The 72089-nt window shown below is 44.1% G+C and overlaps 1 protein-coding gene and 1 long non-coding RNA gene across 3 annotated transcripts; one reads left to right on the forward strand and one right to left on the reverse strand.

The window, feature by feature from the left end:
• Positions 1 to 5785: 5785 nt before the first annotated feature.
• Positions 5786 to 21806, reverse strand: LOC309528267 (uncharacterized protein). Of its 2 annotated transcripts, none has more exons than XM_082215688.1 (3): positions 21249 to 21792; positions 9103 to 9201; positions 5786 to 6825 (listed from the first exon to the last, which is right to left on the reverse strand). In XM_082215688.1, exons 1-3 carry the CDS (start codon positions 21610 to 21612, stop codon positions 6722 to 6724), a joined length of 567 nt encoding a protein of 188 aa, XP_082071814.1. In that variant the 5' UTR covers positions 21613 to 21792; the 3' UTR covers positions 5786 to 6721. The 2 variants fall into 2 exon arrangements, with proteins under 2 accessions (XP_082071814.1, XP_082071813.1); XM_082215687.1 differs by lacking the exon at positions 5786 to 6825 and adding an exon at positions 6857 to 7042 and having other exon boundaries at positions 21249 to 21806.
• Positions 21807 to 25202: 3396 nt separating this feature from the next.
• Positions 25203 to 41060, forward strand: LOC309528363. The gene is made up of 3 exons (XR_014217710.1): positions 25203 to 25568; positions 40720 to 40818; positions 40926 to 41060. It is a non-coding gene; the product is annotated as an uncharacterized lncRNA (long non-coding RNA).
• Positions 41061 to 72089: the final 31029 nt, after the last annotated feature.

Here is a 72089-nt window from a genome sequence, read left to right on the forward strand (position 1 = left end):
GCAGTTTAGTTATGCTGGCCACATGACCCGGAAAGCTTTCTGTGGACAAACGTCGGCTCCTTTGGCCTGAAGCGAGATGAGCGCCGCACCCCATAGTCACCTTTGACTAGACTTAACCGTGCAGGGGTCCTTTAAAGGTAAAGGTAAAGGTCCTCCTGACCATTAGGTCCAGTCGTGGCCAACTCTGGGGCTGCGGCTCTCATCTCGCTTTATTGGCCGAGGGAGCCGGCGTAAAGCTTCCGGGTCATGTGGCCAGCATGACTAAGCTTTCTGGCGAACCAGAGCAGTGCATGGAAACGCCGTTTACCTTCTCGCTGGAGCAGTACCTATTTATCTACTTGCACTTTGACGTGCTTTTGAACTGCTAGGTTGGCAGGAGCAGGGACCGAGCAATGGGAGCTCACCCCGTCACGGGGATTCGAACCGCTGACAACTGATCGGCAAGTCCTAGGCTCTGTGGTTTAACCCATAGCACCACCCGCGTCCCTCTTTTTAAAATAGTAGTAGTAGTAATAATAGACAGCCTTTGGCTTTGTTACTAGGGTATATTTTTAAGAACAAAAAGACAATTGAGGCATAAGTGTGCATGGACTAGAACCTACATTGTCAGATATAAGAAGTCACTTTCCTTTGTTTTCTGTCACAGACACCATACAAAGCATTTGCTCACAATATATACACTCCACAACCCCCCTTTTATCCATGTACACAACTGCCAACAACAGATACCATTTCATCATTCCCGAGAAGTGGATGCTAGTTCAAGAAGGTTGGTTGCCACCACAATAATTGCTGCAAGTCTCTTTGTTGTCTTTACCAAGACAGACCCACAGGCATCGCTTTCCTTTTTTTAAAAAAAGAAACACAGTATAGTATGTCCAGAAGATGGCGCCTGAGACACAGACATTTTAAAAACATAGATCAGTTTCTTTGGGTTATGGTTAATGGCCAAATAAACCATGTGTGTCCTGAATTTCAGACTAACAAAGTAGAAATGGGTATGTGTGGTGGTCACATTCTGCCAAAAGATGCATCATTCATTGCGCTACAATGAAAATGGCATTTATGTATTTGGCAAGGTAGACCTCTTCCCTTTCAAATCATACTACAAAGAAGGTACACACACAGACAGAGCATTCTCCAATTGCAGCCAGATACACACACACACACACACACACACACACACCACACCACACACACACACACACACACACACAATTTTTCTGTTTCAGAATTTAGAATATTCCTTTAAACAACCTTAAAATATCAATGATTTCTCTTCTCTTTCAAAAGTTCATTTTGTGAAGCATAAATCCCTGCATATTTTATATAAACTAAACCACTGAGTATTACTACTTCCATCAAATCTTGTTTACACTGTTGAATTTATCTTAATGCTGCCAACGTTTTCAAGTGTACACAATACCCCCCATATATTCAATGAACATTTTCCAGTTCTCTTTCCCCTCCTTACAGCAGCAGAGAGAGAAAGTCCTTCTCTGTGTCATTTATCAAAGAGGCATGAATATGTAATCATAATTATACGCCTAGCCTTCAACATTTCAGATCTGAATACCCTGATTTATACCCATTTTCATGCAAGGTATCACAGCAACCACCATCATCAACCTTGCTCAAGGACCTGCTCCAGACAGCTGTATGCTGTACTCTTGTTTGACTCTGCAATAGCCTGTCATGCAACAGCTTTGAAAGCAAAGAGTATGCTTGTTTATTTTGGGGTTAAATATTTAGGAGAAAGGGACGCGGGTGGCACTGTGGGTTAAACCACAGAACCTAGGACTTGCTGATCAGAAGGTCAGCAGTTCGAAACCCCACGACAGGGTGAGCTCCCGTTGCTCGGTCCCAGCTCCTGCCAACCTAGCAGTTCGAAAGCACATCAAAGTGCAAGTAGATAAATAGGTACCGCTCTGGCAGGAAGGTAAACGGCATTTCCGTGCACTGCTCTGGTTTGCCAGAAGCGGCTTAGTCATGCTGGCCACATGACCCAGAAGCTGCACGCCAGCTCCCTCGGCCAATAAAGCAAGATGAGCGCCGCAACCCCAGAGTCGGTCACAACTGGACCTAATGGTCAGGGGTCCCCTTTACCTTTATTTAGGAGAAAAACACAGTCTCTAGCATTTATAGAACCTGAGATATGAAGCAAAATGTTCATGTGCCATTCTTCTCTGGCGCTTTGGTGAGAAACAACTTACATCTGTCAGGAACGACACCTGCACTGTGTTTCAAACAAAGATGTGCTTTCCAAAGTCCATATTCCCAGCATGTTTGAACTCCTGTCTCAGCGATATCTATGTTTGCTTGGTCATGTCTACAGAATGGAAGGTGTCAGGATCCCCAAGGTTGTGCTATACAAGAAGCAGACTTCAGGCACCGGGCCTGTTGGCAGACCAACTCTGAGTTGACAGAGACAGAAAGGTTGGCAACATCAACCCATGGAGGTTTGCCTGGCTCCTTCATTATATACCTTTAGGTGCCAGGCAAAAACATTCCTCTTTAACCAGGCCTTTGGTTGTCTGAAATTCAATGCCCTTTTAAAATAGGGATGCAGGTGGTACTGTGGTCTAAACCTCTTATGCTTGTCAGTCGGAAGGTCAGCAATTCGAATCCCCATGACGGGGTGAGCTCCCGTTTCTCTATCCCAGCTTCTGCCAACCTAGCAGTTAAAAAGCACACCAGTGCAAGTAGATAAATAGGTACAGTTGCGGTGGGAAGATAAACGGCGTTTCCAGGCCCTCTGACTTCTGTCCCGTTGTGCCAGAAGCAGTTTAGTCATGCTGGACACATGACCCGGAAAGCTGTCTGTGGACAAACGCCGGCTGCCTTAGCCTGAAAGCGAGATGAGTGCCGCAACCCCATAGTTGCCTTTGACAGGACGTAACCGTCTAAGGTTCCTTTACCTTTTACCTACCTTTTAAAATGGTGGGGGTTTTTTGGAGGGGGCATTAATGGGTTGTTCTTGTTTTTATTTTGATTAAGTGTTATGTGTTTTATTTTGTATTTTTATCCTGAGGCCTGCGGGTATCGGGCGGTATGCAAATTTAATAAATAATAATAACCTTGCAGCGTGGGAATCCCTTGCAGATGGCCACAGAGCCTGGAGACAGTCAGGTTCTGTATTTACAGCAGCGACCAGAGGAGGAATGACAGCTGGGAGAAGCCCGGAAAACAATTAACACCGTGGTACACTTGCATCCTGCCCACCTAGCAGTTCGAAAGCACGTCAAAGTGCAAGTAGATGAATAGGCACCGCTCCGGTGGGAAGGTAAACGGCGTTTCCGTGCACTGCTCTGGTTCTCCAGAAGCGGCTTAGTCATGCTGGCCACATGACCTGGAAGCTGTCTGTGGACAAACGCTGGCTCCCTTGGCCTGTAAAGTGAGATGGACCCCAGAGTCATTCGTGACTGGACCTAACAGTCAGGGGTACCTTTACCTTTACCTTACACTTGCATCAGCACAACCAGACGCCTTCATCTGCCCCAGCTGCAACAAAACATTTCTCTCCCCTGTTGGTCTTTTCAGCCACAGCAGGCGCTGTAACTCTGTAATGGTTTGATTTCATCCCTGAAGGTGCACTCTCCTATGGTCTCCCAAGACAGACAGATGCTAACCCACCTGCTTGCTCCACACTTTCTGTGTTTTACTCAAATCATGCAGTTGCCCATAAAACTACCTTGACCCCTTCACTCCCAAAATATTGCATACACCAAATTTGACACAAATACAGTGCATGCTTAAGGATGAAGCCACCAGTGACTATATTGATGGTGGCAATTTATTATATCCAGCATGAGAGGTCCATGCCACTGAATACCACTTTCTGAAAAACTTAAGTGGGGAAGCGTCAGGTCTTGCTTCCGAGCATCTCGTAGACATCTGATTGGCCACTATGAGAATGGGTCTATCGTTGGTACTTCACTCCCACCAAACTGGCAAAAATGTATAGGACAAGTAGTAAAACTTGTTGGAAATGCAAGGAAAAGGATGGAGACTTCTATCATATGTGGTGGTCATGCAATAAAATAAAAGAGTTTTGGGAATTGGTTTATAATGAGTTAAAAAGGATGTTTAAGTATAGTTTTCCCAAAAAGCCGGAAGAATTTTTGCTAGTCTTGGTGGGAGAAGATATTAAGAAGATAGACCAAAGACTATATCTGTATGCAACAACAGCAGCTAGAGTTTTGATAGCCCAAAAGTGGAAGTTACAGGAGATGCCAATGATAAGAGAATGGCAGATAAAGCTGGTTGAATACGCTGAAATGGCTAAATTGACACACAGAATTCAGAATCAGGAGGAGACAAAGTACCAAAAAGAATGGAGTAAATTTATGGTTTATATAAGTGAGAACTGTACAAATATGAAAATGTTGGCAGGATTGAAGTATGTCATGGTGTAATTTTTAATTAAATAAACTGTGAATTATAGATTGGAATAGGAAAACTGGTGGAAGGGAAGGACAGAAGTCAATTGCTCTATGGAGCATAAAGCAGGATATATGTAATAAGACATGATGTTTTTGTTGGTTGGTGTTGGTGTTTTGAAACTTCAATAAAAATCATTTTTTAAAAAAGAGAGAGAATGGGACGCTGAATCAAATGGACCTTTCAGTCTGCTCCAGCAGGACTCTGGTGAAAGGTTGGTCTGCCACTGAATCTTGATGTGCTCCAAAGTGCTAAAAATAAAATCTAAGGCTTTTCTTCATCATCTGAAATGATCCACTGAGGTTTGAAACCAAATTCTTTCCAGGATTGCAAAGCAATGTTTGACAGGCATCCAAAAAGCATGGCTGCTAAATAATGAATAGCACAAAAAGCAGCTAAGTGCTGACATGACAAAATGCCTCCCTTCTCGTAGTCTCCTTCTTTCTCCTTGAAACATCTAGATACCACCTCGTCATACACTCGAGGCAGCTCACCACAATAATTAAAATTGCAACACAGCTACAAAACTATATGGACACATTTAAGTAACTTAAGCATGCAAAACCGTCCAACCTCAGCCATATCCATGCAGGTAAAATTGTTGGCGTCTCTTCGCACAAATCAGATTTAGAAAATGCATTACAGGCTCTTAATGAAATCAGGGTATTGCCTTTCCACCCACATCTAATTCATAAAGCTTTGTCATTGGGCTTAGGCTGTGATTTATTGCAGCATATAGGGTTTTTCCTTTTTTCTGAAAACAGGAGTCGACATATCCTTTCCCTCACCCTCATATTTTTAAACCTACCAAATAATTAAGGTTTCTTTTGCATATCTGAAGAGGTGAAGAGGTTTCCAAGGTGTTGTTCATCCACGTGAAATCCATTACAAGTCTAATTTCTGTTCGATTCAGATTGACTCTCGATTTATTGTCACATTAAGCCTAGAGGTATGTGCAAACAGGGTTAGAAAAGAAGCTGTAATCAATTGAATACTGTAGAAACAACATTAATATTCACTTACAATCATGTTCATGTTGCCCAGCAATTGTGTGCTATGTAAAAAGCAACTCAGCTAAATATGGTAGCACATAAACGGCCCATTTATGTTGTAAATCTAGTCTCTGTTTCTCCCTTTGGAATTGGAATTACGGAGGGATGAACCTTGTCAATTTCAGTTTCTCTCTGTCTGCCATTTTGCTGATAGAAAATTCAGTTCGTCACCAGTTTGCATTTCCTTAAAAAAATGTCCTCGTGTAAATTCGTCAGCACATTTCTCTCAGTAGACACCATTTTTTGTGGCATTCAGACTAATATCGGCGTATTGGCAAGCAATTCCCCCTATATGCATTTGATATTTTATTTTCACAGCTGCATTTTTATGTACACCTTCCCCCAACATACACATCTTCATACACAAATTATTTCACTGTGGGACAGCATCACAACATTTGGAGAAGTGTGAATTTTGACCGAGGTTAAATGGACGCAATTCAAATCATCTTCGAACTAGACCTGAAGTGGAGGAGAGAGGAATTTGGCAAGACGAAGGACTGCTAATTACATCTGGCAAGAGTTTATATATGTGACTTTGTTTTTTAACTGCAGAATGAGGAAAATAATCCTCAGAATTTTAATGGCAGACATAAATGGCGGAGCAGGCATCTTGTCAGGAAGTTATTTATAACCCAGCAACTCCTTGAACAACTGAAGGAATGTTTTCAAAGGAGTGGAATGTGAATGGACAAAGGATGGGGGCAATAAATTATCTCTACTCTTCAGGTTTGGGAACAGAGTGCTGGAAGGACTACACGCGTGAAATGGATATCTATATGTTTGCGAAACAACAAAGGTGCTGATTGCAAGGGAACAAGAAAGGTCAGCTTTGAAAATGGATTAAAATTAACAGAAGGATGAGAAGGTGATTAAAGAAGAAGAATGAAGTGGCAACATCAGGAAGCAATGAACATATGATTGTAACAGGAGCGGGAAAACTGTTTGTTTTTTTTTAAAAAAAAGTTGTATTAAATCTTAATAATTTGGATCAATTTGTTATAATTTGGAAAACTAATAAAATTAATATATATAAATATAAAAGAATTTCTGAGGAGAGCTGCATTTTGTTTCGGGAATCGCAGGTGAAAATGCAAATTGCGGCAATTTTCTCCTCATCCCTATTAGCAGCGGATGGTTTCCACACATTCAAATTCTGCATCTGCACATCACAAGCTAAGCAAGCTCCACCAGTCTCTCTGTGTTACAGGCCTAGTCAGCTTCACCCGTCACTCTTGAGATTTTGAGAGGGTTGTAAGAATCTGGGGACTTCTGTTCTTCAGGCGTGAGAACACAGTGGTCACTGGAGTCCAAAGGAGGCCAATGATGACAGCTGCAAAAAAATTATAATAGTATTCAAAATGGACGGTTCAAAGGCGGTGCCCAGACCAAGCACTCTTTGTCATCTTCCCTTCAATTCTTTTCACTCAGTCCCAGAGCAAATCTTGTAGTCCCCCCCCCAAATGTACACAGTCGCCAGAGACAACTTCTCTTCCTCAGACATGGGCATGCAATTTTCAATGGAAGCCAAATGAGGGCAATAAAGAAAGCTGCAAAAGAGAGAGAGAAAAAGAAAACATACATCTGCTCTAGGGTAATGCCCTGGTTAGCGTTGTGTGTCACCTCAGTCATTTCCCTCACTGTCCCGGACAGCAAATGTCATATTCCCCATACATCTCAACACCTGGCCCAATTTTGGGTGGCTGGGGGTAGGGAATGGTGGGAAGGAAAACTGGCAAAAGGCTTCATAAGACAGCTAGGTTTACTGTAGGCTAAAATAACTTGGCCAGAGAGGTGAGTATTCAGCAGAAAGAGAGAAATGGGGAAAGACTCCATTCACGAAGGAGAGAGTGTTGGACAATGTCAGACAAACTAAGCCTGAGTCAATAAATGGCTACAAGATTTTGGCCATATATGCCCCATACATTTGAAGCACTATGAGTGCTTTTTTTCTGGGGGTACGCAGGGGTACACATACCCCTAAACATTTTGTGAATCTAAGTTTGGCCTCATTGAGGGGCAGTATTTCAATAAAGGTAAAGGTAAAGGGACCCCTGACCATTAGGTCCAGTTGTGACCGACTCTGGGGTTGCGGCGCTCATCTCGCTTTATTGGCTGAGGGAGCCGGTGTACAGCTTCCGGGTCATATGGCCAGCATGACAAAGCCGCTTCTGGTGAACCAGAGCAGTGCACGGAAACGGCGTTTACCTTCCTGCACTTTGACATGCTTTTGAACTGCTAGGTTGGCAGGAGCACGGACTGAGCAATGGGAGCTCACCCCGCCATGGGGATTTGAACCGCCGACCTTCTGATTGGCAAGTCCTAGGCTCTGTGGTTTAACCCACAGCGCATATGAGTAGGAAATTGAGAGTAGCCCTAAACTTTTTTTTTAAAGAAAAAAAGCACTGACTATGATAACAGTTTAAACAGTCATGGCTTCCCCCAGGAAATTATGAGAGCTGAGGTTTGTTAAGGGTGCTGAGAGTTATTAGGAAGAGCGAATTCCCCTCACAGTAGGACTACAGTTCCCATCATAGGAGGCAACTCCTAGGGGCTGAAGTGTCTTTGGCTACCACAATAAAATATTTGAGGGGGCCAGCCCTCCTCCAAAGTCAATGGGCATTGCTATTCAAATGGTGTCTGCGCACCATGTCATGTGGTAGGTTTATGCAGGGTGGGGCTTACCTGCCCCCACCCCAATATTTTATTCAAATTGGCACCCCTGGTTCCCAGAGTTCCCCATGAAGAGCAATTGGTCGTTAAACCACTCTGAGAATTGTAACTCCCAATGGAGCAGAAAAGACTATTTATGTATGTGACTCTGGCTACACGATTGCTACTAGCCCAGAGATGGAAAGAATATAAAGTCCTGACCAGAGACGAACGGCAGATCAAGTTGATGGACTATGCCGAAATGGCACAAATGACTGGAAGACTCAGAAATCAGGAAGACCAAAATTTTAATAAGGAATCAGGAAAATTTATCACCTTTCTTAAAAACCAGTCTAAGCAGCTAAAATTGTTAGTGGGGTTGGAATAACACTTGTAGTTTAATGGTGAATTTTGGACCTAATGGAGATGTAAAAGATTTGGATTATTATGAAAGATGCAAGTGGAAAGGACTAACAATAGGACCCACAAAGAGGAGGAGGGGAGTCCAGGAGATTCTTTGGAATCTTGTTTTTATATTGGATATGTGATTGTAAAATTTTAATTTGGAAAAAACCAAATAAATAAATTTGAGAGAGAGAGAGAGAGAGAATTGTAACTTCACAGGGAAATGGGAGTCTCCTAACAGCTCTCTGTATCCTCGGAAGTGACTTGGAAGCACAACTTTTTTCCAACTGAAACTTGATGGTTCTGGCACCTCTCAGGTGGGTGCCATTGCCATTCTAGGAGAACAAGGGAGGTGTTCATGGTGAGTTCCGGCACCTCTTTTTCTACAAAAATTAGGACTGCTTGGAAGTGAGTACCATTTGATCTGGTGTTTTAGGAGTGAAGCATGCAAAGGATTGAGTTGCAACCATTTGGAGGAGCAAAATGTCTACTCAAATGAGTCCCTGTATATCCCACCACGTTTTGTAAGGCTGAACCTTAATTCTCCTCTTACCAGGTGTCAAAATACCATTCTTCTGCTTATATTCATTTCGTGTCTCTGCCTCCTCTTCCTGGAACCTGACAGCAGGATTCTTCAGCACTCCAGGCATTCCTGACAAATTTAAAATATTATGTTATGATATAGTTTAAAAGTTTGCATAATCAATAACTCATTCCCTTCTGGGTACAGACTTCAAACTGTTCCTCTGCTGGTGGTGGGACTTTAAATGGTAATATGTAGGTACTTCATTTACTATAAAAGATGCTAAGTCAGCATTTGGGAACCTTGTGCTTATTTTACTGAGTTTGGGGGCAAGTCCAAGTCCTGGTGGAATCGCTCCCAGATTTCATGCTTAACTTTATAAATACAATTTTTATTAAATTTTCTGTTTTACAATTTAAAGTACTCATTTTTACATCAGTGACTTTCCATGGTTCATTTTACATATCCCTGCATATTTTACATAAACTATACCATTCAGTTTTCCATTATTACATCTATCAAAACTTTATTTACACTGTTCAATTTATCTGAATGCTGACAGTGTTTTCAGCTATACAACAGTTATTTCCCATATATTCAAGAAACGTTTTCCAATCTTCTCTAAACGTATGTTCTTCTTGTTCTCTTATTCTATATGTTAAGTCTGCAAGCTGTGCATATTCTGTCAACTTAAGCTGCCGTTCTTCTTTGGTTGGGACCTCAGATTTCATGCTTAACTTTAAATATGATGGTTCTTATTTGCCCCGTGAAGAAGGAACAGTGGCTGCATAGAATTGGCTGTGTTTGTTTCCCTTTATTTATCGTGTTTGCTGTTTGAACGGTTGTTCATTATCCTCCTGTTTAACTTAATCCATCTGGTTACTTCCTCAGAGGTCTGGCTTGCAGCTCATATTTACCCACTTTTACACTACAGTAAGTCTCATTGTGCTTATTGGTCCTTACTCCCAGGGGAGCATTCATGGGGTTGTAGGTATAAGTCTTCATTTATCAACCTGGTGTACGGCAAACAGTACAAAATGTTTTCGGTGGTTTGTTAAACAGTTTAAACACCTCTGCTATAGAAATTGTCTTGAGCCTTTCAAGTGGCGGTGGGAAAAATAAGCTTAGGAAGTAAGCTCCGAGATCAGTGCTATTGGTTCATGTAAGGTAAAGGTAAAGGGACCCCTGACCATTAGGTCCAGTTGTGACCGACTCTGGGGTTGCGGCGCTCATCTCGCTCTATAGGCCGAGGGAGCTGGTGTATAGCTTCCAGGTCATGTGGCCAGCATGACTAAGCTGCTTGTGGCGAACCAGAACAGCGCATGGAAACGCCGTTTACCTTCCCGCCGGAGCGGTACCTATTTATCTACTTGCACTTTGACATGCTTTCGAACTGCTAGGTTGGCAGGAGCAGGGACCAAGCAACGGGAGCTCACCCCGTCGCAGGGATTCGAACCGCCAACCTTCTGATTGGCAAGTCCTAGGCTCTGTGGTTTATCCCACAGCGCCGCCTGCATCCCTCATGTACCTGGAACTAAATCTTCCTCTGATGAGACATTTTATATCAGCCTTCACCAACCTGGTGCCCTCCATATGTTTTGAACACAGCTCCCACTAGCCCCAGCCAAGCATAAAGGTAAAGGTGAAGGACCCCCGGACGGTTCAGTCTAGTCAAAGGTGACTAAGGGGTTGAGGCACTCATCTCGCTTTTGGGCTGGGGGAGCCGGCGTTTGTCCACAGATAGCTTTCTGGCTAGCATGAGTAAACCACTTCTGGTCCAACCAAACACCATGACGGAAACCAGAGCGCACGGAAACACCATTTACCTTCCCGCTGCAGCGGTACCTATTTATCTACTTGCACTAGTGTGCTTTCGAACTGCTAGGTTGGCAGAAGCTGGGACAGAACAATGGGAGCTCACCCGGTCATGGGGATTTAAACTGCTGACCTTCTGATTGGCAAACCCAAGAGGCTCAGTGGTTTGGACCACAGCACCACCTGCATCCCATAAACACCCAGTAAGCCCCATTCAGGGTTAACAAATGTTAGCTTAAATATATATATATATATATTTAATAGTCTACTAGATCACAGAATCATAGAATTGTAGAGTCCTGCAGGAACAAGTTTCACTATATGTGTTCTGAGTCTCCCAACATTCACATTCATGGGATGTCCACACATTCTAGCAATGAAGGATTGGAACGCGCATCTTCCAACATGCACTGGGTCTAGTTCAGACTATTATGGTTCCCAAGTTCAGCATGAAGGCCCAAAGGAGGAGTCAATGTGTGCTGAAAATGCCAGATCCCCAAACAGACAGGAGCTGACTGTTGTGAAAGAAAGGCATTCCTGTTTACTGTCTGGGGCAGCGGAAACCTATCAGTTGCAGCGAATCCATGAAACTGGAGTGTTGATCCTAAGGATGGTCTGGCAGCACACATTGTGGGAACCTTGCTGAAGCTGAGCTGGTTTGGGTCTGGTTGGTACATGGATGGGAGACTGACCTGGGACCCCCTTGAGTTCTTTCTTAGAAGAAATACTGTACCTGCATAACTTTAGAATAAAACAGTTTTCAGGGTCTCCCATGAACTTCTAAAGTGGTAGCCCGGACTTCACACTAGCAAACCTTTTCTGAAATGAAGCGCTTAAAAACCACTTCACCTCCTATTCTGCAACATATGACTGCAGTGTCAAGATGGCTGCCTTCAATTATAAATAAATGCTTCTGTTTCAACAGGGCAGGGGATGGAAAAATGTGGTTCTCTAGATGTTGCTGAGCTGTAATCATCTCCGCTCGCCAACCACGCTTGCTGGGCCTGAAAAGCGCTTGGAGACTGACAAGGTAGGAGAGCCACATGTTCCCCATCTCTGCTATAGAAATTTGGATTTCTAAAAAGTTGCTGGGAGGGCCTGTGCTTTTGAGGAGGCAACAATACTATAGCGCAGCAACTTCACATCTTCTTAGATTGAGCACTGCAATTAATAACCGGTTCTAGGGCAGAGGTTTATAATTAAAAGCCAGGTTGGAGCACCAGGCTGCAATTAAAAAATCCACACTTTCTGAGTAGCGTTTGTAATTGTCTTAAGTGTACGGAGACAAAGCAGTCACATCTCGGTTGCTATGCCCCCCCTCCCCCAGCTTCTGTTAGGTTGACGTGTTAGGTGTGACAAAAGCTGCATCCCAGATTTTAGATACAAAGAATAGCTCTCCCACACCTGTTGGAAGGGATGCTTTTGCAACTTGGTCTGTTTCATATCTAGCTTCCAGGCAGGACGGCAACCGATACTTTATTTCATAAAAGATTTCTAAACTGCTGCCCTCGCAAGCATAATGCCCTAAATAAGCAACAACATGCAATATAAAACCATCAAATTAAACCTGCATTATACTCCCCTTTAAAATGAGCAGTATAACTGTTATCACATGGGACAGCAATTTACAAAAGGCAGATTCAGCAAAAAAAAAAAAAAAAGGCCTTAAGGTTTCTTTTGCGAAAAGCAACAGCGATGGAGCCAGGCATGGGAGGAAATTCAAAGCCATCCCAGAAAAAATCCTGTCTCTTGGTATCTGTCAAGCTGCCAACTGGTATCAACAGATCAAAGATCACTAGAAGCTGATCTTAAAGTCCAGACAGTCTCGTTGAGTCTCATTCAGAAGGATTGAGTGAGTGGTGGCTGGAGGAACGACTCCTGAATTAGGGACGTGGACCAGGGGTGGGGAAAACCATGGACCTCAAGGTATTCCTTGACTACAAGTCCCATCATTGGCCATGCTTGCTAGGGCTGATGGGAGTTGGAGGCATCAGGTTCCCCATCCCTGAAGTAAGCTATCATGAAGCAGGAATACTTGAGACTGGGAGGTGACTTTTTCCTGAGTGGGTGACTTCAGAGGAACTGGAGCAACAAAAGAGCACTCTAGGTATTTAGGCCTAGAAGAGTGAGCAAGAGTGTTCATTCAGTGGCGTAGCGTGGGGGGGTGCCAGGGGTGCCGATCGCACCGGGCGCAACATTTGGGGGGGGGCGTTTGGCCGGCCCTCCTCGAAGAAGCAGGAACCCCACTGACCTCCTCCCGCCGCCAGCCTTCGGAAGGCTGTCCTGAAGACTTGTGGTGGGAGCAGTGGCGTAGTGTGGGGGGTGCAGGGGGGCCTGCTGCACCTGGTGCAACATCTGGGGGGGCGCGGAAGAGACTCGAGTGCTAAAATCCACGGGTTAGGGGGCGCAAATTACTTGCCTTGCCCCGGGTGCTGAGAACCCACGCTACGCCACTGTGTTCATTTAAAATATATAGAGAGATATATACCTTGATGTAAATCATCCAAAGTAATTTAACCGCAGAACTACCCCAAATTAGATTTACTGCTCCCTGCAAGTGTCAGTGCAGGAACCAGTTCCTAAATGCATCAAAATTAGAAAGTGGTAGAGGGCCTATTGACTCTGTGGCTTTTCTGACTTGGTATAAGGTATTATATGCTAGAAGGTAAGTTAAAAAGGTAAAGGACCCCTGGGCGGTTAAGTCCAGTCAAAGGCAACTATGGGGTTATGGCGCTCATCTCACTTTCAGGCCGAGGGAGCCTGCACTTGTTCACAGACAGCTTTCCAGGTCATGTGGCCAGCATGACTAAACCGCTTCTGGCGCAACGGAACACTGTGACAGAAACCAGAGCACACGGAAACGCCATTTACCTTCCCAGTGGTACCTATTTATCTACTTGCACTGGTGTGCTTCTGAACTACTAGGTTGGCAGGAGCTGGGACAGAGCGATGGGCGCTCACCCCGTAATGGGGATTCGAACCACCGGCCTTTTGATCAGCAAGCCCAAGAGGCTCATTGGTTAGGCCACAGCGCCACCCGCGCTATAAAGGTACCTATGTTAGTCAATTACTGCAAACATTAAGAGATTTGTCACACCTTAAAGACTAACATGATGTTTGTGTGTGACAGTTTTATGTGTAACTACTTCCAAAGTCTTTCTTTCATCAAAACTTTTCAGCGAGTTGCTGGCAGAAATTAGGATTTTATTACCTGACGTCGAATATATTGACAGTCTTTTGCAAGCAAACTCTAGTCCCCTGACCCCGAATGTCAAAAAAACCAGATGATCAGAGAGTATCAGTCAGAACACTTTCTCTCTACCCGCCCCGTAAATTAAGGCTTTGATTTGCTATGCAACTGGGTCAATGCATAGGAAATACATTTTCATGCCGCCGGTGAAAGCATCATGGTGAAAATGCTCAAGCAGAAAAGAGCAAAGGAGTGGGGGAAGTGGGGAGAGGAGGAGGAGGATTACAGAGAAGAGCTCATCTCTCAGACATGCTAAAGAGGCATTCAAAAGTTGAATGTTGAAAAGACAACTGGACACAGAATTGGTGCAAAAAGACGATGTGTGCTATTGAACTTGGTCTGATTTGCATCAGGAAATCTGGCCTGAAATTATAGGTGGGTGGTGAACCCTTGTTTCACCAGCTGTATCCTGACAATTACCGTATTTTTCGCTCTATAGGATGCACTTTCCGTGTCCTATGGAGCGAATGCAGGCTCCTTGGCTTCAGCGATAGCAACGTGAAGCCTCCGAAGCGCAGAGGGAGCGCTCCCTCCATGCTCTGGAGGCTTCATGTTGCTTTCACTGAAGCCTGGCGAGTGAGAGGGGTCAGTGCGCACCGACCCCTCTCTCCAGGCTTCAGGGATAGCTGCCTGAAGCCTCCGGAGCGCAGCAGGAACTCGCGTTGCACTCCGAAGGCTGCGGGTTCCTTTTGCTGAAGCCAGGAGAGCAAGACTCTCCTGGCTTCAGCAGAGAGGGAGAGCTGCGCAGTGCCCCTTCAGCAAAGTGGGAGGAGAAATGGAAGGGGCTCCGTTTCTCCTGCCGCTTCGCTGAAGGGGCGCTGAGCAGAGAGGGGGAGAAATCTTTTTTCTTGTTCTCTCCCTCTAAAACAAGGTGCGTCCTATGGTCTGGTGTGTCCTATAGAGCAAAAAAAAATTGGTATTTCCAAATACTACAGGTGGACAACCTGTGGCCCTCGGAGTACTTTCAACAGCTCTCTGCAAGTGTTCAATTCAGACCTTTAGCAAGAGAAATCTAACCCTCTCCTAACAGCGGCAGGGAACAGGATGCAAGGTGGCAGCAGGGATTCTTCTCGAGGTCACAGCAAACTGTAGACATTTCTGTTGCAAACAGCACCGGCCACATTCCTGTGGGTGAGATCTTGACACACTCCGGGGAAACTTGCAAAACTAGTTTGAACAAAGGTCACGGCCAACAAGGACAAAGAAAGTGTATCGCATTACAATACTGCCTGCAACTCTCTGCAAAAGCTACAATCTGTCCACAGTCTCCAACCCTCTGTAGAGGAAAACGAACATCTTGGAAGAAAAGACAACTCTTCTAAAACATTTTTTCCCCCCTTCAGACAAGTTCTCCTGGTCAGAAATACCCAGTATGGGGTGGACTGTAGCTCACGGGCGGATCATCTTATTGGCACACATAAGGTTCTAGGTTCAATTCCTGGCTTCTCCCATAAAAAAGGTAGATAGTCCATTTGGGTGAAGGGGGCACTGTCCTCAGCCAGCTTCCACCTGCCTATTTGTAGACAACCAGCCCTATGGTGGCCCAGCCTGTCAGCTTCCTCCTCCTTAGTCTCAGTGTTAGCCCTTGTAGAATTCAGCAGGAGGCAGGCAGAGCCAACAAATTCTAATTTTGTCCCCATTAGCTCTAGCGCCACCTACTGTCGGGCTCCCAGAATGGGCACCAGACACCACAGAGGTGCCTGAGACTCTCTTGCTGCCTGAGATGTGGAGAGCTGCCGCTTTTCAGTTATACCAACCTTCTGCAAGCTGGTGCCCTTCAGATGCTTTGGATGCAGCATGGGCAATGGTCAGGGATGGTGGGAGTTATAATTTAAAACATCTGCAAGTCACCAGGATGAAGGAGGGTTGGGGCAGACAATGTTGGGCTAGATGAACAAATACCGTGTTTACTCGGGTCCAATGCGCCATCAAATCTAATGTGCACCTCCATTTTCTGAACCTTGAAACCCCAAAGTATTTGCCAGCAAATGTAAATGTGCCAATGAATCTAACACATACCTTAATTTTTGCAATGTAATTTGGCCAAAAAGGTGAGCATTGGATTCAAGTAAATACAGTATGAAGCAGCCCCCTTTGGTCCTACGACTGGCCAATACAAATTGCTTGATCACTGCAATTCATAAAATTGCATTTCCAGGTTTCCCCTCCCTCCCCTGTAACCAGTAATCTTGCTTCCCTGCTCTGAAAAAGAGCTTTTGGAAAGATTAAAAACAAGCTTCTCACAAGTTTTGATTCTGCAGCCCAGAAACACGATACGAGGTGAAAATCGGCTGGAATAAAAATCCTCAATTTTCTGAAAACCTGGACTGATCCCTTGCCATCACTACCACTAAAATCACTGCTCTGTTCATACCCAAACAATGCTAAATTGGGTGAGGATCTGTATGGTGAAACACCACATTTTGAAATGCAAAAATTAATCCTATTATAAATATCTAGTTTAATCTTCTCAGCTCCTCTGGAAATTGTTTGGGTATTTATGCTTTTCCTCATCTTACATAAGTCAGAAAAATTATTTTCGTGTGATGCGCTGATCTATGAAGTGAGCACGCTGTGTGCCTTTTGTGATTCTGATCTCATTTCCTCAAACTCACTGAACATTTGTGTCAAAGTCAGCAAATGGTCCGTGATCCTGTCTTACATTTCGTGACCCTCAGCAGGTCTTGACCCAGTTCCTACTGTAATCCATCAGATAACACTCCTGGAAACCATTCTGTTCTAATCTCTTTTTTAAAAAAAATATTAGAACTCATTCAGAAAATCCAAGCCTTTTAATTCCCCACAACCAGGAGCCAAGGCGAGATTGAGATGACAACGGGACCAGGATTCAGGAATGTTGACATGAACAGGAGGACAAGAAGTCATGTGGCAAATACATGGTCTAAATAGATTTCTGTTCTCTTCTCCGGCTGACAAATAGGGACTCAAAGCAGTTGAAGATTAAAGGTGGATACATACAACCAGTTTTTCAAAAGGTCTAAAAACTCAGCTTTGTGTTTGCAATGATGATCTAAATTGGTCTGATGAATCCCAGAGCTGCCATGGGTTTCTCAACTGCTCAAACGTTTGTGCCGATGTTATCAGATGGCACCTACATTGTCCTGTCTAGATCACAGCATTTCACAAGCACATAAAAGCCGCTGTCTTAAGGTTTCCCCAGCTCACACACATTGGGCATCATGTGCTGATCATGGCACCAGGAAGGAAGCCTGCAAATGAACCCAAATCAACTGTAAATTAACCTGGCAAATGGCATTGGAGCAAGTTGCTCCCATGTTATTTTGTTTGTCTATCATATCTAATTATTATTATTATTATTATTATTATTATTATTATTATTATTAATTATTTATTATTTATACCCCGCCCATCTGGCTGGGCTTCCCCAGCCACTCTGGGTGGCTTCCAACAAAACACTAAAATACAACAACTTATTAAACATTAAAAGCGTCCCTAAACAGGGCTGCCTTCAGATGTCTTCTAAAAGTTTGGTAGTTATTTTTCTCTTTGACATCTGGTGGGAGGGCATTCCAAAGGGCGGGTGCCACTACCAAGAAGCCCCTCTGCCTGGTTCCCTGTAACTTGGCTTCTTGCAGTGATGGAACCGCCAGAAGGCCCTCGGTGCTGGACCTCAGTTCCGGGTAGAAAAATGGGGGTGGAGACGCTCCTTCAGGTATACTGGACCGAGGCCGTTTAGGGCTTTAAAGGTCAGCACCAACAATATCGTATCTTATTGTATCGTATCGTATCGTATCGTATCATATCCCACCCTTCAGGGTGCAAATTCCTTCAAAGAGGCTTACAAGTAACTTTAAAATGCATTCATAAAATAATGCTAGGCAGTATCCCAATCTAACATGTCATCAAGATCCTTCCCATATGGCAGCTGGTGGCAGGTGGCCCTGTGAGCAGGTGGAAGGATAATCCAGTTGGAAGATAGGAGCACCTAATGTCATCCTCCTGTACCAACCTCTTTGTCAAGCCTTCAGGGAATTCTATCTCTCTCCCGGGGGTTGCCAAGAAGCAGAAAAACCAGAAGAGTTCTTACCAAGTACAGTTGTACCTTGGTTGTCAAACACCTTGGTACTCGTACATTTTGGCTCCCAAGCAGTCGAAACCCGGAAGTGAGTATTCCGGTTTTTAAACTTTTTTTTCGGAAGCCAAATGTCCAGTGGGGCTTCTGTACCTTCCAACTGGCTGCAGGAGCTTCCTGCAGCCAATCAGAAGCTGCACTTTGGTTTCTGAGTGTTTTGGAATTTGAATGTACTTCTGGAAGAGATTCTGTTTGACTTCCAAGGTACAATTGTAGTTTCTTCAATATTCACAGAAAGAGACGAAGGAATGCAGTCTCTTAGATAATGGCATTGCTCCAAGTGAAGTCCCACCCCCTCAGTCCCTACTATTCTACGTCACCCCTGTGCTGGCTGATCTGTGCTTTTTGCCTCTGAGCTTTCTGTTTTACTGCTCTAAAGGCACGCCTGGTTCTGGAAGGGGGGGGGGGGTCAGGAATGCTTTCAAGAGACACTGAGTCTGTTACCTGTCTCCCCCCCCCCGTGCTTCTTGTTCCTGCTGCTCCCTCAATATTTCCCAGCTTCTCCTCTCTGCAGCCTCTGAACTATGACCTTCTGCAAACCGCTGTTCTAAATCTATACTGTCCTCCTCTTTTGGGGAATGTGCAGGAAGAGGGGGGCGGCCCCAACCATTCCTCCTCAGTCCAGCCCCTGACACTCTTTCCCCTTAGATCCTTCCCACAGGGCAGTTAATGGCAGGTAGCCCTGCCAGTCCAACTGGGGCAGCTTCTGGGGTCTTCTTTGCATGCAATCCCCCCAGCTTTAGTTATTTATTTGTTCAATTTGAAAACCATGCTTCACTACTTAATGTCCTTGGGTGGTACACAATAATGCAATTAAAGAGCAATACTTTCATTATTTTTTTAATTAAAATTTCCGAAGCCTCAATCATTACTTTAAAGTAATAGTTAGACATCATGACATCACTCCTGCAGAAGGCAAACATTGATACATCTAGACTCAAACACATCAGTCTCTCTCTCTCTCTCAAGGGCTTGAGTGATGCCTTCTTTGGTTTATGTTTCTCCTGGAATACTTCTCTCAGGGCAGGTGGTACTAAATGGCCCTATGATGAGGTCAGGACAGTCTAAAATGGAGCACCTTTTTCTACAGGGCAGTTAATGGAAGATGGCCTGGAGGGAGGAGGGGACAGTCCACCTGGAGCAGGCTTGAGGTCTTCTTTGCCTGTCTCCTCCTCTTTCTTTGGACTCCTTCCCATACAGAGTTGGTGGTACAGTCTAATATAAACTTGCAGGCTGAGGGTGGGCTACATCTCCTAGCCTGAAAACTAGTTCAGCTCTGCTTATAGAGAGGTTTCAGGATCTGGTTCCTGGTAGATTGAGAAGGCAAGGCTCAACGGCATCAGTTTGTGGTGCTTTGGCACAGGAGATTCTGCGGTAAGACAGAGAAGACATTCAGACCAACTTGTAGAAACGTATCTTTGAATTCCACTCCATGAATATCCCACCTTTCTCCCATCACGGAACTCTGGTGATTCTGTTAGGGAGCTCAAAGGGTTTCATTACGGAATTCAAGGGATTCCACTATGGAACTAGATTTGGGTTCTCAAGTGGCCTCCCCTGCAATTGAGGGACTGACCAAACCCAGACCGGCTTAGCTTCGGCCAAGTGGTGACACCATGTACTTTCATGCAGAGCTCGGGATCACAATACTTCAAAGACTGCCTCATTCCATATGAACCTACCTAGACCCTGAGATCATCTTCTGAGGCCCTTCTTCATGTGCCTCCTCAAGAGGTCCAGAGGGTGGCAACACCTCCTCTGCAGTGGCTCCCCATCTGTGGAATGCTCTCCCCAGGGAAGTTCTCCTGGTGTCTTCATTGTACACTTTTCGGCGCCAGGCAAAAACATTCCTTTTTAACCAAGCCTTTGGTTAATCTGAGGCACATCCTATGCCCTTTTAAAATATAGGGGTTTTTTTGGGAGGGGACTATTGGGTTGTTGGGGACGCAGGTGGCACTGTGGGTTAAACCACAGAGCCTAGGACTTGCCGATCAGAAGGTCGGCGGTTCGAATCCCCCGCGACAGCGTGAGCTCCCGTTGCTCGGTCCCTGCTCCTGCCAACCTAGCAGTTCGAAAGCACACCACTACAAGTAGATACATCAAAGTGCAAGTAGATAAATAGGTACCGCTCTGGCAGGAAGGTAAACAGCATTTCCATACGCTGCTCTGGTTCGCCAGAAGCGGCTTAGTCATGCTGGCCACATGACCCGGAAGCTGTACGCCGGCTCCCTCGGCCAATAAAGCGAGATGAGCGCCGCAACCCCAGAGTCGGCCATGACTGGACCTAATGGTCAGGGGTCCCTTTACCTTTACCTTTATTGGGTTGTTGTTTTTATTTTTATTATGTATTTTGTGGTTTTATATATTGATATTATTCTGTGAACCGCCCTGAGACCCCCAAGTATAGGGAGGTATATAAATTCAAATAATAATAATAATAATAATAATAATAATAATAATAATGCACCTTGCCTTGGGTTACATCTTTTCACACATAATATAATATGGCATGGGATACAGCTTTCATGCACAATAGCATTCTCTATCTCAATCTGCACACCAACGAGGACATAACGACAGATTATGTATGGAACCAGTGGCGTAGCGTGGGTTGTCAGCACCCGGGGCAAGGCAAGTAATTTGCGCCCCCTAACCCGTGGATTTGCGCCCCCTAACCCGTGGATTTGCACCCCCTAACCCGTGGATTTGCCCTAACCCCAGATGTTGTGCCCAGTGCGGCCGGCCCCCCCTGCGCCCCCCACGCTACGCCACTGTATGGAACAGAAAGAAGACCCAAGGCAGAGAGAAGAATAAGAGAGGATTCTGGAGAGCTAGGCCCAATCAAACTGTTGTCTTCAACCAGAAGCAGTCCTATAAAATCAATGGGATTGAGTAGGCCCTGAGATTCTAAACAACCCAAGCTACTTTAGGAAATACCTTCCCGAGAGAGTGGGCTCTCAGTGAGGGTCTGCATCACTGCTTGGTTATTTTCCTTACCCGCTGTGTGTCGTGTCACCCTGGTGTTTGAGGGGCTTTCCTTCTTCAGCATAGATGCCCTTTCTCCCTCTGAGGAGCGGTGCACCTCCAGCAACCCAGAACTTGCTCGGTCTAATTTCTTCACAAGCATCCCTCCGATGGTGCTCCGAGAAACCAGGCTCAGGATTGCTCTCCATTTCAGGCTGATTTTCCTCTTTGCTTTCCTCTTTGCTCTCTTCAGCAGCCCAAAGGAGAAGTGGAAGATCACCAAGCTGGAGAGGCTCGCAAGGAAAAGGCAGCCAAGCACATAAAGGACAAAGGAAAGGGCGGAAGCCAGTGTTAAGTCTGCAGCCATGAGGAACAGCTGGTGGGAGCCGATCGCCATCGTCCCGAAAGGACTTTCCTCTTTTATATACACCTCTGCTGCTTTGCTCAGAAGTTTGCAGAGAAACCTTCTGGGAGGTGCACTGTATGCAATTAGATCATTATAAAGCTAGCTGGTCTCCCAAAACATGCAAAAGCAAGTCAAAGCCCTGCTGGGAGGGTGAATCATCCTTCTAGCTATAGCTGCAAAACAGCATTTCAAAACCACACTTGCTGCAGAGAGTGCCAGAAGGGTTTGCCGTTTCTGACATTGCTACACTGCGATCTGTATTTATGACTTGCTTGGCTGAAGTCCAGGAATTGTTTCCACAAGGGAAACAATGATCTGTCTTTATTACTGGGAAAGTTTTTCTTTCTTTCTTTCTTTCTTTCTTTCTTTCTTTCTTTCTTTCTTTCTTCTTTACAAATGCCTTTCTCAAAAACAGGTCACATTCTGATTTGGAAAAATGCACTTCATTAAAAAGGACACTGCCCTGATACTTTACAAGAAGGCAATATATACTGTTATAAATAAATCTAAATAAATAAATAGACCTGAACTATGTATTTTGACACGTGTGTGTGTGTGTGTGTGTGTGTGTGTGTATTCTGCTAAAAAAATACGGTGCCTCTCAATTTGGAAAGGGATTCTTTCAGAAGCTCTTTCCAGTCAGCTAATTCAGGGAGTCTAGAGTGACATTTCCCCTTTTCTCTTGTAAGTTGTGAGTTGAATGTTTTGGCTCCCGAACCTTTGATTACCTCCGGGGGGGGGGGGGAGCACAGCCTGTAACTCTCCAATGGTTTGACTTTACCCCCAAATGTACACTCTCAAGACAGATAGATTCCAATATATGCAATCATAACCAAGAAAAACAAAGTGGTTCTTTTTATGTTCTTACTGATTGACACTTACTGTCAATGCTTTTTCTGGGGGGACACAGGGATATGCATACCCCTAATCATTTTGTGAATCTAAGTTTGGCCTCATTGAGGGGAATATTTTAATGTGAGTAGGAAAACGAGAGTATCCCTAAACATTTTTTTAAGGGGGGGGGAACTGCTTATTGTTATTCCTGCAAAATGTAGAGCAAATGTTTTTAAAGCCAAATTTATTTTTTTTGAATACTCAAAAGATTGTATCTCTTGCTGAAACATTTAAATACAACAACAGCACCATCTATTGGCCACTGCTGTCTATTATGAAAATGAGTAAAATGACATACTGTATATGTAACTATACAGACCAACAAAGGTCCGTATAGTTAAAGCCATGGTTTTCCCGGTAGTGATGTATGGTAGTGAGAGCTGGACCATAAAGAAGGCTGATCGCCGAAGAATTGATGCTTTTGAATTATGGTGCTGGAGGAGACTCTTGAGAGTCCCATGGACTGCAAGAAGATCAAACGCATCCATTCTGAAGGAAATTAGCCCTGAGTGCTCACTGGAAGGACAGATCCTGAAGCTGAGGCTCCAATACTTTGGCCACCTTGTGAGAAGAGAAGACTCCCTGGAAAAGAGGACGAGATGGTTGGACAGTGTTCTCGAAGCTACAAACATGAGTCTGATCAAACTGCGGGAGGCGGTGGAAGACAGGAGTGCCTGGCGTGCTCTGGTCCATGGGGTCATGAAGAGTCAGACACGACTAAATGACTAAACAAATATGTAATTCAATGTGCTAAATAAAGGTAAAAGTTAAAATGTTAAAGGACCCCTGGATGTTTAAGTCCAGACAAAGGCGACTATGGGGTTGCAGCGCTCATCTCGCTTTCAGGCTGAGGGAGCTGGCGTTTGTCCACAGGCAGCTTTCCGGGTCATGTGGCCAGCATGACTAAACCGCTTCTGGCACAGCGGGACACTGTGACAGAAACCAGAGCACATGGAAACACCACTTATCTTCCCGCCACAGTGATACCTATTTATCTACTAGCACTGGCGTGCTTTTGAACTGCTAGGTTGGCAGGAGCTGGGACAGAGCAACGGGAGCTCACCCCATCGCACAGATTCGAACTGCCACCTTCTGAGTGGCAAGCTCAAGAGGCTCAGTGATTTAGACTACAGTACCACCCACATCCCATAAATATAATGGCAACAACCAACGAAACATCATGGCACAAGCTTTGCAGATTCAAGCCTGCTTTTGACTTGCCACTTCGCCCTTACGCAATGGTTGGAGTGGGATTCAGTGGCTGCCACGAGGGGGAAATGGACCTACTCTGAATTATGGCAGGTGGGTACAGAGCCCAGAGGGCAGCCCTCACCATTTCTTCCCTAAGCAGGCAAGGCATTCCTTGGAGGCCAGATCTGCTGCCCCTGTGGATCCTGCCACCTGAGGCAGTTGCCTTACCTTTCCTCATGGGTTGGCCAGCCCTGCCTGAAATGAATGAAACATTGCTACAGCAACGTTCCTGAAGCCCGAGGAGCCGGCAGACACCTGGCACTCAAAAGAACCTCTCCTGAGATGAGCAGAACAGGAGGTTCCCAGAAAGAAGTGGCTTTGAGGACTTCTGTGCAACTGATGCTCTCGACTTCTGCGCTAACAGTCATCCTCAGAATCAAGCCCTGGGAAGTGTACGGATATCGGCTCTAGCGACTTAACTAATGCCTCCCGCTCCTCCACCAATGCCAAAATCTTGCCAGGCCCAGGAGCAGCCATTTGCGATCGCGCACACAATATTGGTTTGCAACTCTCCAGCCAGATTAATTAAGATAGCATTTATTACATGATGGGAAGGCTCCAATTACAGGTTGCAAAGTGTCCTCCGATTCTTTCCTCCACTGTAATTTCTTTTAATTAAAAAAACACACCCATGCCAGCCTTGGGCAGGTGGCCTCTTGGTGTGAGAAGCTGGCACCCTAGGGTGGTGACTGAGCAACCCTCAGTGAACATTGCAGGGCCAGGCAGCGGGCTCCACATACCCCAACCCATATAAATAAGAGACCAATAAGACTGGTTTGGGGTCAAAACAGGCCACAACTTTATTGAATACAGATAAAAGAGCTTCGGCTTGGGCATGGGGCAATCTAAATACTTCCAGCCCACCCGCCAGAAGTGATGCATGGTCAATCCAGGTGGGGGTTCCTAAGACTTACATCCAATAGGGTGACCCCCGCAAGGACAGCCATCTGGGGGAGTGCCTTCAGCCCTGGTCCCCCGGGCACACAGACATGGCCACTCCCCTCAGATGAGACAGTGTGGTGTAGTGGTTAAAAGCGGTAGATTCATAATCTGGTGAACCGGGTTCGCTTCCCCGCTCCTCCACATGTAGCTGCTGGGTGACCTTGGGCTAGTCACACTTCTCTAAAGTCTCTCAGCCTCACTCACCTCAAAGAGTGTTTGTTGTGGGGGAGGAAGGGAAAGGAGAATGTTAGCCGCTTTGAGACTCTGTAGGATAGCGAGAAAGCGGAATATCAAATCCAAACTCCTCTTCTTCTCTTCTCTTCTTCAGATCCCTTTAACGGTATACCCCAGTGTTTGGAGGGGCAGGTGGAGACTACAACCTCCCCTCCATCCAAGACAATGGATTGCCCCAATGCCCAACCAGTTGTGACGATTGCTATGACATAGGCAAAACCACCAGGTTGGTGCCAATTAGCCCAGTGGGCAAATTCCTACCCGACCCCATAAAGAACGGCAACCACCGTAGCCACAGCAAAGCCATTGACTATCAGCATTAAACCAAAGGTGGGTGGGTAAGGAAAACCGGCGAAGGAACAAACAGGTAGTGCCCCAGGTGTGGGCTGCTTAAATGGCCAAGGGGCGGACCCAAGAGAAGCCTACCTGCTCTGCCCCAGGACACAGCCCTAGTCTCAGCCTGCATCCCCATTTGCCAAAGCAGGGTGCAAGCTAGGATACGGTTCCTGATAGGCGGCGGGGGGTTATGTCCCCATCGCCCATCAGGAAGGACACTGACATTTCAGTTCCCTCATCGGGGCCCAGTGAAGCCTCTGCCGTCCCGCAATGCCTCTGCACTGAGAGGGGTAAGCGGACTTGTGGGATTTCTTTTCAAATATGCATAGGATTGTCCTGTGTGTCTTTCTCCTATTCTTTCTCAGCTCAAAATCAACCGCCCTGATCTTCTTTTTCATCTGCACAAGGAAAATATGGAGAAGCCTCCTTCTTTCCCCATGCACTCTTGAAAAGAACATGTTTGGAAGAGTGATTTTGAGTTGGGAAAGGACTAAGAGGAACAGGTTAAACCGTAGAGTGTGTTCATTCTATGCAGAAGGTCCCAGGTTCACTCCTCATCATCTCCAGGTAGGGCTAGGAGAAATCCCTGTCTGAAATCCTGTATAGCTGCTGCCAGTCAGTGTGGACAATATTGAACTAGATGGGCCAAGAGCTTCACTCAGTATAAGGCAGCTTCCAATGTTCCGATCAAGCAGCTCGTTCCCAAACACTCTTCTTCCACTCAGACCTAAGCTGTCCTGGGCAACTTTGACTTTAGCAGAATATAGAGGAAGGAATCAGGTAAAACTGCATAAAAGGTAAAGGGACCCCTGACAGTTAAGTCTAGTCATGAACGACTCTGCGGTTGCGGCGCTCATCTCACTTTACTGGCCAAGGGAGCCGGCGTTTGTCTGCTTCTGCAGTTTTTCTGGGTCATGTGGCCAGCATGACCAAGTCGCTTCTGGCGAAACCAGAGCAGCGCATGGAAACGCCATTTACCTTCCCACCGGAGTGGTACCTATTTATCTACTTGAACTTTGATGTGCTTTTGAATTGCTAGGTTGGCAGGAGCAGGGACCGAACAACGGGAGCTTACCCCGTAGTGGGGATCCGAACTGCCGACCTTCCGACTGGCAAGCCCAAGCAGCACAGTGGTTTAACCCACAGTGCCATATGACGGACAATTACATTTTCATACTAAGGGGAAGGTCCCTTCCCCACCTTTTAAAAAATGGCTTGCGATGTCACATAATCCACACACTCAATGAGGATTTCACGCCAATGCATTCCCTAACCTGAAATAAGGATATTGTTTTGTAAATAATACGTTATTTTAAAAAAAACTTTTTTAAACATCTCAGGTTTCCCCATCATTTTCTAATTTTTTAGTGTATTACAAAAGAAAATAAATACAGAACTTGAAAATGAAAAATTTACCCCCACCCTCCCAGAGAGATAAAATTTGAATCCACATCCCTTTCAGTCCACATTCCAGATGTCCAAAGGATAACAAACACACACAAAAATCAAAGTAACCAAAAAAATGCTTATAAGAAGTGTGAAATCCTTTATTCTTCACTGCATGCCAGGCTACTTTACTGTAGTCTTTTCTTTTCTTACCTTGCACCATTCTAAGTTTATTGGTGGCTTTCTCAACAAGTGCCAGTTTTCAGACCTCATTATACCAATTCACCAAAGAGGACCCTTTCATATATTTCCAATACCTAATTGCCAAAAGCTTTGCTGCGAATAACAGATATCGAATCAGTGCTTTAAACTGCACATACGCATCCACTCCCACAAAAAAAAGAGATTTAATGAAGTCGTTTAGTCATTTATGGCCATGTAACCCATCTCCGTCCAATATTTTTAGGGTTTCTATTAAATATTTCATCCCAAAACCTCTCTACCTTCATACAAGTCCGCCACATATGCTGAAATGTCACACAATTTCTCCAACACTTTGGAGTGTGGGCTGAACTAATATATGCCCAAACAAACAGGGATTAAGTGCCAGTTTGGTAATATTTTAAGGGTTGTGGGGTTTTTTAAGGGTTGTATTTGCAGGTGATATTAAGCTCAAGTTTTTAAAATATGATTTTATGTAACGTGCTATTGTTCTTGTCTTCTATACATTGCTTCCCCAAAAAGAAAAGAAAAGGATGTCCCATCAGATCTCTTGCAGAGCACAAAGAGTGACTGGCAGAATATACAAAATGCATGATATAACCCATGGGTAGGCAAACTAAGGCCCAGGGGCCGGATCCAGCCCAATCGCCTTCTAAATCCAGCCAGCAGACAGTCCAGGAATCAGTGGGTTTTTACATGAGTAGAATGTGTCCTTTTATTTAAAATGCATCTCTGGGTTATTTGTGGGGCATAAGAATTGGTTCTTTTTTCTCCCCCCCCCACTATATGTATATGTATATGTATATATATATGTATATGTAGATATAGTCCGGCCCCCACAAGGTCTGAAGGACAGTGGACCGGCCCCCTGCTGACCTGTTTGCTGACCCGTGATATAACCAAAGGTATTAGTCTGCTGTCTGAAGACCTCTTGTTTTTTTCTCTGGTTGGGTCTAATTCTTGCCTCATTGTGGCTATCTTAGTCCAATGCAATCCTGCACACCTGGAAGTAAGTCTCATTGAGTTCCTTGAGAGTGTATCCCATTGAATTCACTGGGATTTACTTCTGAATAAACCTGAATAGCATTAGCCTGCATAGCTGTAATACTCAGTTCAGCCCGAGCAAAGTTTCATGTTGAAACAGCAGAAACACAGTGTTAAATCCCATCTCTAACAGAAGAGCAGGATTCTAGCGGACAATTTCACTCCCAGTCTGTCTCTGCACAATATTGTAGCTATTAACAAGCTCTGGGTTCATGTCTGAAATCCAAGAATATTTCCGTCTCCTCTGAGACAGTGAGAATTTTCTGCCCCATTTCCCTCCCTTCTGAAAAGCGATGCTACAAATATGCCCAAACGTTACAAAAAAAGGCACATCTTTCTCAGTGCATCATTGAACGGGGAGGGGCTTGCACCATTTGATAGGAAAAGAGAATTTGCATAACTATTTAGACAATTCTTTGACATGTAGATGCTTTGAGGAAAGTATACACAACCCCTAGAACTAGTGAAATCTGTGATACCTGTGAATAGTCTTTTATGTTTGTCATGGGGTGCAGCTTTATTTCCATAATATTCCTGAGCTCAGAGAGAAATGACAGATGGATTATCTATTCCCTCTAGCCAATAGAAGGATTCTCTCTTTTTGCAGAGCCTCATTATGCCACTTAAACGACACTTCAAAAGACAGTGAATACTAGACTAAAAATTAATTTTGCATTCAAAGCCTTCTTTGGATCAGTAGTGACAGATTTAGCTGTTGCAAGCATGTTCATGGAATTGGTACGTAGGAACTTAGAGAATAGGGATGGTGGACCAGTGGCTTCCCAGATGTTCCCAGATGTTGGACTAAAGGAAAAGGTAAAGGGACTCCCGACCATTAGGTCCAGTCGTGACCGACTCTGGGATTGCGGCGCTCATCTCGCTTTATTGGCCGAGGGAGCTGGCGTACAGCTCATGTGGCCAGCATGACTAAGCCACTTCTGGTGAACCAGAGCAGCACATGGAAATGCCGTTTAACTTCCCACTGGAGTGGTACCTATTTATCTACTTGCACTTTGACATGCTTTCGAACTGCTAGGTTGGCAGGAGCAGGGACTGAGCAACGGGAGCTCATCCCGTCGCGGGGATTCAAACCGCCTACCTTCTGATTGGCAAGTCCTAGGCTCTGTGGTTTAACCTACAGTGCAACCCGCGTCCCTTTTGTTGCACTACAACTCTCATAAATCTCTTAAATTGTCCATGTTGGCTGAGCCTGTTGGGTTCCCTAACTCCCAGTAAATTAGCAAAAATGTATAAGACAAGATCAAATCTCTGTTGGGAATGCAAGGAAAAAGAGTGTACCTTTTGTCATATGTGGTGGACATGAAAGGTAATGAAAGTATTTTGGGAAACAATATATAATGAACTGGGAAAAAATGTTTAAAATAACATTTTTTAAAAAAACAAACAAACCTTGAAGTTTTCATTTTAGGAATTATAGGTACCGAAATCCCAAAGGAACAGAAAATACTTTTTATGTATGCAACGACAGCCACATGGATTTTACTAGCCCAGAGATGGAAAGATGACAAAGTCCCGATTAGAGAAGAATGGCAGACTAAGTTGATGGACTATGCCAAAATGGCAAAAAAGTGACTGGGAAACTCAAAACTAAGGAATGGGGAAAATATTTAACTTACCTTAAAAACCACTGCAAACAATTAAAATCTTTAGCGGGATTTTAATAAATTGTGTCCTCCCTAAAAGAGGGCACGTGTTGCAGTGAGACCTGGAGACTGATCTCCTGGTTGTGGGTGGGTATATTGGACAGCCACAACACCCGATTGGTAGGTTCCTCGTTGCTGGGTTTAATCTGGCCAATGGGGTGCAGGCTAAACAGACCGAGGGACCTATATATACCTATGCACGTGACCCATAGCTTCCTCATTCATCTCGTGCATTGGAACACCCGCCCACCTCTCCCTACTTTCAGGGCATTTTGCAATTGACCTTGCTATGCCGTCGTGTGTCATCTATCATTGGGACAGGGGCATGGCAGGAATTTCCCCCCTTGGCTGATTGGCTGTTGCCATTTGGGTTTTGCCTGCCACATAGCAAATCATCACAACTTGTAAGGTTGCAGATAGGCTCTGGTTCAGGTGATAGGGATGGGATAATGGTCTTGCCATCCCTATGTGAAGGGTATTCCGTTAAAGGAATCCAGGGACTCAACTTGATTTGGTCAACCCATGAGAGGTGGTTGTGCCCGTACCTGAGTCCAGGGGAGCATCTGGGGAGCGAACAGAGTCTGTTCCTGGGTTCTTCACCTATCTCAGGTGTTCACCCTTGGCTGACCTATGATGGAGCTCTGGGTCATAGCTACCAGCAAGGGTGCAGGGAGCAAGTCGAACCAGAGCCTATGCAACCACTCACTTTTCTGTAATCAATAAAGTTGTGACCTAAATTCTGCCAAAAACCAAAACTAAAATCTGTGTCAATTGTGTGTTTATTTAAGGGGGGGGGGAGGTCTCTGGGTCTGAACACGCAACACTTGTAAAGTAACAGATTTTATGACTGAAATGGAAACATAAAATTTTAGATTATTTTAAAAGATGCAGTAAGAAAACTAAAATACCTCGGGTTACGAACTTAATTTGTTCTGGAGGTCCATTATTAACCCAAAACCGTTCTTAACCTGAGGTGCGCTTTCACTAATGGGGCCTCCCACTGCCGCTGCACTGCCAGCATGCAATTTCCACTCTCATCCTGGGACAAAGTTTGCAACCCAGAGCAACTAATTCTGGGTTAGCGGAGTTTATAACCCAAGTGTTTGTAACCCAGTGTTTGTAACCCGAGGTACCACTGTGATAAGACCCACAAAGGGGAGGTGGGAAGTCAAGGGGATTCAAGGGAATACTGTATGTAGATAATAAGATGTGTTATGAATGTGAACTTTAATATGGAAAATCAACTAAAAAATCTTTTTAAAAAAGAGAGAGAGAATGTTGGGTTCCCTTGACCCCCACCCAAGCCAATTTGGGGCGTGAGGAATACATGTCAGGAAGAAAGCGAGGGAAAGTTCTGTTGCACTAGCAGAAGTCCCCATTAATCTGGGTGCAGGTTCCTTCAGGAGTGGTCAAATCCCTGCCTTTTTTACAGAGATCAGGACTCTGGTCATTCGGTTATCCAACTGGCATCTGTCAAACTGTCTGATTCAATGAGCATCCACTTTTGATGCCAAGTTCTGAACCATTTATTTGAAACCAGCCCAAACCCTTTCAAATCAATGGTTTGTATTTTCTGATGGATTGCAAGGGACCTATTTGTGAAATATGTAATTTATCCACAGGCATCCAGGGAAATGGTTGTGCAAACAAAAGGACAGATGAAAATTAAAAAATAAATAAATCTGTGCACATTGTAGCCTGTATTTTTTTTAGTTTGCACAACCATTTCCCTGGATGTTTATGGATAAATAGGCATCTTGTTACCTAAAAGCTAAGCTCTCTGACCCTCAAGAATTCACAAGGAAGTGTGTCTTCTTCCCCTTTCACCTTGGAATAGACAAAATCTGGCTTTTTTTGTTTGTTACTCATGTTTCATTTCCTTCTTAACTGCTCAGGCATATTACCCAGGCTGCTTCCGCCAGTGTTATTTATTTACTTTCTGATCTCATATGTCATTAACAAAGTCAGCACTCCATGTGTCTATCTGATTCCTACCACCATCCCATCTTCAAAATTGGCATTGTGTTTTCCCTTCCTTGGCCTCTTTGGGCTCACTCTCACATAAAACTGACTCTTTCCACCTTTCCCACCCTCATTGGTAAAGGTAAAGGGACCCCTGACCATTATGTCCAGTCGTGACCGACGCTGGGGTTGCGGCACTCATCTCACTTTATTGGCTGAGGGAGCCGTCGTACAGCTTCCGGGTCATGTGGCCAGCATGACTAAGCCACTTCTGGTGAACCAGAGCAGCACACGGAAATGCCGTTTAACTTCCCACTGGAGTGGTACCTATTTATCTACTTGCACTTTGACATGCTTTCGAACTGCTAGGTTGGCAGGAGCAGGGGCTGAACAACGGGAGCTCACCCCATTGCGGGGATTCAAACCACCGACTTTCAGATCGGCAAGTCCTAGGCTCTGTGGTTTAACCCACAGTGCCACCCACGTCCCTAGCTCTAATCAAATTGGTCCAAACTGAATGTTACCTCTGTAATTAATCAATGTCTATAATAAGCCACATATTTGCTAGACAGCTCAGTTTTTAACACAATGCTCTGTGGATCTTGCTTAAACATGTCGAGATGAGAGGGGAAATTCAGTTCTGCTTCCATTTTAAAACCTACCTAATTTTCACTTCCTGGAATGACACACTTCCCAAAACTGCGGCTGACTTTAGAAATTTGCACCTCTGTAAATGTTGCTGTGCACTTCTGCAATAGTGTATACAAAAATGTAGATACTGGGTGAAAGTTTGCATAAAAATGGGTATAGTGAAAATAATGTACAAATACATTACCTTAGGGAACATTCTCACAAAAATGTGTATATTAAGGGAAATTGCGTAAAAAAATGGGTAGGAGGAAAATACATGAAAGTGCTGATGGACTTTCATAAGGATTTTTTTAAAAAAATGCACACAAACAACTGAAGTCGGGGGGAAAGAAAAACAAAGAGAAATCGAAGTTGACAGATTTGTCCATCTCTACAACAATGGCTAGACAGATAAGTATACCAATAATTGTGAACACATTTTCAATACTTTCATTGTATCCTATACAATACAGATACAATACCAGATTTATTTTTTTAAAAAAAATAATAATTGTATGTATGGATGTGGGTGTTTTCATTGAATGAGTCAATAGGGAACTGACTTAAAAGTACTCTAGAAATCACATTTCAGCCACCTTGTAAATCTTCTTTAATCAGAAGCTTATTAACTGGGCAGCAGAAATGGATATTGCTAATTTTCAAAATGGACATTTCCTTTTGACTTCCCCTTTGTTCTGTATGAGGACAGATGTGCTTTTTAATCCAAACAATAGGGGCGAAATTCACTAAGCTCAAGCGTTCAAAGTTCAAGAGAACAAACACAATGTTGGATGGAAATTAAATTGCTTTTGTCCACCAGCATATTCCGCCGCTATAAAAACATGTCAGAAAGATTTGGTAGCTTCAGCTCTAGAAAAGCTTGCGTGCAAACGGGAATGAGAGGCGGAGAGAGTGAAAAGAGCAGGTAAAGCAAATAGTCTGCTTTTGATATTAGAGATTATTCTTGCAAACATTATTCTTTCTCAGTACTAATGGCTGAGCTTGCCCGTGCCTGTTGCTGATATCTTAGCTCCAGGGTTCTTTTGGCATGATTCACAGGGGTGTACCATTTCTGTGTTGTCTTCTTATAATTGCACCTTCTTGGGAAAGGCTTGAAGATATCATGGCAATAACAATGCATTATTATTTACAGAGACCCATCATATTGTAAAACTCCTCTTGCAGATGATCTGAGCAAACACTCAGTGGCGTAGTGTGGGGGGTGCAGGGGGGGCCGGCCGCACTGGGCGCAACATCTGGGGGTTAGGGTTAGGGGGCGCAAATCCACGGGTTAGGGGGCGCAAATTACTTGCCTTGCCCCGGGTGCTGACAACCCACGCTACGCCACTGCAAACACTCAAAACAATAATGCGCTCCAGCCTGACATTGGTGACTGACTAGCAGAACTATTAGATATTCCTAGACTGATAGTTTTTGTTTTTTAAAAATTATTTATACTTTTCAAGTTTATACATTTCATCAGTTTTACAATCAATTTAACATTTCAAAACTTGACTTCCTTCCCCCTCTATCTGCGGTTCATTATTTTTTTAATATCTTCTGCATATCCAAATTAACTTAATTTGCTCATTTATTGCATCTTCCTTAAATATATACTCTTATAAAACTGCAGGTTATTACAATAATCCTGCCAATGTTTTTATCTGTTCGCAATTTATCTGTAAATATTCCATTAACCATTTCCATTCTTTTTTAAAAAAGTTTGTTATCTTGATTTCTTATTCTTCCGGTAAGTTTCACCATTTCTGCATATTCCATAAGTTTTTGTATCCATTCTTCCTTTGCTGGGACTTCTGCTTTTTTCCACTTTTGGGCAAGTAGCATTCTTGCTGCTGCTGTAGTCGCATACATGAATAAATTTCTATACAATTTAGGTAGTTCTGTCCCTATAATTCCCAAAAGAAAAGCTTCTGTGTTTTTTTAACAAAAGTTATTTTGAACATCCTTTTCAATTCATTATATATCATTTCCCAGTAAGCTTTAACCTTACTACAAGACCACCACATATGATAAAAAGAACCTTCTTTCTCTTTACATTTCCAGCACTTGTTTGATTTAGATTTATATTTTTTTTTCTGGTTTGCTCAGTGTTAAATACCAACGATATATTATTTTCATATAATTTTCTCTTAAACCATAACAGGCTGTAAATTTTATATCCACATTCCACAATTGTTCCCATGCTTCCATATCTATATTATGACCAATATCTATTGCCCAGCGTATCATTGAGGATTTTCCTAGATACTCCTACGCTTGATTACCTAGTTCCTCCCAAGGTGAGAGGAAGTGGACATAGCCAAGTCTGGCTGGACAGCTTACTCTATGGTATTAACCCCTTCATGCACTAATTAGACTGTCGCATGTTGGTTGTATGAGGACGGTTACCTCACAAGGATAACCATCCTCCCTGATCATTGACCATTATAATAACTCCCGTCTTTCCTGATCATTTACCATGCTGGCTGGAGCTGATGGAAGTCAGAGTACAACTGTACCAGGAAAGTCATAGGTTCTCCCACCTTTAAGTAGGGATTCCTTATTTGGATATAGCCCCATGTTAAAATCTCACTGCAGGTAATCTCAATATCGTCCCCTCTCCCAATACTAACCTTCTTTGAGGAATGTGTCAGGAGGAGAAAATGATGAAGGAACATTTTTCTTTTCTTTTGAGATGAAGAAGAGGTTTTATCCATGCTGATTTTTTCCAGCTCTACCACATCAAATCACTTCGAGTAGCAAGATGATGTTTGGACTTGGCATAGGCAGGAGGTTGAGCTTCTCAGTTCCCAGAACAGTTTCTATAAAGCCTCTGTTGAACTGAGTATCTTGACTTCCTTCTTTTGTCTCTTTACATAATTTACTACTCAGAGGAAGCTGGCATGTATTTAGAGGCAGAGCATAGGATCTTGAGGGAAAGTGTAAGGGGGAGTTGTGAACAGAAAGCCAAAAATAAGTTCAGAGGTGGGTGGGGGTGAGTTATAATAACAGGGTGCCCCATCACACTGGGTACCTGCCTCAGTCAATGCATGTCGTTGTAAGAATGGGCTTCAAGACAAGACCCATTTATCATAGAATTGTAGTGGGGGGAAAATCTATCAAGGTGCTGTTGATTGAAATGGGTACCGAAACAGTTTTTAATATTTCACTTGATTTTCATTCGATTAGGCTGGGCTGGGTGATGTTATTGTGGATTTAATGTTGTTTGATTCTATAGCATTATGACACATAGGACCTTAAATATTTATACAGATATTTAAAATGAGAAAAAGAATAAGACAATATCAATAGCTACTGTACTGATATGCTGCTGCTCTTACTATGATTTTACTGTAATTTTAGACTGCCTTTCTAAAATTGTTGTAGCCCACCCTAGGGAACTTTTGGTGAAGATATTTTATATATATATATATATATATATATATATATATATATATATATGCAGGTTTTGGTGTCTTCGGGTGTCTTCCCGTGTAAGAGTCGGGGTGTCTGTGCGACGTTTCGACGAGGTCTCACTCGTCATCTTCAGGCTGGTGCTTTCGGCTTCTTGTTACTGGAACAGAGCAGAATATGGTGTTTGAGTTCCTATAAATACTGTTGAGGGGTGTGGTGTATAGCCTCCAACGTTCTGGGCAGAGAGGAAGTTCCTAGATTAGTGTGCCTCTTCTTCTTTTGTTCCTTAATTACTTGAGGGATATCTTGAGTGATTTCATGAGTGATATTCTGAATACCACTGGGTGGGTCATTAAGTGTAGATTAGTTGCTAAAGCTTTTGTGTCTTGACCTCTTGAGCTTGTGAAGAGTTTTTCTGAGAAGATGGCTGTGCTGCATTTAGTTGTGCTCTGGCTTGGCTTCGTGTATAGGGGCGAGCTGTGGTTTTGTGCCTTGTGCCAGCCAGATCTGTGTAGGGATTGCAGGGGGGTGCAGCATCCGGAGGTGCCACTATAGTTTGGCTACTGGATGGAGTCTGTAATATGTCTGTGGAGAGGGTCTGGGTTTGGGTCTGGTGTGGTTGATTGGTGACGGCGTTCTGTGTGCCTCTGGTTCTGGTGTCGGTTTTTGTGGGGAGGGCTAATTTCCAGATGTCTGGCAGGCGGGACGTGTCGTCACGCTTGTTCATGTTGTGAGGGTGTTTCTCTATCTCGATGGCTTCCATGATTATTCTCTTGTGGTGATGTTCCATGTTAAAGAGCAATTTGGAATCTGCAAAATTAATTTCGTGTCCTGTTTCTTTCATGTGTTGGAAAAGAGAGGAAGTTTTTTCTTCTTTTTTGACGGCATTCTTGTGTTCTGCGATACGTGCATTTATTCGTCTGTTTGTTTGTCCAATGTACGTGGCTGGGCAGACTTTGCAGTTCATAGAAACAATAAAGAAGCAATACCTACATCCCGATGACCTACTTGTGAGCTTCGATGTTGTATCTCTCTTCACTCAAGTGCCCATTAATGAAGCCTTGACAGCCATTCAAAACAAATACAACCCCCCCAAATACATCCTGGACCTGACCAACCACTGCCTAACCAACACGTACTTCATCCACAATGGACAAAGATACAAACAGATAGAAGGAGCACCTATGGGATCATCCCTCTCACCGGTCATCGCAAATTTGTACATGGAACACTTTGAAACCAATGCTTTAGACAAGTCAGAACACAAACCCAAACTTTGGCTCAGATATGTTGACGACACCTTTGTAATTTGGCCACACGGGAAAGAAAAACTAGATAGCTTCCTCACACATCTCAACAGCCTACACCCCAAAATACAATTCACTATGGAAATAGAAGACAACAACCAACTCCCCTTTCTTGACGTCCTAATCTACAAAAAACCTGATGGCTCCCTAGGACACACTATCTACCGGAAAAAAACACACACCAACCGCTACTTACATGCACAATCACACCACCACCCTGCACAAATAAACTCCGTAGCCAAGACTCTCATCTCCAGAACCAAACGCCTGGCTGACAAAGACCACTTGACAACTGAGTTACAGAATCTCTCAAATGTGTTAATCGCCAATGGATACCAGAAAAACAGGGTTACGAAGCTAATCCAAAAAGAAAAACCCCCCAAAAACCAAGACACAGAAGAAAACAATGGCATGGCCCTCCTTCCTTATATCAAGGGCACTACAGACAAAATCAGCAAAATCCTCCATAAACACAATATCAAAACAGCCTTCTGCACCAACCAAAAAATAGCCAATATCCTCAGAAACCCAAAAGACAAAATCCAGCTGGAAAACCAAGGGGTCTATGAAATACCCTGCAAAGTCTGCCCAGCCACGTACATTGGACAAACAAACAGACGAATAAATGCACGTATCGCAGAACACAAGAATGCCGTCAAAAAAGAAGAAAAAACTTCCTCTCTTTTCCAACACATGAAAGAAACAGGACACGAAATTAATTTTGCAGATTCCAAATTGCTCTTTAACATGGAACATCACCACAAGAGAATAATCATGGAAGCCATCGAGATAGAGAAACACCCTCACAACATGAACAAGCGTGACGACACGTCCCGCCTGCCAGACATCTGGAAATTAGCCCTCCCCACAAAAACCGACACCAGAACCAGAGGCACACAGAACGCCGTCACCAATCAACCACACCAGACCCAAACCCAGACCCTCTCCACAGACATATTACAGACTCCATCCAGTAGCCAAACTATAGTGGCACCTCCGGATGCTGCACCCCCCTGCAATCCCTACACAGATCTGGCTGGCACAAGGCACAAAACCACAGCTCGCCCCTATACACGAAGCCAAGCCAGAGCACAACTAAATGCAGCACAGCCATCTTCTCAGAAAAACTCTTCACAAGCTCAAGAGGTCAAGACACAAAAGCTTTAGCAACTAATCTACACTTAATGACCCACCCAGTGGTATTCAGAATATCACTCATGAAATCACTCAAGATATCCCTCAAGTAATTAAGGAACAAAAGAAGAAGAGGCACACTAATCTAGGAACTTCCTCTCTGCCCAGAACGTTGGAGGCTATACACCACACCCCTCAACAGTATTTATAGGAACTCAAACACCATATTCTGCTCTGTTCCAGTAACAAGAAGCCGAAAGCACCAGCCTGAAGATGACGAGTGAGACCTCGTCGAAACGTCGCACAGACACCCCGACTCTTACACGGGAAGACACCCGAAGACACCAAAACCTGCATTCCTATACCCGTGAAAATCTACGAAAGCATATATATATATATATATATATATATATATATATAATTTAGTTTTTAGCAACAACAGGTGAAAATAGGGACAAACATCTCAAGAAGTGAATATTGACAGTTGGCCTTCCTCTTGGAGATGGAGGGGTGGAAGCAAAGAAAGGAATAAAGCAAATATCCTAGGAAATCAATTTCAACCCTTTTAGCACCTTGGACGACATCATTATCTGCTTTCAGAGATAATCATTCTGCAGAGAGTCGTCATCAAAGAGTAAAATGGTTAAGGCTCCCACTCCTGTGTACACATTGCATAATTCTCATTGAGACCAGCAGGACTTACTTCTGAGTAAATATGCAATAGAATTGCACTGCATTGGGGACACCTTTATGGCTAGGAATTTATCAGTCGGTCTATGCAGCAAAACAAGTGATTCACTGCTGCTCTTTGGTAGCTTGAATATAGAGCATATACTTTCAATGTGATTGCATTTGAATTTCCCAGCAAGAGGAGGGATTGCTTACAGAACCCCTGCAAAGAAAAGGATGCTATGACTGTTATAGCTATGAATCCTCGAATGCTTGGCCAACTGTGCTGGCAAAGTGGTAGGTGGTGAATGACTCAGTCACATACGGCACTTGCTATACCAAAAATATATATTTAAGATACACTTGCCAAAAGGGACGCAGGTGGCACTGTGGTCTAAACCACGGAGCCTCTTGGGCTTGCCGATCGGAAGGTCAGCAGTTCGAATCCCCGTGATGGGGTGAGCACCCATTACTCTGTCACAGCTCCTGCCAACCTAGCAGTTCGAAAGCACACCAGTGCAAGTAGGTAAATAGATACCGCTGTGGTGGGAAGGTAAATGGCGTTCACGGTGTTCTATTGCACCAGAAGCGCATGACCCAGAAAGCTGTCTGACAAATGCCAGCTCCCTCAACCTGAAAGCAATATGAGCGCTGCAACCCCATAGTCGCCTTTGATTGGACTTAACCATCCAGGGGTCCTTTACCTTTACAGTTGCAAGCCTGACAGATCTTTTACTGGTTGTCAAAATAACTGGCCCCAGATACCCCTATGCAGGGTTTGATTGAGATCAGTGTTACCACAGAAATTAATTATTAATTATTTGAATTAATTAAGTAGGTTTGGCGGGGAGGTTTCAGGTGGGCAGTACTCAAAAGTGATTATTTCTTAACTCTCATCTTTGCCTGAAAGAATTCCTGATTGCAAGAGCAAGATCAGGGCTTTCATTTTGGACTAGAATGAAGCTCTACCTTGCAGACAACTTTAGACGTGGTTTCTACCATATCAAATGAACAGTGATGTTGAAGCAGGGCAGTTGAAGGATAGATGGACCCTGAACAGATCTTGCATGTGGACTGTTTAAACTGCAGGATGGGCTGGCAAAATGGAGAAGTGAGTCCCTTAGCAGCTAAACGTGTACAGGAAAACTTGACCCCTCAACCCCAACCCCAAAAGCTGGGAACTCTAGATATAATTATATAACCTTTATAACTCATGTTTGTGTTCCATAGTGTACATTTGGAAGAGGGCCACCAGATGGCATCCCTTTCAGTGACAGTGGTACATAAGTATCCTTTGCATTGCTTGCGTACAGATGGAAGAAGAGGTTCATTGATAAAGCATGCTCAAATTACAATATTTCGTTCAGTTTCATCAGCTGAGCAAAAGCAGTCACCAACTTCCCCACTCAATAACAACAACAATTTATTTATATCCCACCCTCCCCAGCCGAAGCCAGGCTCATAGTGGCTAACAACAGTCAAAATAACACAGTTTACATAAAATCACAATCAATTAATTGAAATACATTCTAAAATCAATTCAGAATCAAATCAATTCAGAATCAAATTAATGGCAACCATTGGGCTAGAGTTCTATGAGGATTACCAAAGGAGGGGGTCAGACTGTGCCTTGGCCAAAGGCCTGGTGGAACAGCTCTGTCTAGCAGGCCCTGTGGAAAGATGTCAAGTCCCGCAGGGCCCTAGTCTCTTGTGACAGAGCGTTTCACCAGAACGGGGCCATGGCCGAAAAAGCCCTGGCTGTGGTTGAGGGCAGCCTAACCTCCCTGTGGCCCGGGATCTCCAAGATGTTTTTATTTAAAGACCGTAAGGTCCTCCGTGGGACATACCAGGAGAGGTGATCCCATAGGTACGAGGGTCCTAGGCTTTATAGGGCTTTAAAGCATCACAGCAGAGGAATACAAAAGATGGGAAGCCATTGTCCCTCTAGATGTTGATGGATTGGACTACCAAATCCCAAAAGACCCTATCACATGCACTCTCTCTTCCAGGAAGAACACCCTGGACCCAGTCATCAGCCAGAGAAAGAGTAGCTGCCAGGAGTTTACTTTCCTTCTCCATACAAGAAAGAAAACTGCTCCAACCACCAGGTATCTTGAAGCTACAGAATCAAAGAGGAGCACACTCTGGCTTCTGCCACTGGCCAGATCAAAGAGATTTACTAGTAGATTGTCCACTGTTTCTCTCTCTTTTCCAGGAAGAACAGTCTGGTCCCATCCATCAGCCAGAGAGGGAAGCTGGTTTCTAGAAGAACACTGAACTCCCAATGCCTCTTGGTTTGGGAATGCAAAAGTAGACTCTGGACACTGCCACTGATTAGAGAAATAAGGACCTTCCAAAATTTATTTTTATTTGGTTTATTTATTGAATTTATATACTGCCCTATACTCGGAGGTCTCAGGGCAGTTCACAGAACAAAATCAAAATATAAAAGCACAAATATATATATAATCAAAATAAAAACCACAACCCAATACCCGCCCCCCAAAAGAAAGCCATATTTTAAAAGGGCATAGGATGTCAATCAGATCAACCAAAGGCCTCATTAAAAAGGAACATTTTTGCCTGGCGCCGAAAGGTGTATAATGAAGGCACCAGGTGAACTTCCCTGGGGAGAGCATTCCACAGATGGGGAGCCACTGCAGAGAAGGCCCCGTTCTCCTGTTGCCACCCTCCAGACCTCTCGAAGAGGAGACACACAAAGGAGGGACTCAGAAGATGATCTCAGGGTCAAGTTCATATGGAAAGAGGTGGTCCTTGAGGTATTGCTGTCCTGAGACGTTTATAGGTAAAAACCAGCACTTTGAATTCAGCCTAGAAACTAATTGGTAGCCAGTCCAGTCGGACCAGGATCGGTGTAATATGCTCAAACCGTCTTGCTCTGGTGAGCAACCTGGCCACTGAATTCTGCGCTAGTTGAAGTTTCCAAACTGTCTTCAGAGGCAGTCCTACATATAACACACTGCGGTAATCAAACCTTGAGGTTACCAGAGCATAGACAACAGTAGTTAGGCTATCCCTGTCCAGATGGGGGGGGACCTGGCAGTGGCGGAGGATGGGGGGGCGGTCCGCCCTGGGTGCTATCTCTGAGGGGGTGACAAGAAGGCAACCTGTGGGAGGCTCACCCCACCACCCCTGGGCTCAGTGGCGCAAGCAGCCACCATCACACCGCTTCAGCAGTGTGCGGAGGAGCCCTCTGCTGCCGCTGCAGCTGCGAGCAGAAGATCCCGCCACCATCCATACGGCGCTTGAGCGGCGCTGTCAGCAAACCACCTGGCAGTGCATGTGCGCTCCTGTTATGTATGGCGCATGTGTGTGTGCCATACGTAGCAGCACACACACATGCGGTGCCAACACTCTGCACCAGGTGCTGGTAAGCCTTCAATTGCCCCTTGTAGCTGGGCCACCAGCTGAAGCTGATGGAAGTCACTCTGGGCCACTGAGGCCACCTGAGCCTCGAGCGACAGCAAAGGATCCAGGAGGACGCCCAAGCTATGAACCTGCTCCTTCAGAGGAAGAAGAGAAGAGAAGAAGAAGAGTTTGGATTTGGGCGGAAATGACCGGCAGGATCCGAGATCAGGGGGAAGAGTCAGTGGAAGAAGATTGGAAGAAATTTAAAGATCTGAAGAAGTGTGCATGCACACGAAAGCTCATACCAAGAACTAACTTAGTTGGTCTTTAAGGTGCTACTGGAAGGAATTTTTTTATTATTTACAGAGACATTGTAAAATTAATGAACTTTAGAATAATGTTGGATTAAAATTAAGAGGTTTCTAGCTGTAATGGGTTAAAAGAATATGAAAAAATGGGTTTATAGAAGTAAAATTTCAAGATTATAAAAATTTAAGAATAAAGATTTGGGTAGGATAGAGAGGGAAACAAATTGCTGAGCTAATAAATTGAATTGGAATACAAAAAAGAGAGGTATGAGGGGGTCCAAGAAACGAGTAAACGAAAAATAATGGCTGTATTTTTTCTTTTTTCTTTTCTTGTTTGTTTTATTCCTTTTTTGTAATGTAAAAATCTTAATAAAAATCTTATAAAATAAAAAATAAAAAAGAGAAGAGTTTGGATTTGATATCCCGCTTTATCACTACCCAATGGAGTCTCAAAGCGGCTAACATTCTCCTTTCCCTTCCTCCCCCACAACAAACACTCTGTGAGGTGAGTGAGGCTGAAAGACTTCAAAGAAGTGTGACTAGCCCAAGGTCACCCAGCAGCTGCATGTGGAGGAGCAGGGAAGCGAACCCGGTTCACCAGATTACGAGTCTACTGCTCTTAACCACTACACCACACTGGCTCTCTTGATGAATATAACCTCATCAAGAGCAGGCGATCTTCTACCCATCTGGTACCAATAGCTGCAATACTTCCATCCAGGCAAAAACACCAGCAAGGGAAAACCAGCAATTGTGTACAAATCTGTTTACAGCAGTGGTCAGTGAAGACAGGTGGCTCACCTGCCATCCCAATGCCAAGAATCACTGCCAGTACCTGAGAAAGGGAGGCATGTGGAGCACAGAGTGGTGCAAGCATAGCAGGAGTGCTGGACTGTCTCCGCCACACTGAGCTCCCCATCCCTCTCACCTAACCCTCTACCTCTAAGTAACAAGCAGTTATGCTTAACGCTGGGAAGGCAGGTGAGCAACACCTCCCTACTTCCGCCACCCCTCCTGACTTGGAGTCAAGAGTGGATTTCATTCTCTTTATTCAGCTCATAGTGGTGAGAAGGAATGGAAGTTCCCCCAGAATGTCTGCTTTATATACATTATTTACACAATGGGCCCCACGTGATTGGCTAATTCCGGAAGTCTCCTGTAGGCCAATCAGGTTGCGGATTCACTTCCACCTGGAGCTGGATTGGGTGGCTCCTGTGGACCAATCAGACTGCTGCATTCTGAGTCCTATTGTTCTAGGACCAATCAGACTGCGGCCTTTTGGATTCTATTCAATTCAGTACATAACACCTCCCATGCTAGCTTGCTGACCACTCCTGCTGGTTACAACTTACTGCTTCATTCTACATTGTCTTTATTTATTTATTTATTTATTTATTTATTTATTTATTTATTTATTTATTTATTTATTGGTTTTCACATATTACATTACAATACAAATGTACCAAAGCCAACACAATTTCCTTCCCATCCCCCCATACATTTACATTTGTATTTCCTCAATCCATCATACTATTCTTTTCTTCCTCCTCCCCCTTCCCTCCTCCCCCACATGATTTCCTCCAATTTACAATAATCTTTGCATTCTACAGTCTTCTCAAGTCATCCATATATTCTTATAATCTTTCCTTACTAATTTTTCTTCCATCCAATACTTCACATTTTAATCTAGGCATATTAGCATACCTTTTTTTTGAGCAATATTTTGCCATATATTCATCAAAACATTTCCACTCCTTTTTTAATTTGACTGATTTCTAATTATAGCAGTTAATTTTGCCAAAATTAAATATTCATGTAGTTTACAAATCCATTCCTCCATGCCTTGTCTTTAAGTTTGTAAGCTTGATGGCAGGGCCTGCATCTCAACTTTGGATAAGCATGAACTACTTTTGCTGGGAGGTATGAAAAGTAGGATAAAAGAATACTTTTTTAAAAGGAAGCTTTTAAAAAATTCATTCTAAAACCTGTTGGTGGCAAGGATAAAAATAAGTATAAAAAGAGAATTTGCTGGATGCCAAGATCCAGGTTTGGGGCAAGTACTCTTTGGCGAGGGAACCCCAGCAGAGATTTAAAATTGCAAAATATGAAACAAACATGGAAATATAGACTATCAGGCCTTTGAAATATGCCCTTGTGAGTTCTAAAACTTCTTTCTTCTCTTAGCCTAGGAAAGACAACACATTTGGTAAATTAAAAATGGTTTACTTAGAAACTCTCCGAAGGTCAGATTCATGTGAATCAGCCAGAAAACACAGGCAGTAAAACTTGGCTTAGCTACAGTGGTGAAAGTTCCTAAATTATTGGTATAGGAACACAAGAATGACTTGTAAGAGCCATGTGATCTGAGCTTGGAGCAACCAGCTCAAACCTTTATACATGCTGAGCTTCTCAGGTGACTGAGCAAGCAAATGTTTGATTACCTAGCCCCTCCCAAGCTGAGCTAAGTCTGGCAGGACAACTTACTCTATGGTGTTAACCCTTTCATGCATTAATTAGACTTAAGCATGTTGGTTATATGAAGATGCTATCTCACCAAAAAGAAAAGAGAAAAGAGAATTTGTCCAGTCAATAGAAAATTTGACAAGGAGAATCCATGTTGTGATTGGTTTGCAGAAAATTCCAAAAAGAATGCCACAGTAATGGTATTTTACTTTATTTTACTTGACTTGACTTTACGGTGGTACCTCAGGTTAAGAATTTAATTCGTTCTGGAGGTCCGTTCTTAACCTGAAACTGTTCTTAACCTGAGGGCCTCCCGCTGCCACCGTGTGATTTCTGTTCTCATCCTGAAACAAAGTTCTTAACCCAAGATACTTTTTCTGGGTTAGCGGAGTCTGTAACCTGAAGCGTCTGTAATCCGAGGTACCACTGTATTATACTATATTGTTGTTTAGTCGTGTCCGACTCTTCGTGACCCCATGAACCAGAGCATGCCAGGCACATCTGTCTTTCACTGCCTCCCACAGTTTAGTCAAACTCATGCTGGTAGCTTCGAGAACACTATCCAGCCATCCCGTCCTCTGTCGTCCCCTTCTCCTTGTGCCCTCCATCTTTCCTAACATCAGGGTCTTTTCCAGGGAGTCTTCTCTTCTCATGAGATGGCCAAAGTATTGGAGTCTCAGCTTCAGGATCTGTCCTTCCAGTGAGCACTCAGGGCTGATTTTCTTCAGAATCGATAGGTTTGATCTTCTTGCAGTCCATGGGACTCTCAAGAGTCTCCTCCAGCACCATAATTCAAAAGCATCAATTCTTCGGCGATCAGCCAGCTTTATGGTCCAGCTCTCACTTCCATACATCACTACTGAGAAAACCATAGCTTTAACTGCATGATATGATATATGATATGATATGATATGATATGATATTTATTATATTATTATGGCATGGGTCAAGAATCTAATAGCAACTTCCTTCCCAGGGCAAATGTCAGCCACTTGCAATCTGGACCCAAGTTGATTGGGTCCAGAGGAGGGCAACCAAAATGGTCAAAGGCCTGGAAACGATGCCTTATGAGGAACGGCTAAGGGAGCTGGGCATGTTTAGCCTGGAGAAGAAGAGGTTAAGGGGTGATATGATAGCCATGTTCAAATATATAAAAGGATGTCATATAGAGGAGGGAGAAAGGTTGTTTTCTGCTGCTCCAGAGAAGCGGACACGGAGCAATGGATCCAAACTACAAGAAAGAAGATTCCACCTAAACATTAGGAAGAACTTCCTGACAGTAAGAGCTGTTCGACAGTGGAATTTGCTGCCAAGGAGTGTGGTGGAGTCTCCTACTTTGGAGGTCTTTAAGCAGAGGCTTGACAACCATATGTCAGGAGTGTTCTGATGGCGTTTCCTGCTTGGCAGGGGGTTGGACTCGATGGCCCTTGTGGTCTCTTCCAACTCTATGATTCTATGATTCTATGATTGGCCAGTCTTTCCCAGCCTGGTGCCTTCCAGATGTTATTGGACTCCAACTTCCATTCTGCCCCAGACAGCATGGCCCATGATCATGGGATTATGGGAGTTGTAGTCCATCAACATCTGGAGGAACACAGCTTAGCCTCCCCGGCCATTGGAAGAACTTGCAAAGGTCAGGAGTCCCACAACATCTGGAGGGAAGTTGGGGAAGCCTGCTCCCAGCTGTCAAGCTTTGCAGATGGGTTTTTAATCCCAACGCCTGGGAGTCACCGCTGCAAGCATGTTGTGCCCTAAACTATTATATTCAGCAGTCCCCTTTCACTCCCTGACAAGCAGCATAAGGTAACATTAAAATAAATAGTGGTACTTTTTTTGTCACCATGACAACAAGACAGCCAGGCTGAATTATCCTTCTGGGGATTCACAGTTCAAAGCTTACAGCAACATTTCCTCCAATTGCCTATTAGTCCCAGGCACAAATACAGCTGGGTTGCATCTCTGGGGAGTCAAGCAGACTGTCCTTCTGTTGACTTCAGTCACTTACCCATTACAGCTTCACTTAGTTTTATCCCTCGGGTGAGATTCTCTCTGTCATTAGGGTCTTTCTGTTTGCTTACATTTTTAACCAATTTCATGCCCTCTCATTTGAGGGGCAGGTAATAATGCTTAAATAGAATGAAATCTAACTTTCATATGTACGTGTCCACTAGTGTAAAAAAAAATGGAATCATCAAGTTAGAGTGGAAACAATGTTAGTTTTGATGGGGAAGGTGGAAGCAGTGGCGTAGCGTGGGGGTGCAGGGGGGCCCGGCCACACCGGGCACAACATCTGGGGGTTAGGGTTAGGGGGCGCAAATTACTTGTCTTGCCCCGGGTGCTGACAACCCACGCTACGCCACTGGGTGGAAGAAATATACAGTCGGGTCCTGGAAGTTGAGTGGAATCCACTCATTTGGAAACCAAAGTGTGGCTTTTGATTGGCTCCTGTAGCCCATCAGAAGTCATGGAAGCCATGGAGGACATTTGGCTTCCAAAAATTGTTCAAAAACTGGAACACTCACTTTTGGGTTTTGATCGCTTGGGAGCCAATTTGTTTGGGAGCCAAGGCATTTGAGATTCAAGGTACGACTGTACTGCTGAAACGCTTAGCTCTTGGAATACAGATTCTCTCTGTGAAATTTGACCTCACGTAGGCAACTTAAACTGATGGAATATGTGCAGCTTGCAGACCTAACATAGAATAAGAGAACAAGGACGACATACGTTTTGAGAAGATTGGAAAATGTTTATTGAATATACAGGGGGGGATTGTGTACACTTGAAAATGCTGGCAGCATAAAGATAAATTCAACAGTGTAAATAAGTTTTGATGGATGTAATAATGGGATACTGAATGGTCTAGTTCATGGGGAGGCAAACAAGGCCCGGGAGCTGGATCCGGTCCAATCTCCTTCTAAATCCGGCCCACGGATTGTCCAGGAATCAGCGTGTTTTTACAAGAGTAGAATGTGTCCTTTTATTTAGAATGCATCTCTGGGTTATTTGTGGGGCATAGGAATCCGTTCATCCCCCCCCCAAAATAAAAAGTCTGGCCCCCCACAATGTCTGAGGGACAGTGGACCGCACTCTATTGAAAAAGTTTGCTGACCCCTGGTCTACTTTATGTAAACTATGCAGGGATTTATGATATGCAAAATGAACCATGGAAAGAGAAGAATGGAAGTCACTGACATTTTATGGTTGTTTAAATGAATATTCTAAATTGTAAAAAAGAAAATTTAATAAAAAATATTTTACCTCACGCGCAATTGTATGCGGTGCTTTTTTTCTAAAAAAAAGTTTAGGGGTACTCTCATTTTGACACAGGAAAACCACCATTTTATAGTTCAAATCAGGAAAAATAAATACAGTAAACGGTCAAAAGTACAAAAATTCGCAAAATGTTTAGGGGTATGCGTCTCCCCAGAAAAAAGCACTGATTGTATGTATTTGTTTGAGGCATGGTGCCTGCTTAAGGAAGCAGATAGTGAATCTATTCACCTCCTTTCTTGTTCCTTTAAGTAACTTTATTTTTCTTCTAGCTTGCAATAGTACACACAGCCCATATGCTTTCATTTGACCGAAAGCTATTCATTACCTTACGGTTCGTCAATGGGCGTGGAAATGATAGTAACTCATGGAGATGCAAATATTAATTGAACATGCATAGATTTTAACCTCGGTAAAAACTGTGGCAGAAATTCCATTTGAGAATAAGGAAGCTTGTACATTGATTGCCTGACATGAGAATAGATAGTTGATTATAGGCATGTTGTTTGTACATGAACAACTCTGATTTAAAGTCCACCTTTTAAATCAATTAATGAACCAATATGAAATGTTCATATCAAATAACTGAGAAGAAAAGAAAAGATTGAGACCTAATGGGATGCAAAGTCAGGGATCAGAGATACATGCTGGTTTCAAGAGGCAAGCTCTCCTATTAAAATGCCAGCCATGCAACAGAAATATCTAACCCATTCCTTTGGTCCATATCTGACAAAACAAAGGGCTGATCTCTGAGAAATGATGCACAGCAAAGAGGGGTTCTGTTGAAGCCAATGGGCCAATTTACTGGGGCAAAATCAATAGTTTAAATATAGTTTCATTTTCATTGATTCCTATGTAAGAAGGCTTGCTTCCCTGCTTGACTGGCATGCTCTGAAGTCTTCCAATGTGTTTGTTCCTTATTACTGTGTTGTGTTGGGACGTGGGTGGCGCTGTGGGTTAAACCACAGAGCCTAGGACTTGCTGATCAGAAGGTCAGCGGTTCGAATCCCCGCAACGGGGTGAGCTCCCATTGCTCGGTCCCTGCTCCTGCCAACCTAGCAGTTTGAAAGCATGTCAAAGTGCAAGTAGATAAATAGGTACCGCTCCGGCGGGGAGGTAAACGGCATTTCCGTGTGCTGCTCTGGTTCACCAGAAGCGGCTTAGTCCTGCTGGCCACATGACCTGGAAGCTGTACGCCGGCTCCCTCGGCCAATAAAGCGAGATGAGCGCCGCAACCCCAGAGTCGTCCACGACTGGACCTAATGGCCAGGGTTCCTTTACCTTTTACTGTGTTGTGAGATAAGTCTGTTTGCCCTCCTCAGGTGGCCAATGGCAGCAGGAATACTGGGGCATTCCCCTGGGCACGGTGCCAACTGACCAGTAGTAGTACTTGGCACCACGCCCAGGGCAGGGATAAATGCCTGGCATGCAGGGCCTTTTCAGTCTCTCTCTCACCGCACCGGTTCTCCCTCAGATTTGGGTTTTTTATGATCTTGCTATGGACCATGTCACTCACCAGATTTAGGGGCCAAGCAGCAAGTTTTTCCCATCTGGCAAAGTGGCTCCACCATTTGGGTTTTTGCCTACCTCATAACAATCATCACAACTTTGTAAGGTGGATAGACATTGGGTAAGTCTAGTCTTGGTTGGAGGAGAGGTTGTAGTCTCTGCCTGCCCCTTCACGGGTAAAGGTGTCCTGTTAAATTAATCCAGGAGGAGTGGTTCCTGTCTGATGCCCTGATGAGGGCTAGGGCCATACCACTCCTGCAGTGGGGTTTGCTTGGGAGATGCCCAGATCTGACGTAGGTCATAGGGCATCCCCCACCCCAGTGGCTTCACCCTTAGAAACACTCCCAGTGGATGGGTGGGAATGACATATGCAGTTGCTTGACTGAATGCCTATGGCCAAACCTTCACATCCATACCCAATAAGGTTGTGGCCTTATTTGATTCCCAAACCAATAATGCAGCAGTTAGACTGGTGACTGGGAGCGGCCGTCACATAACACCAGTCTTGAAAGACCTACATTGGCTCCCAGTACGTTTCCGAGCACAATTCAAAGTGTTTGTGCTGACCTTTAAAGCCCTAAACGGCCTCGGTCCAGTATATCTGAAGGAGCGCCTCCACCCCCATCGTTCTACCCAGACATTGAGGTCCAGCACCGAGGGCCTTCTGGTGGTTCCCTCACTGCGAGAAGCCAAGTTACATGGAACCAGGCAGAGGGCCTTCTCAGTAGTGGCACCCGCCTTGTGGAATGCTCTCCCACCAGATGTCAAAGAGAACAACAACTCCAGACTTTTAGAAGAAATCTGAAGGCAGCCCTGTTTAGGGAAGCTTTTAATGTCTGATGGATTACTGTATTTTAATATTTTGTTGGAAGCTGCCCAGAGTTGCTGGGGAAGCCCAGCCAGATGGGTGGGGTATAAATAATAAATTATTATTGTTGTTGTTGTTGTTGTTGTTGTTGTTGTTGTTGTTATTATTATTATTATTATTATTATTATTATTATTATCTGTGTCTAGATATTTGCACCTGAGGGAACGTGGTGGTCATGGGGACGTGATACACAAGTTGCATTTGAAGAGGACAATCCCCTGTTTTGGAAAAAAAACCAACAATATTTATCTTTATAATAATAATAATTTTTTATTTATACCCCACCCTCCCCCGGCCAGAGCTGGGCTCAGGGTGGTTAACACCAATAAAATTACAATAAAACATAATGGGGGGGGGGGACACCAGTATATTAAAATATGGGTTAAAATACAATTTAAAATGCAGCCTCATTTTAATAGTAGCCTATAAATCAAAACCATAAGGGGAGGGAAACATAAGGGTCAGACTGAGTCCAAAACAAAGGCCAGGTGGAACAGCTCTGTCTTGCAGGCCCTGTGGAAAGATGTCAAGTCCTGCAGGGCCCTAGTCTCTTGCGACAGAGCGTTCTACCATTTCGGGGCCAGTACTGAAAAGGCCCTGGCCCTAGTTGAGACCAACCTAACCACCTTGTGGCTTGGGACCTCCAAAGTGTTGTTATTTGTGGACCTTAAGGTCCTCCGCGGGGCATACCAGCAGAGGCGGTCCCGTAGGTACGAGGGTACTAGGCTGCAATCTCCAAACTGCAAAGTGGCATTAAAAACAGTGTGCTGTATTCAACTAAATCCTACCCAGAGTAGACTCAGTGAACTTAATGGCCCTAAGTTAGTCCTGTCCATCTATTCCAATGGGTCTACTCTGAGTAGGATACTAGTCTTGGATACCACCCAGTCCATACTTTTCTTTTCGGCAATTTGAAGATTAAGTTTGTTTCCTTCCGTTTCGGCATATGCATCTCCCATGTTGCTTCCCACTATAGGCACGTCTTTCCAATTAGAGCAATCGATTTGCATTTAGCAAATGCGAATGCAGATCTCCTTAATGGTAAAGAAGGCCATTTCAATAAGTTGCAGCTAAGGATGACTGTTCCCAGCTAATTTCCACAAGGCTCATTTGTAGCGTTGGCTGTGCACCCGACTTGGGGTGTAGAAGATGTTATCATTCTGACGGCAGCTTTCTATCCAATGCATCTTGCAACATTTCGAAATAATAAACCACAAATGGGAAAATCATACAGCAGGTATTTAAATTAAATGGATAGCGTAAATTGGCTCCATCTCCCATCTGTGCTCACCAGAGGCTCGACATAAGGGCTGTATGACAACCATGAGGTGCCTTGGCAGAGCAGGGCTCATGCAACAGCCAAGTAAAATCCCCGTCAGCAGGAGTCCTGGCTTCAGGTCTTTATGCAATTCTCGCATATGGGGTATGAACAATGAGGCTCAGATTGCAGTAATAAAATGGGAGGGAGGGGTTAGCCCTCAGACGATGACCTGTAATTCCACATCTTCCTTCAGTTACAGCTACAATTAAATTTTCTTTTCTGAGAGAACACAAAACCACCGTTCTGGACAAACGGTATTATCAGTTCTTTTCATTGATTTGGCTGATGTCTTCTGGAATAGAAGTGGAATAGAAGGAGAAATTTGATTTTGCTTGCATTTTAATGAGAAACAACCCCATTTGCACTCCTCAAACCAATATGTGAGTATTGTTATAAGAATTTTAAGGTCTTAAAAGGTAAAGGGACCCCTGACCATTAGGTCTAGTCGTGACCGACTCTGGGGTTGCGGCATCATCAAATGTTCATAAATGTACCAAACAAACATGGACATAAATATATAAACCACATGTCTGGAGCAGCACAGGAAGACCGTCCTGAAACCATTTTGACTCCCAAACTGACCAAATGTTTTCTCTGCAAGGAGGGAGGGGGTGAGGGAACCTTCCCATTGCCTCAGGAATTGGGTAATCACCATTTCAAAGGGATGGCCAGACTACCAGGAAAGGCAATCAGATAAGGCATTATCAGATAACCTGGCAGACAGGAAAAACAACAACATTCGAATTTCTGTTGTAGACCACCTTTTCTGTGATGTAGGTATGATGTTTGTGGGGGGTGGTCTTGGGTTCTGTGATGTATGTATGGTGTATGGAGGGGTGGTCTTGAGCTCCAGGGCAGGGAATTTAAAATGTCTATATAAGGGCAGTCACACTTTTGTTCTGGGTCCTCCTCCGTCCTCCTGCATGTGGGGGGAGCACCCTGTTGCAACAGTTTAATAAAGATCAGGCTTACTAGCTGCTTTGCTTCTCAATATTCTCTGGTTGGCCTCTGTTATTTTCTCCTACCAATAGGAAACCCACGTAAGGACTCTGTACAGGCTCTTGGATACCCCATAAGGGAAAAAGGGCAGATTTTGTTTACAACAGTATCCCTTTGGGGCCTCTCCTTTGGTCATGTGATGATGGCAAGGGAATCCCCCCCATAGGGGACTGTGGATCAGCTTGCTCCTAGGTGAGAGACAGGAGTAGATGAATGTGGGTATACTTGAAGGAGCATCTCCACCACCATTGTTGAGCCCTGAGGGCCTTCTGGTGGTTCCCTCCTTGCGAGGTTACAGGGAACCAAACAGAGGGCCTTCTCAGTGGTGGCACCTGCCCTGTGGAATGCCCTCCCATCAGAGGTCAAGGAGGGTAAGCTATGTGGCTTTTTAGGCCCATTCCTATATCCAACTAGGTCGATCTTCACCAACCCAGCTCCCACCAGATAGATTGGACCATAACTCCCATCCAGCACAGGCACTGGGAAAGACTGGCCCAGATGTTTATTACTTAAACCTAACAAGTGTTGGGCGAAAGTTGCTAGGAAGGGGCTGTGTAATTGTGGCTGTTCTGAAGTTTCCAGCAGTAGATAAGCCAGGTTATCTTGTTTCAGTGATTAGCCATCAAAATAATTTATATGGTTGAACCAGGCTCAGATAAGGCCTCCTGAACAACTGTTTTTGTCGTTATAAAAACAGCTGCAGCGGATTAGGCCAAAGGTCCATTTATCCATAATCTTTGACAACAGGCTGTATTAGATTCCTTAGCAGAAACATACAAGGTCGGGAAGCAGTAATGGAATTTCCCTGCTTCAGGGCAGGCAGTAGAAAGTTTAACAGTCTCCCAAGCCTCCGAATGTAACATTTGCTACAAATGCTTAGCAATACTCTAGTCTTGAACCAGGAACTTTCATTTTTCAGGTTTCACTTGTGGGTGTAATGGTTTATCAAGCCCAGCAGTTTGGCCCAACTATTGTGTGTTATTGGCTAAAACGTTTCTCACTTAGCCCGCGGTCAGGCTGTGCTAAATCAGTCATCTCTTTGTTGAGGGAAGAGTACTGAGGCAAAACATTACATGATCCCCAACATATCTACCAATGAATATTCCCAGGACATTGCAAAATGATCTGTGCAATCTAGATCATGTGGAGCCATTGCGGGTGCTTATAGCAAGCTCAGTAAAACCCTCCCTTTGGCATGTAAGATTGCCATCACTTAACTGAACTTGCCAGCTTAAATGTTTATGCCTTCCTGAATTCGTATGTTAAGAAACACTCAGTTGACTTTTCATTTCTTCTGTTCTCTACAGCGAAACAAAGCAATATGCGAGACAGAATCTGGAGAGAAGTTCTTCTGATCAGTTGCTGACTTTATTTATTTGTTTTGCTCGGAGATTACAGCTGGAAAAATACGAGGCCTTTAAAAACACCTGCTGTGATAGCAGAGTTAACAGACCTTCCAAAATGTTGTTCTCTGCATAGAAATACAGCAAATATTTCCTGTGTTGCAGGATGCCAAAGCAATTGGAAACAGATCACCGAGATGCTAAATCATGACGGCATTTTTATTTGAGCGCAGTCACATTTGTGTGGCATTTAGGGTGGTCAACCATTTATTTATTTATTTTAAAAATCAGATTAACTCCCAGGCTTTTCGTTAATTAACCAATTAGATTACAGCGTTCATAATATATGGTTATGGTGTGCAGCAGTTGCATATTGCAAAAACTACCATAACGATAAAAGATTTGCTGGGACACCATCCGTCTGTAACATGATGCAAGAGTTGGCATTAAAGTCATGATTGAAAAAGTAGTCAGTTAGAGCCTCCAGCTGCAAAATAGGTGTAATGTCAAGCTTAGATTTGTAAGGGTTGCTATTAAACAAAAGCACTGATGTGTGTTCTTGTGTATTGGGAATCTGGGGGAAATGGCAGATATTATTTACAAGTGGCAACGCAGATTCAGCATCTCCAGTGGAAGAGTTTGTACTTTTCACCCCTGGATTTAATAACCGCACACCCTCTTTATGCAGTAACGTACTTCCCTTACTTTAAAATATGGAAAGCTAACCCTATTACATTTGAGGACCCCACTGCTCATTTTGCGGTGTGGGGTCCTGGGCCTCTGTCCCAAAGTCTCACCCTGATGCCACCACTGAGTATCTCACACCTTAAAAGGTAAAGGGACCCCTGAACATTAGGTCCAGTCGTGGCCGACTCTGGGGTTGCAGCGCTCATCTCGCTTTATTGGCCGAGGGAGCCGGCGTACAGCTTCCGGGTCATGTGGCGAGCATGACCAAGCTGCTTCTGGCGAACCAGAGCAGCGCACGGAAACGCTGTTTACCTTCCGCTGGAGCATTACCTATTTATCTACTTGCACTTTGATGTGCTTTCGAACTGCTAGGTGGGCAGGAGCAGGGACCAAGCAATGGGAGCTCACCCCCGTCATGGGGATTCAAACCGCCGACCTTCTGATCGGCAAGTCCTAGGCTCTGTGGTTTAACCCACAGCTCCACCCGCATCCCATTCTCACACCTTATGGATACATGATTCCCATTCAGTTGTGTTATCTTTCCCCAAACTTTATTCTGTCTTGCTATTCCTGTACAAAGCCCTATGGGATGCGGGTGGCGCTTTGGTCTAAACCACTGAGCCTCTTGGGCATGCCGATCAGAAGGTCAGTGGTTTGAATCCTTGTGACGGGGTGAGCTCCCATTGCTCTGTCCCAGCTCCTGTTAACCTAGCAGTTCAAAAGTATGCCAGCGCAAGTAGATAAATAGGCACTACTGTGGCAGGAAGGTAAACAGTGTTTCTGTGTGCTCTGGCTTCTGTCACGGTGTCCTGTTGCACCAGAAGTGGTTTAGTCATGTTGGCCACATGACCTGGAAAGCTGTCTGTGGACAAACGCCAGCTCCCTTGGCCTGAAGCGAGATGAGTGCCACAACCCCATAGTCTCCTTTGACTGGACTTAACCGTCCAGGGGTCCTTTACCTTTAATTTGTTTATTTTTTTACAAACTCCTGTAAAGGTAAAAAGAAAGGTCAAAGGTTGAGCTATTTTTTTATCACCAGTGATGATCTCTCTGGGAACAAGGCGTGCCATTGGGGGGTGTCTGTGAAAATTTTCAATGTGGGGACCTGGTACTCTCACAGTTTCATGGTGGCTGTCTGAAATAGTACAAGAGAGCAATCCTGAAGCCATTTTGACTCTCCCAGTGACTTCAAATATTCCTCTGCAGCAAGGGAGGCAAATGAGGAAAGCTTTCTCATTGTCTTTTCACTTACAAATCCTGTCTTAAGGGCGTATTTGTGTATTAGGGTTAGCATGTGACCTGGATTCAGGAACTAAAGTATTAACCATCACAAAATAATAATAATAATAATAATAATAATAGCCAGGCTGCCCAGGTAATACAATCAGCGACCATTATCAGGTATCCTGGCAAACAGGATTTATGCTGCAAACCGCCTCCTATGATGTATGTATGCTTATTTTGGGGTGGTCTTTGGCTAAGGGAATTGGGCAATGTCAAAAGTCTTTAAAGGTTCCTGCACACTTTTTTGCAGGGTCTCTCCCTCCTTGGAAGGAGGCGGCGGGGGGGGGGGGGACTCTGTTGCAACAGAAAAATAAATATCTGCCTTGCTTTCCACTGGATCCAGCCTCCATTCATTCTTCTCTGACCAATCATGGACTTAGGGGATTCAGAGTCCTATGGGGAGCTGGGCAGCAAAAGCCAAACCCCAATTTTTACATCAGTGTTGTTGTTGTGATCAGACCCATCTATGTGCCGCATTCTTTCTGTGCATTTCCCATGGCTTAATAGCATTAATATAAAACGGCATTTGAAAAACAGAGACATTGCAGAATATATGCAAGTATTTTCAGCTGCTTGTTTGCTGCGCTCCCTCTGACTGCGATGTGGAAGAAAAGAGGCAGATTTATGCTGAGAATGGCAAGAAGCAGCAGGGAGCCTTGGCAAGTGGCAGGGAGATTAATCTATTCCGTGATGCAAGTGTAGCGCCTTCTTTGGATGAAAGGAATTGATTGAGACCGGGGGGGTGGCGGGGGGAAAGCTCTGAGTAAGAAAATATTGCAGCAGCTGCTTTGCCTGTGCCCTGCAAGGCAGAGGCTAGGGTACCAGGAGAGCAGTGCACCACCTGCTCTGAGATGGAATGACTCCGCAATCTGCTGGAAGAGGGAAGGAATGACGAAGCGATGTTGTAACAAAGAGCTGAAAGAGGAAGACAGGCAGGTTTCAGTGCTGGGAGCATTCGATGAACGAATGAGCCTGCCCATACAACACAGCTGAAGAGAACAGAAAACAGAGTTTCAGTGTTTGAGTGATCGACAATTTAAGTTAGTCATTTAAAAAGTTTTCGGTAATGAAAAAGTGAAACCTGATTAATTGGTTAGTGGGTGCTTCTCTTTGTACTTAAAGATTTTTCTTATTATTAATTTATTATTAATAACTATTATTTAATATTATTATTATTAGGAGACGTGGGTGGCGCTGTGGGTAAAACCTCAATGCCTAGGACTTGCTGATCGCATGGTCGGCGGTTCGAATCCCCGCGGCGGGGTGCGCTCCCATCGTTCGGTCCCAGCGCCTGCCAACCTAGCAGTTCAAAAGCACCCCCGGGTGCAAGTAGATAAATAGGGACCGCTTACCAGCGGGAAGGTAAACAGCGTTCCGTGTGCTGCGCTGGCTCGCCAGATGCAGCTTGTCACGCTGGCCACGTGACCCGGAAGTGTCTGCGGACAGCGCTGGCTCCCGGCCTATAGAGTGAGATGAGCGCACAACCCTAGAGTCTGTCAAGACTGGCCCATACGGGCAGGGGTACCTTTTACCTATTGTTGTTGTTGTTGTTGTTGTTGTTTTTGTTGTATGCCACCCTTCAACTGCAAGTTCCAGGGCAGTTCACAACATAAAATTACAATATAAAAAGCACAAAATACATGGTAAAAATAAGAATGACAACAAACTGATAACCGCCCCTCCCACAACTCATGCAAAAGGGTACTGGATGCCAGTCAACCCAAGACCTGCTTGAAGAAGGATGTTTTTGTCGGGATTCAAGCCTGCCTTCAGTAGAAACTGGCCACTCTCCAGGCACCCGGCTTAAATCACCAGTTGACCTCCCTGTCTGCATTCCCGGCAAGACACAGGCAAGGTCGCGATCGGCGATCCTCCTCATGCGTGAGAAGAACACACCACTCTTTCCTGCCCCCCAGGGAGATGAAAGAGATAGACAGAAATGTATTTACATGCCTTTATTTTTGTCTTTGCAGCGTTACAGAGAAACACGTCTGCTCTCTTCAGACTCCAACAGCAGAGAGACAAACTCCTCCCATACTTCCTGTACAGCTCATATTACACTGTGAGCTAATTCCGGTGCTTTGCACTGTGAAAAGACTGTCCCTTTGTTTCCCACGGAACAATCCCAACATTCCCATTATGTTTTGCTTCCAAGCTAGCAGCAGCTCCAGGCCGCATTGCTCCTTTTCCGTAACAGTTTTCCCCTGGCGCCTAACAGTGTATAATGCTTTTCAATCCGTTAGTACCATCTGTTACATTTAAACATATTTACATAACACTAACCTTCACTAGGAGCGTGATGTTGATATACTGAAGGTAGCTTAAGAACTTTAAGAACATTAAGTAACGCACCAGACCCAAATTGGCCTCACAAAGATAACAATGTGTTCCCCTTACCTGCTCACTGATTAACATTTGCCAACACTGATTAGCCAGCTATAACTCTGAAAAACTTTATCACAGGTTTATTGTCAAGCTTTCTATGACTATCAGATGTATTATTAATTAATCTTTAAATTGGCAAACACAATCTTATCCAATTCTAGTCAGAAATAAGTCTCACCAAGTTCAGTGGGGCTTACCCCTGGGCAAGTATGTACAAGACTGTGGCCTAAACTGATTTAAAGCTTGCAGCCCTGGTTACAAGAGAATATACAATAGCCATTCAAACAGATAAACCATAGCAAAAATGAAACTGTACATTATAATAATAATAATAATAATAATTTATTATTTATACCCCGCCCATCTGGCTGGGCCTCCCCAGCCACTCTGGGCGGCTTCCATAAAAACCAAAAATACAATAAAATATCACACGTTAAAAACTTCCCTGAACAGGGCTGCCTTAAGATGTCTTCTGAATGTCAGGTAGTTGTTTATCGCTTTGACATCTGCGGGAAGGGTGTTCCACAGGGCGGGCGCCACTACCGAGAAGGCCCTCTGCCTGGTTCCCTGTAGCTTTGCTTCTCGCAGTGAGGGAACCGCCAGAAGGCCCTCGGCGCTGGACCTCAGCGTCCGGGCAGAATGATGGGGGTGGAGACGCTCCTTCAGGTATACTGGACCGAGGCCGTTTAGGGCTTTAAAGGTCAGCACCAACACTTTGAATTGTGCTCGGAAACGTACTGGGAGCCAATGCAGGTCTTTCAAGACCGGTGTTATATGGTCTCGGCGGCCGCTCCCAGTCACCAGTCTAGCTGCCGCATTCTGGATTAGTTGTAGTTTCCGAGTCACCTTCAAAGGTAGCCCCACGTAGAGCGCATTGCAGTAGTCCAAGCGGGAGATAACCAGAGCATGCACCACTCTGGCGAGACAGTCCGCAGGCAGATAGGGTCTCAGCCTACGTACCAGATGGAGCTGGTAAACAGCTGCCCTGGACACAGATTTGACCTGTGCCTCCATGGACAGCTGTGAGTCCAAAATGACTCCCAGGCTGCGCACCTGGTCCTTCAGGGGCACAGTTACCCCATTCAGGACCAGGGAATCCTCCACACCTGCCCGCCTCCTGTCCCCCAAAAACAGTACTTCTGTCTTGTCAGGATTCAACCTCAATCTGTTAGCTGCCATCCATCCTCCAACCGCCTCCAGACACTCACACAGGACCTTCACCGCCTTCACTGGTTCTGATTTAAACGAGAGGTAGAGCTGGGTATCATCCGGTTAAAATGTTACTTATTATTTATTTACTAAATTTATATACCACCTTTCCTCTCAAAGGAGCACAGTGATAAAACAATTGTTAACTTTTTTTTTATTAAAAAAAACTAGTACAGAGGAAAACTGGGAAAGCTGGAAGAGGAAGGTCTTCAGTTGTTACTAAAGAGACAGAGATGGTGCCTGTCAAATATTTAATGGGAGGCCATTTCAGAGGGTAGGAGCCACAACACTAAAGGCCCAGTTCCTATATTGTGCAGGATGTGTACTTCCTGGTATGATGTTATCTGCAGGAGGCCCTCACCTGTAGTGCTCAGTGACTGAATGGGCATATAAAGGATGCTTATGAAACATGGACCACTTATAAACGCCATCTCCAACTCCTCAAAAGATTCCATCAACGGTGTCTCTGGAAATTTTTGCACATCGCTTGGGAAGACAGGCGAATGAATGCCAGTGTACTGGAAGAAGCAAAGATCACCAGTGTCGAAGCAATGATTCTTCAACATCAATTTCGTTGGACTGGTCATGTTGTTTGGATGCCTGATGATCGTCTTCCAAAGCAGCTACTCTATTCTGAACTTAAAAATGGAAAGCGTAATGCTGGTGGTCAACAAAAGAAGTTTAAAGACACTCTCAAGGCAAATCTAAAAAAAGTAGTATAAACACGACAACTGGGAAACACTGGCTTGCGAGCACTCCAGTTGGAGAAAAGCCTTTACCAAAGGTGTTGTGGGTTTAGAAGATGCTCAAACTCAGGACGGAAGGGGGAAACGTGCTAAGAGAAATTGCCAAACCCTCATGTGATCAGCTCCCACCCAGAAACCTATGTCCCTACTGTGGAAGGATGTGTGGATCCAGAATTGGCCTCCACAGTCACTTACAGACACAGCATTAAGACTATGTTCGTGGAAGACAATCTTACTTGGCTACGAGTGATTGCCAAAGAAGAAAGATGATCAAATGCAGGGTTATTACTGCTCAACACATCATTTTGGTCACCTCCAAGAACAATGTCATAGTTTAGAAAGGATATATTAAAGGGAGACACTCGAACTCAGGATGAAAGGGAGAAAGGAGCTAAAAGGAAGACACTCTTGGCAAACCCTCCCTGTGATCAACTGCTGCCCGGAAACCTATGTCCCCACTGTGGAAGGATGTGTAGATCCAGAACTGGCCTCCACAGTCACTTATGGACTCATTGTTAAAACTGTGTTCATGGAAGACAATCTTACTCAGCTACAAGTGATCACCAAAGAAGAAGAAGAAGATAAAGGATAAAATGACATTTTGGGTATCCTGGTCCCAAGCTATAGTACTCTATAAGCTATAGAGCTTAGTACACCAAAACCAGCACTTGGAACTTATCCTAATAGGTTGGGCTTACACATTTCATGGCAGGCTGGCCACCTGATGGACACTATTCAATGTAAGGCCAGTATAAAGATTGTTGGCAAGTCCATGCAAGGCATAATAGCATTGCCCCACTGCATCTGATTGGGCATGGTGGCTCTCCCTGGCTAAAGTGCTGGGTTCTTGTCTAACTAGCCTGCTTCCTTCTCCAACCTCCAGAGATATTTATTGAACACCTTCCAGGTCCTGTAGAGCTGCTGCTTTGTTCTCTGGCCATCTGTCCCTGAGCCCATTGGCCACCTTCCCTTGTTCCTCCTGCTGCTGCTGCTGCTGCAGCAGCAGCAGCTTCTTCTTTGCTCTTTTCTTTGCAACCATGACAGCATCTGGTTTCCAAACTCCCTTTGCCTCCTTCTGCTGCTGCTGTGTGCACCAGAAGCCAAGGCAGCCCTGCAGCACCAAGAATATTCTGCAGCAGCAAAGCTTGATCCACAAAATTGCATCCATGAAGTGCTTCTCTAGGCAGCCACCTAGTGGGAAAGGCAGGGAAAGGCAATCTCACCTAGTTTTGTTATTATTGATTTTTATTTTTCCATCCCTAATCCCACCTTTAGGGACACGAGTGGCGCTGTGGGTTAAACCACAGAGCCTAGGACTTGCTGATCAGAAGGTCGGCGGTTCGAATCCCCGTGACGGGGTGAGCTCCCATTGCTCAGTCTCTGCTCCTGCCCACCTAGCAGTTTAAAAGAACGTCAAAGTGCAAGTAGATAAATAGGTACCACGCCGTTGGGAAGGTAAACGGCATTTCTGTGCACTGCTCTGGTTCACCAGAAGTGGCTTAGTCATGCTGGCCACAGAAGCTGTACGCCGGCTCCCTCAGCCAATAAAGCGAGATAATAATAATAATAATAATAATAATTTATTATTTATACCCCGCCCATCTGGCTGGGCCTCCCCAGCCACTCTGGGCGGCTTCCATAAAAACCAAAAATACAATAAAATATCACACGTTAAAAACTTCCCTGAACAGGGCTGCCTTAAGATGTCTCCTGAATGTCAGGTAGTTGTTTATCGCCTTGACATCTGCTGGAAGGGTGTTCCACAGGGCGGGCGCCACTACCGAGAAGGCCCTCTGCCTGGTTCCCTGTAGCTTTGCTTCTCGCAATGAGGGAACCGCCAGAAGGCCCTCGGCGCTGGACCTCAGCGTCCGGGCAGAATGATGGGGGTGGAGACGCTCCTTCAGGTATACTGGACCGAGGCCGTTTAGGGCTTTAAAGGTCAGCACCAACACTTTGAATTGTGCTCGGAAACGTACTGGGAGCCAATGCAGGTCTTTCAAGACCGGTGTTATATGGTCTCGGCGGCCGCTCCCAGTCACCAGTCTAGCTGCCGCATTCTGGATTAGTTGTAGTTTCCGAGTCACCTTCAAAGGTAGCCCCACGTAGAGTGCATTGCAGTAGTCCAAGCGGGAGATAACCAGAGCATGCACCACTCTCGCGAGACAGTCCGCAGGCAGATAGGGTCTCAGCCTACGTACCAGATGGAGCTGGTAAACAGCTGCCCTGGACACAGATTTGACCTGTGCCTCCATGGACAGCTGTGAGTCCAAAATGACTCCCAGGCTGCGCACCTGGTCCTTCAGGGGCACAGTTACCCCATTCAGGACCAGGGAATCCTCCACACCTGCCCGCCTTCTGTCCCCCAAGAACAGTACTTCTGTCTTGTCAGGATTCAACCTCAATCTGTTAGCCGCCATCCATCCTCCAACCGCCTCCAGACACTCACACAGGACCTTCACCGCCTTCACTGGTTCTGATTTAAAAGAGAGGTAGAGCTGGGTATCATCCGCATACTGATGAACACCCAGCCCAAACCTCCTGATGATCTCTCCCAGCGGCCGCATGTAGATGTTGAAAAGCATGGGGGAGAGGACAGAACCCTGAGGCACCCCACAAGTGAGAGCCCAGGGGTCTGAACACTCATCCCCCACCACCACTTTCTGAACACGGCCCAGGAGGAAGGAGCGGAACCACTGTATAACAGTGCCCCCAGCTCCCAGCCCCTCAAGACGGTCCAGAAGGATGCTATGGTCGATGGTATCGAACGCCGCTGAGAGATCCAGCAGAACTAGGAAACAGCTCTCACCTTTGTCCCTAGCCCGCCGGAGATCATCAACCAGTGCGACCAAGGCAGTTTCAGTCCCATGATGAGGCCTGAATCCCGACTGGAAGGGATCCAAATGGTCCGCTTCTTCCAGGCGTGCCTGGAGTTGTTCGGCAACCGCTCGCTCAATCACCTTGCCCAGGAATGGAAGATTTGAGACTGGGCGATAGTTGGCCATCGTGGCCGCATCTAGAGATGGTTTTTTAAGAAGCGGTTGAGCGTCACAACCCCAAAGTTGGTCACGACTGGACCTAATGGTCAGGGGTCCCTTTACCTTTAATCCCACCTTTACTCTCAAGATGTTGCATACATAGCTCTCCCACACTCCCTTTTATCCTCTCAACAACACTGTGATGTAGGTTAGGTTGACCTGGGCTCCTTTGGGAGGAGGCAGGATATACATTTCTTTCTATAAAAATAAAAATGTAATGCCATTGTCATGCAGTCCCCATTGGAGGATTCGTAGTGCTGCATCACAATCCTGGATTTGTGTGAAGTCAGGGTTGGGGAGCAACAGAGAAGGTAAGGCTTTTTTTAAAGGTGGATGTTATTGGCCCAGAGATGGAAAGAAGATATAGAAGATGGCCGATCAAAGGTTACAAAGCTGAATCTGAGCTTTCCTACTTCCCAATACAATTAGGGGCTCAAATGGCTATATTGCACCGAACAAAAATTGCCCCAAACTTAGAGCACTATCATGCCAGGAAGAAAGCGTGTTCTCCTTCATGAAGAGCACGTGTTGCGGTGGGGTTTAACAGGACACCCCCTCTTGGTTACTGGGCGGGACCATTTGGATGGCCATGACTGTGATTGGGCCATTTTGGGTTGTTGGGGAGATTTTGATGTTACCATTTAGAGGGTTGGCCTGAAGGTTATATATATTCTTGGCACACAGCTTTTTTCAGTCTCTTTTGCTGAGTGCATCAGATCGCCCGCCCACCTTCCCTAATTTAGGGCTGTTGCGTTTGACATTGCTATGCCTGTCATGGGGTCATCTGCTTTTGGGGCAGGGGCCTGGTAGGAATTTTGTCCATTTGGCAGATTGGCTGGTGCCATTTGGTTTTTGCCTACTGCGTAGCGAATCGTCACAACTTGTAAGGTTGCGGTTAGGCATTGGTTAAAATTTGGTTGGTGGAGGTGTAAGGGTTGGCTGTGCCTGCCCCCCAATGCTGCTGCTGCAAGGGAATTCTGTTGAAGGAATCCAGGGGTTTGCCATACATTTGTCCATATCCCCGGCAAGGGGCTAGGGCTGTGCAAGCTCCTGGGAGCATGTGGGGAGAGGTGAGGGCCTGTGGCTCAGCTCCATTTCTCCCCAATATTATTTTCCCTTACGCTGGAATCCAGAAGTCAGTTCTTTTTTTTTTTATATAAAATTTTTATTGGTTTTACAAAAGTTTTTATAACAAACAAACATAAAGAAAACAGACAAACAAACAAATATAATTTCATAATGTCCTTTCCTAAACTTCTTTCCTCGGACTTCCCCATACCTCCCCTTTCTGCATCCTCATGTCCAAATTTTATAGCAACTTGTAAATATTTTTCCCCGTCCTAATTCATCATAGTCCTTTCTTAATCTAATTTTATATTACTGCAACCCTTTCTCTCTATAAAATCTCGACATTCTAAGCTTCATCAAGTTTATAATAGTCCTTAAGATAAATCTTAAATTTCTTCCAGTCTTCTTCCGCAGTCTCCTTTCCCTGGTCACGAATTCTGCTCGTCATTTCCGCCAGTGTCATATAGTCAATCACTTTCATCTGCCATTCTTCCAAGGTGGGTAAATCTTGTGTCTTCCAATACTTTGCGATCAGTATTCTTGCTGCTGTTGTTGCATACATGAAAAAAGTTCTATCCTTTTTTGGCACCAATTGGCCGACAATGCCCAAGAGAAAGGCCTCTGGTTTCTTAAGGAAGGTATATTTAAATACCTTTTTCATTTCATTATATATCATTTCCCAGAAAGCCTTAATCTTTGGGCATGTCCACCAAAGATGATAAAAAGTACCTTCAGTTTCCTTACATTTCCAACATTTGTTATCAGGCAAATGGTAAATTTTTGCTAGCTTAACTGGGGTCATGTACCACCTATAGATCATTTTCATCACATTTTCCTTTAAAGCACTACATGCCGTAAATTTAATACCGGTGTTCCACAACCTTTCCCAGTCAGCAGACATAATATTATGACCAATGTCCTGTGCCCACTTAATCATAGCTGATTTAACTGTTTCGTCTTGTGTATTCCATTTCAACAGCAGGTTATACATTCTTGACAAATTCTTAGTATTGGGTTCTAACAATTCTGTCTCAAGTTTTGATTTTTCCACCTGGAAGCCAATTTTCCTGTCTTGTTTAAAAACCTCCATTATTTGATAATAGTGGAGCCAATCTTGTACTTTGGGTTTTAGTTTTTCATGGCTCTTTAATTTCAATTTCTCTCCATCCTGTTCTAAAATCTCACAGTACTTTGGCCATCCGACCTCCATATTGACTTTCTTGTGGGCCTTAGCCTCTAAGGGTGACAACCATCTAGGGGTTTTGTTTTCCAACAGATCTTTATATCTCATCCAAACATTAAACAACGCTTTCCTTACAATATGATTTTTAAAGGCACTATGCACTTTGATTTTGTCATACCATAGATATGCATGCCAGCCAAATGCATTATTGAAACCTTCTAAATCCAAGATATCTGTATTCTCGAGGAGCATCCACTCTTTCAGCCAGCAGAATGCTGCTGCTTCATAATACAATTTTAAGTCCGGCAGGGCAAATCCCCCTCTTTCTTTTGCATCTGTTAATATTTTATATTTTATTCTGGGCTTTTTGCCCTGCCAGACAAATTTCGCAATGTCTTTCTGCCACCTCTTGAAACAGTCCATCTTGTCAATAATCTGCAAAGTTTGAAATAAAAATAACATTCTAGGCAATACATTCATCTTAATCACTGCAATTCGGCCTAACATTGACAATCTCAAATTTGACCATATTTCTAGATCTTTTTTAATTTCTGACCAACATTTTTCATAGTTGTCCTTATACAAATTCAAGTTTTTAGATGTTAAATTAACCCCTAGATATTTCACCTTCTTAACCACCATCAGACCTGTCTCTTCTTGAAACTTATTCTTCTCCATATCTGTTAGGTTTTTCCCTAAGACTTTAGTTTTTTGTTTATTCAATTTAAATCCAGCTACCTGTCCAAATTGTTGGATTATTTCCAACACTCTTTTTGTACTAGTGTTTGGCTCTTGCAAGGTCAATACAAGGTCATCTGCAAACGCTCTTAACTTATAATGTTTGGTTCCGACCTTTACACCTTTAACTTGCTGGTTCTCTCTAATCATGTTCAGCAACACCTCCAGGACCGAAATAAAAAGCAATGGAGAAATTGGGCACCCCTGTCGTGTTCCTTTTTCTATCTTAAGTTCCTCAGTTATTACATTATTTACAATCAACTTAGCTTTTTGTTCGGAATATATTGCACCCACACCATTCTCAAATCCTTGTCCTACCCCCATCCCATGAAGATTCTTTTTCATAAAACTCCACGAAATATTGTCAAAGGCTTTCTCCGCATCCACAAATATCATGACTGCTTTAGTATTTATATTCACCTCTAACTTTTCCAAAATGTCTATTATATTCCTAACATTGTCTGAGAGGTGTCTCTTTGGGAGAAAGCCTGCTTGGTCTCTGTGAATCTTCTCCATCAGTACTCTTTTAAATCTTTTTGCTAAAATGTCTGCAAAAATTTTGTAATCCACATTGAGTAACGAAATTGGGCGGTAGTTCTTCAGTTGAGTCTTTTCAGTCTCTGTCTTTGGTATGAGTGAAATATATGCTTCTTTCCACGATTCGGGTGCCTTTTTTCCCTCTAAGATCTCATTGCAGACGTCCTTTAACGGTTGTATCAGCCATTCCTTTAAAGATTTGTAATATCTGGAAGTCAGTCCGTCTGGCCCTGGAGATTTGCCCAACTGCATGTCCTGAATGGCACCCTCTATCTCTTGTTCTGTAATTCTCTGGTTTAGATCCATCTTGCTTTGATGAGAGATTTTCTGTAATCCAAATTTATTAAGGAATTTATCTATGTCCTCTTCATTTTGTAATCCTTGAGAATAAAGTTTTTTAAAATAACTCACAAAACAATTTCTTATCTCGTTGGGTTTAGATTTAATCTTTCCATCCACTTCTAAACTTGTAACTGTATTTAATTTCTGTCTTTTCTTTAGTTGCCATGCCAAAAGTTTACCACATTTGTCTGCCGACTCAAATGTCTTTTGTTTCATTTGCTTTATTTTCCACTCTATCTCTTGGTTCATCAATTCCATATATTGTGTTTGATATAACTTAATCTCCCTCAAAATCTCCTGGGACTTTGGTTTTGATCTTAATTTTTTCTCTCCTTCTTTTATCTTTTCCAAAAATTTTTCCTTTTTCTCATTCTGCTTTCTCTTCTTTATTGAGTTTTGTTGAATCAAAAATCCTCGCATCACAGCTTTACTTGCGTCCCAGATCACTCTTTTTTCCACATCGCCCTTTAGATTAATTTCAAAATAGTCCTTTAGAGTTTTTTGGGCCTTCGTGTGGATCTCTCTATCTCGAAACAGGGTGTCATTCATTCTCCATCTAAACTGACCAGTTGTTGTAAATTTCATTTCCATCTTCACGGCGTTATGGTCGGAACAGGTTTTTGGGCAGATTTCTACCTTCTTAATCTTCGGAGCCATTCCACTAGTAACCCATATTTGGTCGATTCTGGTCCAGGTCATCTTTGCTTGGGAGAAAAAGGTTCCCTCTCTTTCAAGAGGGTTCCTTGTTCTCCAAATGTCTATTAAGTCCATATTTTCAGTCATTTCGAAGAAAGTCTTCGGGAGTCTCCCTTCTTTAGTAAGTGTCAGTCTTTGTGTCTTGTCCATGTTTGTAGAAACTACACCATTCATATCTCCCATGATTATCATATTATATTCCAAATAGTCCATCAAAGTTTCATGAAGTTTTTGAAGAATTCTGCTTTGCCTTCATTTGGTGCATAGATCCCAATTATCAAAAATTTTTCTCCTTGTACCTGTATCTCCACCGCTAAATATCTTCCTTGTTCATCTTTGAACATCATTTTTGGGGCCCACTTCTCTTTTACATAAATCACAACTCCTCTTTTTTTCACTTTGTCCGACGAAATAAATTCTTGTCCCAATTTTTTATTCATAAGCAGTCTCCTGTGAGCTCTAGTTATATGAGTTTCCTGTAAGCAAATCAAGTCCAGTTGTTCTCTGTACAAAATATGGAATACTTGTCGTCTCTTCAAAGGCATGTTCATCCCATTACAATTCCAGCTAAGGAATTGCAGGGCCATCTTGTTATTTTTCTGGTATTCCTCCAACAGCTCCCAATTGTTGTTCCTCCTCTGTTGGTGGTGGAAGGTTCTGTCCAAACGAGAGGTTCAAGATGTCTATTACACTCTTTTGCTCAGCAATTGGGTCTACAGTTCCTTTCTGTAAATCTTCTTGATTTCTTTGCAGGAACCTGTCTTTATCCTGTATCGTCTTTATTTTCACCTTCTTCCCCCTGTAGTCAAAAGACAGTCCCTGTGGAAATTCCCACCTGAAGAGAATGGTGTTCTTCTTCAACAGGTAGACCAAATCCTTATAAGAAGCTCTCAAGTCCAAAATATGTTTAGGAATATCTTTAAAGATCTGTATCGGTGAGTTCCCAATTTGTAAGGCCTGCAAACACTGCAAAGTTCACAAAACACACACCGTATTGGCCTGAATATAAGCCTCACCTTTTTTCCAAATTCTGACTGTGAAAAGTTAAAAGTGCGGCTTAAATTTGCAACCTTACAAAAATGGGCTTTTACAATATCGCTGCTGAAACAGACATATAGTAAAATGGAACAGGTGTGAGTGCCTGGAGAATTTTAAGGGAGCGGCTTATATTTGGGTATTCCTCTCCCCCCCCCTTTGAATTTTAAAGGTGCGGTTTATATTCAGGTGCGGCTTATATTCGGGCCAATATGGTAATAATTTATGCTATTCCCTTCTTCTTCTTCTTCTTTGGCTATCACTCGTAGCTGAGTAAGATTGTCTTCCATAAACACAAAACTAGTCCCTAAGTGACTGTGGAGGCCAATTCTGGATCCACACGTCCTTCCACAGTGGGGACATTGGTTTCCGGGCAGGAGCTGATCACGGTGTAGATTTGCCAAGCGTGCTTTGATCCTAGCACATTTCTCCCTTGCGTCCTGAGTTCAAATGTTTTCAAAGCCCATGACATCTTTGGTAAAGGCTGTTCTCCAACTGGAGCGCTCGCAGGCCAGTGTTTCCCAATTGTTGGTGTTTATACTACATTTTTTAAGATTTACTTGAGACAGTCTTTAAACCTCTTTTATTGACCACCAGCATTACGCTTTCCATTTTTATGTTCGGCATAGAATTGTTGCTTTGGAAGACGATCATCAGGCATCCGCACAACATGACCAGTCCAACAAAATATTCCCTGCAATGAGATATGGACTGTGTAAACATATATTTAAGCAACCCTCTCCTCCAGAATCCAGGTGATGGGGATAAATTTGATTCAGTTCTCATTTAAAGGTGACCCTATCTAGTTTGCACTTTCTGAAACAATGTGAATAGCAAAGCATAGCCACTCTTCAAAATTCCTGCTTCTCCTAATAGAATCATCTTTATGCACCTGCATTTTTGAATACATTACTTGTCTGGAGAACTGCATTGTACAATTCAGAGAAGTACAAATTTTGAAAGGTGACTGCTTTTTGGTTTGTGTACCCCACCCTCAGAAAGTACAAATTTGGTAGGCTCACCTTTGCATGTGACCTGAATCAAATTCCTCCTCCATCCTTATCTACAGGTCGAAATTAAATAATACAAAGGTATTTTAACTATCTCCAAGACTGGTCTTTTGAAGCAAGCACCATTGGCAAGTTATTTTCTTTTCCTTTGTAGATTTTTGTTGAAAAGATCATAGGTTCAAAGCTATTCTTCAAATCTATCTGCAGGCACCTGCTCATAGTCTTTGTTCCGTTCCTTGAGAGTGGGAAACATTTGGAGAACACTTCCAAGCTAGATAAGATATCTTTTTTGCTCACTTGCTTGCTTCTGTTTTTTCTTTAATTAGAGCTCTGCAGACTTGCAACCCTGCAGAGACCCTAATTAAAGTTATTTGCTGTTCACTTAAAATATGCAGCCCCCTCTGCTTACAGCTTTATTTCTGACTGCAGTTTCTATTGTCAAAAATGCATCTTCTGGCACTGGCTGTACCTCCCTGGGTCTTCATCGCCCTTTTAGGTTTTTTGATGCTACACTCCAAGACCAGACAAGATGAGACCATGGGTGATATCTGTCTCCAAACGATGAATCACTTGGTTTTGTTGAATGACTGTCTATAAGACTCATCTACTGCAATTTTCAATACACTGTCCCATTCTAAGGGGTTGGATATTTCCACTGTGATTGCCCATGTGGTGCTTTGCTGCACTGCATGGAGACAGATACAATTTGGAGCAAACTCAAGTAGCTTGCATGTGTACTACAGGTATGCTGGATCAGACCAAGAGCCCAACATCTTGTTTCTCACAGCAGTCATTTGGGTGCTTTTGGGAAGTCAAGAAGCAGGCCGGGAGGGCAATATAACTCCTGTTGTTTACCCCACAGCGACTGCCTCTGAACATGGAATATACAGTGGAACCTCGAGTTGTGGACGTAATCCGTGACGGAGGCACGTCCGCAACCCACAGCGTTCGTAACCTGCAGTGCTGCGTCTGTGCATGCGCGTGACACGATTTGGTGCTTCTGCGCATGTGCAAAGTGTGATTTAGCACTTCTGCGCATGCACAAGTGGCAAAACCCGGAAGTAACCCTTTCCGGTACTTCCAGGTTTCCTGCAGTCCGCAACCTGAAAACACGTAACCCAAAGCGTTTGTAACCCGAGGTGCCACACTCTCTCTCTCTCTCTCTCTCTCTCTCTCTCTCTCTATATATATATATATATATATATGCTGGTGGAGCTGTGAGTTAAACCACAGAGCCTAGGGCTTGCCGATCAGAAGGTCAGTGGTTCGAATCCCTGTGACGGGGTGAGCTTCCGTTGCTCAGTCCCTGCTCCTGCCAACCCAGCAGTTCGAAAGCACGTCAAAGTGCAAGTAGATAAATAGGTACCACTCCGACGGGAAGGTAAACGGCGTTGTTTCCATGCACTGCTCTGGTTCGCCAGAAGCAGCTTAGTCATGCTGGCCACATGACCCGGAAGCATGTGTGTGTGTGTGTGTGTGTGTGTGTGTGTGTGTGTGTATGGCTAATAGCTGTTGATAAGCCTACTATATTCTACATTTTATTTAGCCAGATTCCAGTTAAGGCCATTTTTGTCCTGATATATTCTGAGTTCCTCAAGGCTGTCCTTTAGACAGGTGGAGGTAAATCAAGAATTCCTCTGACTCTAATTTGATCTTCAGAAGCATTTGTGGGCTCTTAATGCTTAAATTTTCATATAGTTTGCATTTTTAAAAGGCGCCATCCAACCGTCTTAGGGACTCCACTCCGGATTTGTGTAGGATTTACTCCTTAGCCTTTTCTTCTCCTGGAGATATCCTGCAAGGCAGCAGAGATTTAGGATCAGAGTTTTCCTTCTCTTTGATGGGTTATCCTCCCAGATTGATGAGCCCCATCTGCCCCACACTTCCCTCTACAGCATGTGAAAAAGCTACCTTCCTGACCATTGGACCCACTATTGTTCTCGTCTGCTTAATCTTCCAGATACTGTCTTTGC

Source organism: Podarcis vaucheri, assembly GCF_965113315.1.
Source record: "Podarcis vaucheri genome assembly, chromosome: 3".
NCBI lineage: Eukaryota > Metazoa > Chordata > Lepidosauria > Squamata > Lacertidae > Podarcis > Podarcis vaucheri.

Coding starts and splice junctions, on each gene's coding strand:
- LOC309528267 (XM_082215687.1), bottom strand. CDS start 21,612: ATGGCGATCGGCTCCCACCAGCTGTTCCTCATGGCTGCAGACTTAACA. Junction 9,202..21,248: donor GGTGACACGACACACAGCGG/GTAAGGAAAATA, acceptor TAAATTTGTCAG/GAATGCCTGGAGTGCTGAAG. Junction 7,043..9,102: donor GAATGGTATTTTGACACCTG/GTAAGAGGAGAA, acceptor TCTCTTTTGCAG/CTTTCTTTATTGCCCTCATT.